This window comes from Fringilla coelebs (genome assembly GCF_963513975.1).
Source record: "Fringilla coelebs genome assembly, chromosome: 3".
NCBI lineage: Eukaryota > Metazoa > Chordata > Aves > Passeriformes > Fringillidae > Fringilla > Fringilla coelebs.
Genome location: NC_140030.1, coordinates 4,103,238 through 4,173,978, shown reverse-complemented (window position 1 = coordinate 4,173,978; position 70,741 = coordinate 4,103,238). Strand labels below are relative to the sequence as shown.

Below are 70,741 nucleotides of genomic sequence, written 5' to 3'. Positions count from 1 at the left end.
CCCCACCACAGGCACCCCAGCCAGCCTGGCCCAGCAGGCAGTGCCAGGCTCAGCGTCCCCAAAGCACGGCCAGGCAGGAGCATCCCCAGGGACACAGGCGCTGCTCAGCCCCAGCTCCATGCCCAGGGCCTTCTGCTGCCACCAAGGCAGGGACAGCCCCAGGGGCAGCAGGCACAGCAGCCCTGCAGCAGCAGCAGGACACGCACACACGGCCCAGCCCTGCAATGCCAAAGTGCTCGTCTTTATTCAAGCCGGGAAAAGCAGCCCCTGCCCCAAAGACACCGGGGCTGGCACCACAGGGCTCCAGCCCAGCAGCACCCAGCAGGAGCAGCTGCCACTGCTGCTGGCAGCCCAGCTGGGCACGGGACAGGCACGGAGGGAAGGGGACATCAGCAGATGGGGACATCAGCAGATGGGACATCAGGAGATGGGGACATCAACTGATTGGACAGGAGCAGATGGGTCCAGGAGCCAGAAGTGTGGGCCATGTCCTGCTTGAGAATTTCAGGGTTTCATCCCCAGACACTGTAAGAAGAAAAGAGACAGGCACATCACCTGGTGTAACTTTCCCTGCCACTCTCTGCCCTGCCCTGCAATGCCCAGGGTGAGGTGCAGCAGAGTCAGGCTCAGGGGAGGACCTTGTGCAGTCCTTAGTGCAGCCAGGTTGGACCTGGGCAATCTCAGTGCTGGCAGCCCCGGCTCCAGGGCTGTGCAGATGCAGGCAGACCTGGATCATGTCCCCAGTGCTGCCCAAGGATGGGGAATGTTTCCCTCTTTGATGGCTTTGGTGAGTGGGGAGACCCTGGCTGACCTGGGGGGTGCTGCAGCCCCTCTCAGGGCAGTTGCAAGCACCTTCCCTTCTTTCCATTCAGCCCTGCCCTCAATCCTGAAGGGCCCTGAACCTTTAGCTACTTGGAGCCCCTAAACACCTTCTGCCATGACAGTAGCTTTTGTAATTCCAAAACGTACCTTTTGCAGCAATAGAAGAACCTGGAACATTTTCCTTTGATGACAAAGGGGTACTTGCAATTCAAAAATCCACAGTACCCATTTTCTCTCAGACACTGGTTCTTGTTTGTTGGTGCCAAGAAAGATCCTGATCAGTGAAACAGGTCAAAGTGAGTGGGGTATAAAAGCCAAAAATGTCTCTGGTTCCAGAGCAGCTGCTGCTGGCTCTGACTCACAGCTTTTTATGGGAACTGAGCAACAAACCCAACATCCTAAACTCTCCAGTCAGAGCTCATTTTTTCTACAGCAACATGTCCATGTGGGGAAACTCAGCAGGAAAGATCAGCATGAGCGAGAGGAGTTGCTGTGCTGGATCCTCAGCTGCCCAGACCTTCCTCACAGCAAGTCCCTCCCAAATGTTATAAACACCTGAGAACTGTGGTTGCTTACCAGGACCTGGAAAAGCCCTCTGGTGGGGGTTTCCACCTCAGCCATCTCCCCTCTGTCCCTCTCACCTGCAGCACTGTGCACCAGCAGGAGGAACAAGGGGAAGAGCAGGTAGAGGATCCGCATGGCTGATGCCTGTCCTGGGTCTTCTCGGGGCTGCAGAGGGAGCACAGCAAGAACCAAAGCAGGGTCAAGGATTTAGGGGAATCCTTGTGCCTGGAGAGGCCAAGCTAAATGTAGACTAATCCAAGTCTTGTCCATTCCCAAGGCCAGCCCAAAGCTTGCTGCCCAAACACCCTGCACAATCCCCTCTGCTTTCCTGAAGTCAGGAAAGTCTTTCCAGCTGCACTGGCAAGTATCCATGCTCAACTCCAGGGCATTCCCCAGATTCCCAGCCTGCCCCTCCCCATCCCTGTGCAGCACTGACCCAGGAAGGAGCAAGAGGGCAGGGAAGTGCCTTGGTGGGCTGGAAGTGGCTCCCCAGTGACCTACCTGAGAAAGGTGTTGGTTCAGAGCACACCAAGGTCTGTCTGTGACAAACCAAGCTGGAATCCCTTGGGTGAAGAGTCCAGCTCAGGGAGTGTCCCTGTGCCCCAAACACGCCGGTTTTTCCCTGTTTCCAGGGGGTGGGGCAGAGCCTTCCTGCTGCTGGCACAAGTGGCCTGGGCCAACCCGGGAGTGCCCCATGGCTGTGGGGGTGCTGGGGCTGGCCCTGGTCCCTCCCTGCTGCAGGGGCAGAGGCTGAGGGGCCTCCTGGGGCTGTTGCAATCAATGTCACCGTTGTCCCCATGCAACACCTCTTGTGACACCCCTGGCACAGCGGCACCGGGCTGTGGGGCCAGCAGGGAAATCCTCGGGATGGGCACAGGAACTGGTGGGTTCAGGCACCAGCAGTGAAGTCCTGGAGGACCAGAATCCTTCTTTTGCAGAAGTACCTCTGCAATGATTTGGGTTGGAAGGGACCTGAAAGATCACCTCCTTCCACCCCCGGTCATGGGCAGGGACGCCTTCCACTGTCCCAGGGTGCTCCAAGCCCTTTCTAACCTGGCCTTGGACAGTTACAGGGAGGAGGCAGCCACAGATTCTGTGGGCAACCTGTGCGTGGGACTGTCCACCCTCACAGGGAAGCATTTCTTCCCAATATCCCATCTAACACTGCTCCCTGTCCATTTGAATTCATTCCCTCTTCTCCTGTCCGTTTCCTATGCTTCTTCTCCTCTGATTGAAGAACCAAATGGCATGGGATGTAGAAAAACACAAAATATGAAAAAAAACTCTGGACACTGCAAGAACATCTGATCAGACAACAGATCTGTGCACCTGCCATGTCAGGGGATAAGCAGGGTTCTATCTAAGTGGATCTTCTGAAGAAGTGAGCAACACCAGGAGAGATGACAAGTTCTGTAAACCAGGTGATCCAACAAAACTGTGCCTCCTTCTAATGCCAACCAAACTGAAGAAATACAAGCTGGATGCAGCCATCACTTGTGAATCCAGTGAGTTTGATGCCAGCCATGCCACTGGGAGAAGTGACAGTCCTTGCCAGGCAGGAGGGTCTGTGCCATGTGCCCAAGTTGGCAGCTCCTTCTCCAGGTGTTTGGCAGGGCAATCTGGTCCCCCCAAACTACAAGGAGCGAGGGGCTGGGGATTTCCAAGCAGAACATCTTGGCATTTTCTGCTTCACAACTCTGAGATGTGAAGTCACAGTGACAAGGTGACAATCATAAAAAATGTGGGAGAGGGATTCTGGTTGCTCAGCAGAAGCAGAGGCACCGCCTCTGGATATGGGGCACAACATCACTGATGGTGGGATCACTGGGAGGGCTTCTTGAAGGGACTCAGAAAAGGTTCAACTCTGAGCCAGAGCAGCAGATTGGTGCTGGCTTCCAGTGAGCAGGGTCTGTGTCTGTGTCCCTGCATGTGTCCAGCAAACCACAGCCCCACAGGGTCCTTACAAAAGGCAGGATGACACAAAGCTCTGGGTTGGGAATCCTTGTCAGACATGTCACAAGAGGAAACCAAAGTCTCTTTTTCTTTCGTGCAGGGGAAAGAAAAGGAAAAGGAACTTTTGGGCTACTGGTGACTCCAGCCTGGCCTCTGTGGTCTTTCCCTCCTGATGCTACAGGCAACAGCAGGAAAAATAATAAAAATTGAATGCATGTAAAAATGGAGGATTTGGGTGATGCTGCCATGAAGTTGTGCTATGGATACTGAGTATTCCATACAGAAATAATGCAGATGAAAGAGGAAAAGGAAACCTTTTGGTTCAGGGATTTAATTTATACCCATGAAGCTCATGAGTCCCATGTGAGTGGCTGTGCCATGCTCCCTGAGGTTCTTCACTGCCATCCTTTTAAGGAATGGCTCCTGCTTCAGGTTTTGCTGCTGGGACTGGAGCTGGGAGCTTATAACAAAGCTGACGCTATTTTAGGGAAGAGGCTTTGCCGATATGTCCACAGTTCCCAGTGCAGGTATTTCTGACATAGAAGTAGAGTCTGGAGAACAGAATGATGCCTGGGCCTGTAAACACCAGGACAATGTTCCTGTTCCCCAGATGGAGCATCTGCAGGGCAGCCCCAGCACAGGCACCCCAGCCAGCCTGGCCCAGCAGGCAGTGCCAGGCTCAGCGTCCCCAAAGCATGGCCAGGCAGGAGCATCCCCAGGGACACAGGCGCTGCTCAGCCCCAGCTCCATGCCCAGGGCCTTCTGCTGCCACCAAGGCAGGGGCAGCCCCAGGGGCAGCAGGCACAGCAGCCCTGCAGCAGCAGCAGGACACGCACACACGGCCCAGCCCTGCAATGCCAAAGTGCTCGTCTTTATTCAAGCCGGGAAAAGCAGCCCCTGCCCCAAAGACACCGGGGCTGGCACCACAGGGCTCCAGCCCAGCAGCACCCAGCAGGAGCAGCTGCCACTGCTGCTGGCAGCCCAGCTGGGCATGGGACAGGCACAAAGGGCAGGGGACATCAGCAGATGGGCACATCAGCACATGGGTCCAGCAGTCAGAAGCACAGGGGAGGTTCTTCTCAGGAATTTCAGGATCTCAACCCCAGATTCTACATAAAGAAAGCAGACAAGCACATCACCTGGTGAAACTTTCCCTGCCACTCTCTCCCCTGCCCTGCAGTGCCCAGGGTGAGGTGCAGCAGAGTCAGGCTCAGGGGAGGACCTTGTGCAGTCCTTAGTGCAGGCAGGTTGGACCTGGGCTATCTCAGTGCTGGCAGCCCTGGCTCCAGGGCTGTGCAGATACAGCAAGTTTGGGATCATGTCCTCAGTGCTGTCCATGGACAGGGAATGTTTCTCACTTCAGTGGCTTTGGTGAGTCCTCTGAGGAGCCTGAAGGAGGCCCTGGTGACTGGGGAAAGTGGGGAGGTCCTGGCTTCTGCAGCCCCTCTCTCAGCTGCTCCAAACACCTTCCCATCCCTCCCCTCATCTCTGCCTTCAATCCTCAAGGGTCCTGAACCTTTAGCTACTCAAGGGCCCTTAAACACCTTCTGCCATTACAGCAACTTTTGTAATTCCAAAACTTACCTTTTGCAGCAAAAGTAAAACCTGGAACATTTTCCTGCAATGCCATAGGGGAAAGAGCAGTTCAGAAGTGAGCAGACTCCCTTTTCTCGCTGACATTGTTTCCTATTTGTTGGACCCAAGGAGGATCCTGCACAAATAGAAAGGAGGTCAAAGTGAGTGTGACATAAAAGTCGAAAAAGTCTCTGGTTCCAGAGCAGCTGCTCCTGGCTCTGAGTCCCAGTCTTGTATGGGAACTGAGCAACAAACCCAGCGTCCTAAACTCTCCAGTCAAGAGCTCATTTTTTCTACAGCAACATTTCCGTGTGGTCAAACTCAGAGGGAGAGATCAGCATGAGCTACAGGATTTGCTGTGCTGGATCTTCAGCTGACCAGACCTTCCTCACAGCAAGTCCCTCCCAAATGTTATAAATACCTGAGAAATGTGGTTGCGTATCAGGACCTGGAAAAGCCCTCTGGTGGGTGTTCCCACCTCAGCCATCTCCCCTCTGTCCCTCTCACCTGCAGCACTGTGCACCAGCAGGAGGAACAAGGGGAAGAGCAGGTAGAGGATCCGCATGGCTGATGCCTGTCCTGGGTCTTCTCGGGGCTGCAGAGGGAGCACAGCAAGAACCAAAGCAGGGTCAAGGATTTAGGGGAATCCTTCTGCCTGGAGAGGCCAAGCTAAATGAAAACTTACCTAATGTTGTCCATTCCCTAAGCCAGCCCAAAGCTTGCTGCCCAAACACCCTACACAATCCCCTCTGCTTTCCTGAAGTCAGGAAAGTCTTTCCAGCTGCACTGGCAAGTATCCAACCCCAGCTCCAGATCATTCCCCAGATTCCCAGCCTGCTCCTCCCCATCCCTGTGCAGCACTGACCCAGGAAGGAGCAAGAGGGCAGGGAAGTGCCTTGGTGGGCTGGAAGTGGCTCCCCTGTGACCTACCTGAGAAAGGTGTTGGTTCAGAGCACACCAAGGTCTGTCTGTGACAAACCGAGCTGGAATCCCTTGGGTGAAGAGTCCAGCTCAGGGAGTGTCCCTGTGCCCCAAACACGCCGGTTTTTCCCTGTTTCCAGGGGGTGGGGCAGAACCTTCCTGCTGCTGCCACAAATGGCCTGGGCCAACCCAGGAGTGCCCCATGGCTGTGGGGGTGCTGGGGCTGGCCCTGGTCCCTCCCTGCTGCAGGGGCAGAGGCTGAGGGGCCTCCTGGGGCTGTTGCAATCAATGTCACCGTTGTCCCTATGCAACACCTCTTGTGACACCCCTGGCACAGCAGCAATGGGCTGTGGGGCCAGCAGGGAAATCCTTGGGATGGGCACAGGAACTGATGGTTGCAGAACCAGCAGTGCAGTCCTGGGGGAGCAGAATCCTTCTTTCACAGAATCACCTCTGGAATGGGTTTGGGTTGGAAGGGACCTGAAAGATCATCTCCTTTCACCCGCTGCCATGGACAGAGACACCTTCCACTATCTCAGGCTTCTCCAAGCCTTGTCTAACACAGCCTTGAACACTTCCAGTTATGGAGTAGCCACAGCTTCTCTGGGCAGCCTGTGCCAGGACCTCACCATTCTTAGAGCCAAGAATTTCTCCCTAATATCCACTGTAACCCTGTCCTCTGTGTGTTTGAATGTGTGTGTCGCTCCAGACCCTGGCCCAAACTCTCTTTTTCATCTCCCTGTGGCACTGGATGGGGATCCAAGTTCTCCCCAACCCTTTCTCTTCTCCAGGCTGTACACCCCCAATAACTCAATCTCCAGGTTTTATGTTTTGGTATGTATGAGTCTACTTTTCAGTAAGGTAGAAAATGAAACACTCCTTTGAGCCTTGTGCTCTGTAACCCCATCATTAGGCAGAGTTTTGCTGCCAAAACCATTGCCCTGAGACAAATATGAAATATTTAATTGAGGATGTCATGTGTTTTGTAGAAAGACAGTTGCAGGATAGAGGCATCTTCATAGGAAGTGGGAGGTGGATGAAGTTCCCCAGTGAAACAGGATGGAATATTGGCAAATGCCAATGAGCAACAGCCTGGCATCTCTGCCAAGTGCTTCATACCCAGCTTGAAATTTGAGATTGGCCAGGGTGGCATCCTTGCATACAGGAATCTTTATCAGTAGAATCAGAGCCTCTCGTTATGCACACACATGTTCATGGACCATGATCATGATCTTGGAGGCATTTCCTTCAGAGGGTGAGATCAGCCTCAGCAGAGGAAAGGCATTCTAACCTCCAGTTGTGCCCAGGTGGGTGGAGAGGAGAAGACCCCCAGCATCCACCCTGCAGGGCTACCCAGGTTACCCATCTGATCCAGAGGCCCCCTTTGTGGTGTCACCTGGACAGTTCCCCTGGGAAATCTATTTTCCTCTAAGTTCCACAGAGGTCTCCTTGAGGGGTCCCCATGGGATCATCCCAAGTGCTCATGAGGGCAAGCAGTCCCTCACTGCCATGTGATGGGATGGGGTGTGGAGCAGCACAGTTCCCAGTTCCTGGCAAGGAGGGTTACACTGGGCCCAGGGTGTCCAGGTGGGGAATGAGGTGTTTTAACCATTCCTGTTTTCCCAAAGAAAGATTTCTGCACAGTACAAAATAAGGGATTTTGGCATCTGAACACATTCTGACAAAGGGAAGTTGAGTTATTTTAGCCAGCCTTTCTCTTGGCACGGTAGGTTAAGGGCTGTGTAGACCTTGAGAGCTGTATGGCTCTGAAAAACTCAAATTAAGGAGCAGTTTGCACCATAAATTGTTGCCCTCTGGGGTTTGTGTGTCAAACCCCAGGGAGGATCATGACCCAAATTTCAGTCACCAATGCTGACCAACAACAATTTATTTAGAAGGAAGGAAAGCAATGCAGAACACATTTGGATTTACTCTACATCATAAAGCATAGGCAATGAAAGGAGTGTGAAGCTTTGCAGCAGGATCCACTGTGCTTAGGAGTAAGGAGATTCCAAACAAATTTGTAGGCTTAGAACAAATTTTCATTGCTCTTCAATGAATGGCTCATCAACTTCTCTTAGGTTCCATGGCCTGCACAAAAAAAAAAAAAATTAAAAAAATTAAAAAAATCACATTTTCTTTCTGCTTATATTCCCTCCCCACTCACTCTCAGCCCATGCTTTTTTTCCTCCTGGACACAAATTCTTCCCAAAATAGTTGATGTCATTTGCAGTCATGTTGGGTCACGCTCTATGCAATCATAGCTCTCAGTAAGGAGACTGTTTCCTATTGTTTAGGAAAAGCAGGGAATTGAATTGATACCCTTAGATTCCGGGGTGAACGCATTCATTCCTGAGTGAAAATAAAAGGCTGTTTTTCATATGATAATTTAATTTTACAACAAATCTTACAACAGAAACCTCACCCTGTGCTTGAGAACATTCTCCAAACGCTTCTTGGGCAACATGTAACACTTGAGTCAACACAGAACATTTGACTGTCCTCATGGCATAATAACATTTTTTTCCTTATAACCTAATTTAAATATTCAGGAACACCTTGGGGTTTTAGGAGGCAGGCAAACTACTATTTCTCTGCTCATCCTGCAGACGAGCCTTGGTGAGCACCAAACTCACGGTTTGCAGCAGGAGCGGAACCCAAAGCATTTTCCAACTTTAACCAGGTGGAAGGGACATCCTCCAAAGTGACAGCTCCCTCCTCTGCAGAAAAGCATTTCCCTCCGGGGTGAGGACAAACCTGCAACAAGAACAAAATGTTTCCTTCCCCCTTGCTCTGAAGGACAGGGAATTGCAGTGGAAGGGTTTCTCATTCCTTGGTCTGTCTTTGTCACCAATGTCCCACCCTGGCTGTTTTGAAAGGCTGTGTGGGCAGTGAGGTTACAAAGCAGGTCTGGCACAAGCACTGGGCTGATTGATTAATTTCTGACTGGCTTCTAGCAATTTGGAACAGAAGTCGTTAAAACATGCTGGGAATTTTTCTTCAGGTGCACAAATATTCCCTTCTAGCATTTCTTTCCCATCTTACCTGGGGAAACCTGGAGTGCCAAGAAGAGGAGAGAAAAGAGCAGGCAAAGGGTCTTCATGGCTGAGGATGTGCCGTGGCACTGTTGGGAAAAGGACCAAGGAAGATGTAAGGGACAGTCCCTGGGATCTGCAGTCTCCTGAGCTACACACTGTGTTAATAACAATTACATTTATATTAATTTTGTCTTCAAGCTTTGAAAAATAATCAGCAAATCCCATAGGAAAGCCTGAGTATTGTGTGGGGCAAAATGTTTTCAGGACATATGATCATTAAGTTCCTTTAATAATTTAATGGCTCAGATTTCTTTTCCATTTTGCAAATAATCCTTAGCCAGAACAGAATCATGGAATCCCAGGATGGTTTGGATTGGAAGGACCATTGAAATTCACCTTGTTTTCAGCCCCGGGGGCTGAAACACATTCCACTAGACCAGGCTGTTCAAGTCCCATCCAACCTGGTCTTGAATACTTCCATAACTTTATTTTTAGCTAAATGATTTTATCTAGTAAATAAACAACATAAAGCAAAATTAGGTGATAGTACTGTAAAAATTACAAACTTCAGGGGAAAATAAGTTCATTTTGTAATGTTTAAATTTATCAAGAGGTCAATTTGCTCAGCATCTCCAGTCCTGGTCTACACGCATCAGTTCTAGAATGGAAATGTACAATCAAATCAATTCCCACTTGAAAGGAAAATTTTAAAAGCAAACATATGATACCTTCATTGGAAGAGTTTAAACTTATACTAGGATTAACTTTCTAGGATAAGATAGTCTAGAAGGGTCCTTTTGGATAAAGAAGTGACCGTTATTGTTTCATGTTAGGAAATATTAGGAATTAGGAATGTTCTGATCTGTCACAAATTATGGTCTCTCAAGCAAGGAATGGAAATGAGATTGTGCTGAAATGTCCTGTGGCTGAGAACAGAACCAAAACTGTTTCAAAATTAGTATTAGAAGTTTACACAAGTTTCTATATATTTGAATGTATCTGGAGAAATAAGGAGACAAAGTGAACAATTCTGAAATTAAAATAAGGGTTTTAACATAGAGACATAATTAAAAAATACAATAAATAAAATATGTATTATATACTATATTAAAATATATAAATATCTAAATAATATATCATTGTATACCTATTATGCATTACAAAAATACTGTATAACTATTTATAATATGTTTATATTCAAAGGTTATATATTTAATGGAAATATATAGATCTAGACATGTAGATTTCCACTGAGAGGTCACCAATTTCTCTGGACCACTGACCTCTCTAAAGCAACCTGAACCAATCAAACATTAATTTTTCCTAGCACTTACAAGGCAGAAAAATTTATTAAAACATTCTAGGTATTAGCACATATTTGAATCACTTATTCAACATGTTCAATTTTTTGTAATCTTAGGTTTACTGTTTTAGTTACATACAAATTAAAGTTAATAACACAGAGCTTTGGGAGTTGGATTTTTGAGAAAAAAACAAAAGCTGACATTGAAAGAAAAGAACTGAGACATTACCAGGTACCAGGTGAGCCCTGAAGCCAAACAAGACTTGCTCGTGGTCCCTTCCCTCCTGAAGACTTTGTCTCTGGCACTGGGATGCTCTTTTATAAGGTGAGTCCCAAAAGAGACTGACAAGTGCTTTCTCTTCTCAGCCATTCATTGAGCCAATCCAAAAATCGCTCTTTTTTTTCTGCTGGCTTCTAATCCAACCAGAAACCAGCTGCTTTTCATTTCCCAATGATAAAATAGGGTTTCTCTCTGAACCTGTTTAAGCCTTTTTTTTTCCTGGAAAATCCCATGTTTTTCATGCAATACCTCTTGTGACACTCCAGTTTGTGTAAGACATGTTAACCCACCATGGTATGTGTCAAACATCTTGGGACCTAGGTTGAACTGTCCCTGCCTAGGAGCAACTTAAAACCTTGCAAGACAAAGCATCTGCGTGTTCTCTGCAATCCCAATCAGTTTTCTGTTCCATAAATACAGAATATAAGAACACAGAATGGATATATGGAACTAAAACAAATGTCCATTGGCTTCCTGGCCAGTGGCCACTGGAGATGCCAGAGTGAAGCAAGATGTACCCAAATAAAGTGAATATACCATGGTTATGTCTCTGAACACCCTTCCAGCTGATGGGAAATATGTAAATTTAGGCAAATCCCGTGCCAGAGGATGTCTTTGGGCCCTCGGGCCCCAAAGCTCCTGCTTTGAGCTTGAGCTTTTCCCCCAGGACTCTGGTTGATTTTTTGATTCTTCTGACTTCCACAGGACCTTCAGTTGATCATTCCAAACCCAGATTATGCCTCAGATGAGCATTCAGGCTTTGGCTATCTGCTCTCAGTCTGCCAGCTGTTGACCTCTTCTCCTTCTGCCATAGGAAGTAGCACCCAACTTCTGCATGGATGGAGCTCCTCTCCTGTGAAGAGATGGAGAGAGCTGGGGGTGTTCAGCCTGGAAAAGAGAAGGCTCCAGAGAGACCTTAGACTCCATCTTAGTATCTAAAGGGGTATTATGAAAGGAGGGAGAGGGATTTTTTATATGGGCAGATAGTGACAAGACAAGGGGAAATGGTTTTAAACTGACAAAAGGCAGGTTTGCATTAGATGTTAAGAAGAAATTCTTCCCTGTGAGGGTGGTGAGGCCCTGGCACAGGTTGTCCAGAGAAGCTTTCCCTATCCCTGGAAGTGTTCAAAACCAGGTTGGATGGAGCTTGGAGCAACCTGAGATGGTGGAAGGTGTCTCTGTCTGCACTGGGGAGGTTGGAATGAGATGGTCTTTAGGGTCCCTTAGAATCCAAACCATGCTAGGTTTCTATTATTCTAAGACATGGAATGCTTTCTCAGATCATATTTTATTTTAAACCTCCCTTCAGTCAACAAAAAATATTGTGCATGCAGTATTTTAAAATGATATATGAAGTATGTCATAATAGGTAATGATACATTTGCTAATTTGAATGATTGGTGTTTCCAATTGACCAAGATCTCTGCAAATGACACCATGTCTTACAGATACTGCAGTGCTGTAGTGTACCAAAATTAAACTGAAATATTTACATTGCTGACTGGCAGTTTACCTCTTAGTCATGTAATTTTTTCATTACTTGGATATTAAGTTCTTAAGTAGAACCATAGAATAGTCTGAATTTGAAGGGACTTTTGAAAGCTGAATAAGTCCAAGCCCTCTGCAATGAGCAGAGACATCTTCAGCTAGATCAGGTCAGCCCAGACCTAGCTCAGAGCCCTGCCCAAGTAAACAGGTGCACAGGAGTGTACAGAAATTACCCATATGCATGTGAAAACATGACTACTAACCATTTCCCTTACAAGCATACCTTGACATAGCTTTTTATTCTCTAGATAATTTCCTATGTGAACTGTTTCTGCAATAGGAAAAAATGGTAATTGGATTTCTGGTGTGTCTGCCAACGTCTGGCCATAAAACTGAAAAACAGGGGGAATAAAATTGCAAAAGTTGCAGTTGCTTCACCTCTTGCCAAGTGTTGGTGGTTAACTTGCCAACTGCTACTCTTACCCAACACAATTCCTCAAGGAAACAAAGGTGCATCGTTAATTTTTATTGTCTGTAAGATTTTATGTGCAAGTACTCTCAAGGGCTTGGCTTTAACAGTGTGAATTCTTGGCCCTGTTTAATATAAATTTCACATGGTCACAGTCCCATCCAGGCCATCAGAAAAGCTCTGCCTGGACAAGGGGAAGGAAGAAGCAGAGGAGGGGTGGAGCGCCTTTGGCAGAACTCAGAAAGATTTTTGGGTTGTGGCTCTTAGGGTGGACAGCCTTTACATCCCCATCTGCAGCTCCTGTTCTTCTGAGCAAGAGACAATCAAACACTTTCAATTATTATGGTGGGATCAGCACTTTGTGCAATAATCCAGTGCTGAGGACCTGCTGTGCCTGAAGCAGGTGGGATATACTACGAAGGGAAATGTCCTCAAAGGAGGCTGCAAAGTGTCTGGATCAGAAATATCTTTCACCCTTTTAGAATCATGATGTTTGAGCAATTTTACCAAGACCACCTTCCAGAGAAGAAGGAGGATCTCATCTCCACCTTAGGAGTTTATACCTAGCACAGAAGATGAGGCAGTTAGGAGCAAAAAGGAGAACCTCAAATTCTACTCCTCGTAGTTTTCTCTTGAAAAAGAAAATATTAGGGATGCCTTTCACTAGTGTTACCCCTAATTAAAGGGCTTCAAACTGTACACAAAATGTATTTAATCAAGCTCAATTCTTTATTGATTATGCAGTTATCTTGAGTAAATTATGAGATTAACATCCTCATGACAAATTCTGTCTCCATCTTTTGACCTGACAGTTAATTAAAGGCACAGGGGTACAAGGGCAGAATCCCCCTTCTTTCTTGAGAACCACGATGTGACTAGCAGTGATGTGTGTGTGGTCAAAGCTCCTTGCCACTGGCCAGCTATCCCAAAGTTTCTCAAATTCAAAGAACCTTTGTAAACCGAATCAAATTTTCTAGAGAAAACTGGCGGGAGTAATCTCACCAAATTTCAGATATCCTAAAAGGAAATATCCAAGTACCAACTATTTTCAGTGTTCTTCCTTTATGGATAATGGAGGGAGACTGTTCTACAGACTTTTAATAGACATTTGCAGTAAGGTTGTTAGAAATAAAACATAGAAGTAACAGTAGGAATAGAAGAAACCCAGAAACGTTGGAGGAGGAGGTGTTTTGCAATAAGAGCCACAAGCACTAATTCTGCAGAACAACAAAAGTGGCAGCTGTGTCTCTCACAGAGCCAGAATTTGCTCTTCAGAGGGTTTTCTAAAATGTGTTGTCACCACTCCAAACCCACCCAGAAAGTCATTAGGAGTCCAAACTATCCAAGTTTGGTAAGATATTTCACTGGGCGCTGTTGTGACTGTTCCGCAACTGCTTTTGAAGAAATAACAACCAAACCCCTATGTTGAACACCCATAACTCTTGGGAATATATTTTCTTACTCTTTCCCTTTTTTTATACTTTTTTCCCCCTGTTTTGTGTTGCTGATAAGATTCAAAATGTTCCTGGTTTTCTTTTGCATAAGGCCCACTCAGAAAATTTCTCAGATGGCTCCAGGCCCTCTGAAGGAAACATCTGGAGATGTCTTGGCTTTATCTACACTGCTAGGCCATGAGGGCAAGGAAGAGACAGGAACACACATTCCAGCCCTTATTTTGTTTCTTGCAATGACAGAGGAAGGTCCACTTTGCAACTGCAATGACTGCTGCTTTTGGTACTGAGGCCTCCTCATTTGTTTAATTGCAGAGTGGTTTGGGTTGGAAGGGACCTTAAAAATCATCTCAACCCCCGACCAGGAGTAAGAATGCCTTCCACTATCCCAGATTTCTCCAAGCCCTGTCCAACCTGGCCTTGGACACTTTCAGGGATGGAACAGCCCCAGCTTCTCTGGGCAACCTGTGCCAGGACCTCACTACCCTCACAGGGAAAATGTTTCCCTCTTTCTCTACAAAGAATCACCAGAGGGTCAACCACATGAATGCCACCATAACTGATTTTATTAAAGGAGAGGAAAGAAATAGTTTCCTTGCTTCACTGCCAGGGAGGATTGTGACAGCTTTTCATTGCAGCAGGAACTGGTGCCACCAGGAGTGATGGGATCAGGGTGATTCCCAGGAGCCATTCCGTACATGCAGGAAGGATTTCCAAGGTGAATCCAGGGACTCTTCAGCTACTCCACCCCCTGCATGAAGAAGAGAGAGTCTCTCTACCCACCTGTAGGTTTTATGCAGAGGTGTTCTCCTTGTCTCCTGACATCAGAGCAGAGGCTGCCATGGGATGTGAATTTCCCCTCCATGCCAGCAGGTTTGCCACCAGAGAAGAGAGACAGGTGGCAGGAGCTGTGCCTCTAAGATGTTGCTCTGGAGAGAAAATAATGAGGATATGAGCCATTCCCAGAGAGATCCCTGCATTTCTACTCACTTTCTGCAGCAAGAATATCCATTGCTGCATGTTCCAATCCAGTAATAAGGGCGGCGACAAATCCCTGGGAAGCAGCGTCCGTTTTGGATAAAACAAGAATTGTCTAGCCTAGGAAACACTTGTCCTGCACAGCACAAAGAGAAGAGTCATTTACCATGAAAGTGATCAAAAGAAAATACAGTCCTCTTCTTTACACCCCTCACTCCTTACCTGCAGCCCCTTGGAGCATCAGGAACAGGACAACCAGGAGCATGTGAAGGATTCTCATGGCCACAGCTGGGATGGGGATTCTTTACCTGCACTAAGCAGAGAGCACAAGGTTGAACAACACTGGACAGAGGATTCCCTCCTGACCAGGAGATGATGATTAAAAAATGTGCCTGGAGACACCAAAGCCAAAATCTTTGTCCAGTGGATTTGGATAAAGAACAGAGGGAAAACCTCATCCTTGGAGGTATTAACAATTTCAAGGAATACATCTCTAAAAGACCTGACCTAATTAGTACCACTTTAAGCACATATTCAGACTAGAAACTTCTGGATTAGCACAAAACCTAAGTTATTCTGGGATTCTATGCTGTTTTGGTGCTGGTTTTCTTTTTTTTTCTTCTTTTAATTTTGGTTTTAGTGCAGTGAAAGAAGATATCCCAGATCTCTTCAGCACCAGGCAAGTTACTCTTGTACCAGCATAGGCCCACAAATTATCCCCCTTCCATATTGAAGTACACAAAGAGTTCAGAGAATGAGCCAATCTTAATCCTTAGGAAAGTCTAAAAAATGACATCTCTAACTTTTCAATATTAATTAAGGTAGCAACTCAAAATGTTACTGCATTCAGGCAAGACATGCAGCTCAGACATGCAGCTCAAAATGCAAAGCTCAGCTGCAGTGCTGGCTGGGTGTCTGTTTCTGGAGTAAAACAGACATTTCTGTCTCTGATGTCTCAAGGGAAGGTTCTCAGGTCTCTGTTCCCCTTGGAGAGCAGCAAACCCAGTGCCTTCCTGCAAGCCCTGCAAGCAGCCAGTCCATGGTTCTACAGAACATGTATACACAGGAGGCACTTGCTGGAGTAAAGAGAGGGAAGGGGTTAATCAAAGCAGAAACCTGAGACTGATGAAAGGAAAGGTTAATAAAGATGGAGAGGTGAGGGTGGATCTCCAGAACCAGGCAGAGTTACCTGAGGAGAAGGTGGAGGATTGCTGCTGCTTCTGTTCTCCTGTAGATACACCAAGACCCAAAGGCCTATAAAGGGTTGGGGATGAGCCAATGCAGTCACTGGCCAATGAAAAAAAAAACCTTTTCCAGCCTGCATTTTGTTTCTTCCAATGAGAAAGGAAGGTCCAGTTTGAAAATGCTTTCACCAGAGCCCCTGATCTTTGTGCAACCCATCCCAGTTTGTGTAAGGCACGTTAGACCACAGGGTGATGTAAAATACCTGGAACATTCACTGAGTGCTCCTGATCCTGAGGGCTCCTCAGCTGTAGAATCCCAGAATGGTTTAGGCTGGAAGGGACCTTAAAGACCATCCAGTTCCACCCCCTGCCATGGGCAGGGACAACTTCCAGTACCCCAGCTTGCTCAGAGCCCTTTCCATCCCAGACTTGAACACCTTCAGGGATCCAGGGGCAGCCACAGCTTCTCTGGGCAGCCTGTGCCAGGGCGTCTCCACCCTCACTTGGAAAAATTTCCTCTCATTCCTTGTAAAATAATCACTGGCAATGTTACCAGCTTCCCCTGCTGACTGCTGTGATGCTTTGCAGGTCTTCTGGACCGAGGATCCAGGACAGGTGGAAACCTTGATGCCTAGGAGGGATCTCAAAATTACATAAGAAAGAGGACAAGGGTGACCTGTGGAAATCTATGTGGATTTTAAGAAATCTCGGGGCTCAGTATATCTTCCTCAAGGTATATCTGCTTTACAGCTGCTTGAGTGTCCTGAAGGAAAAGGCAGCTCAGATGTTCACCTTCAGGTTAGCGAAATTTAGGTTTGTTCCCAGATGGGCCAACTCCCCATGGGATAAATCACAGCTTTACAATGCAGTCAGGGAAGCACAGATAAATATTACTGATGCTGTAAAGATGCAAAACTCAATTTCTGCTCTCTGGATCCCAAGCAGCACTTTTATCCTCGTATTTCCAGGGTTTTGGAAGCAGCTGGCAAACCCCGTTTGCTTGAGCCTTCCCTGAGCTGGGGGGTCTTTGTTGTGGGAGAGGTGCAATTCCCAAAGGGATCAGGGGCAGCCCACTCCACATCACTGCTCAAAATCCCCGGCAGCAGATGGAATTTCCAGGCAGGGTTTAGCCAAGTCAGGTCTGGGCAGATTTCCACGGGGCTGTCCAAGGTCATTGGACGGACAGCAGGGCTGTTCCCACGTGGATTTCGTGCCATTTTTTGGCAGGTGGGGAGGTGCTGTGAGGACAAACGTTGGGCAATTGTACCAAAGGTCTGTCATCCTTCCTGTCATTTGCACAGAGGACGCTGGAGGAAGAGGATGGCAGAGAGAAGGTGAAGGATCCTCGTTGCTTCAAGGCTCTGGGGACATCCCACTGTCACAGGTAAGATGAGGTGACATGTGGACACACAGGGTTTGCCCAGTGGCCTTCACACCAGCTCCTAGAGTGATTTAGGGTGCTCTGGGCTGGCTGAGGTCTCCTCCTGGGATTCATGGAAAAGGGTCAGGAGAGAGGAGAGCAAGCCAGGGAGGAGGGATGGGACACAGGGACATCTCAGACAGCACTGGTCTAGGTGTGGGCAAAGGAACTGAGAGCTGGATATTCACTGGGAACAAAGTCTGTGGTGTGCTGAGTGATAAAAAATCAGCTGGGACTTAGAGGAGTCCTTCCACATACTAATTTTAACAATACTTTATGTATAAATATATTGACTAATATATATAAAAATATATATACATTAGTGTGGAATTGCTATGAGAGCTGTAGAGAAACAGGAGAGTAAGAAATATCATTGTAGAATTAGTCTATGTTTAAATAAACAATTACTGAAATTAATATCCTGACTATTGCTGAGTAAATCATAGGTTAGAATATCCAGATTATTCTTCTCTATTTGCATGTTCTTCAGTAAAGATAAAATATAAAGCAGTTGTGTAAATTCAGCCTCTGTTTCTGTTGGAATATTTATAGATTTATATGAACAGGCATGCAGATGTATGTTTATGCATGGAGAACATAATTCTGGGGGCTCCACACAATGTCCTGTGCAGTACCCCAGGAACAGGGAACTGAGTAAGACATTTAACCATCAAAATGCTTTCAGGATGCAATATTAATTGATTTGCAATATCCATTCTTTAACTGCATGTGTTTAACTGCCAGGAAACAGGTGAAATGTATCACATCTGCAATCATGAGTGGCCAAAACAGTGTTTAGAGTCAATAACAGTATGTTGGAATTAAGAGTTAATTATGGTATTTGAGATATTTAAAGGAAGCTTTCCATCAATCATAAGAACAAATAAAATTAATTAAAGATCTTATCCAAATCCTGATATTTGAGCTTGGATTTGTTTTGTTCCACTTTGGGCAGGGGGCACATGCACAAAGTGGAAAAGCAGGAAGAAAAAATAATTTTATCCTATTTTAACTTCTTTTTCAGGAGGTTACCCCAAAACCTCAGTTCAGAGCTCTGTGCCTCTAGAAACTCATTTATACATTTAATATTCACAGTGTCTATTTCTGCTTCTTTACATTTCATCACTTGAGTGATTTAAAAAACAAAAGTTTTGAGTCGTTTAAAAAACAAAAGCAAAATCCAAATAACAGAAACAAATGCTCTTCCACATTGTAAAGCAAATATACACATTCTTCCAATTAAATATACAGGACTGGGATTTTAAATAGCTGTCTTTTTCTGGGGAGGCTGTTCAATGCCCAGTCACCCTCTGGGTGAAGAACTTTTGCTGATATCCAACCTAAACCTCCCCCAGCTCAGCTTCATTCCATTTCCTCAAGTCCTGCCAATTTGATTTTGAGAGCAATGAGTGGTTTCTTGTCCATCCCAGGACTCCACAGCAGACTGCAGAGCAGGGAGGGCTTTGAGTCTGGCCTGTCAGAAAACATCATTCACTCACATATCAGCTCTGGGAATCAAAAGACATCAGTATAATTAAGGAGAAAAATCCATAAACCCCCACTGTCAGAATAATTTCTGTACTCTTCAGTGACGAAGGTTGTTGGAGGGGAATTTCAGCGTTAGCTCTTCATTGCCATCTTCTGGGAGAGACCTGAGTAGGTGAATGCTCTTTGAAGTAAAGGAATGTTGGGTTTTTTCCCTGGTTTCTTGGTGGTATGACAATGAAAACACAACATCTGGGCTCACAGATTCCTTTGGGGTTCAGGTTAAACCAGGGCTGCCCCAGTTTCTGTAGTCCAGATCCTCAGAGGGCGCATATTTGACCAAAATATTTTTGTGGAAGTTGTTTCCTTTGGCCACCTGGCATCAGAAAGGCTGTGTGGAGGTGGGTGCTTCTATTGCATTAGTGGGGTGCCCAGATGGAGGAGGGAATGATGAATCTGACTCCATGTTCTTAGAAGGCTAATTTATTATTTTATAATACTGCATTATATTAAAGAATACTAAACTATACTATACTAAAGAATACAGAAAGGATACTTACAGAAGGCTAAAAAGATAATAATGAAAACTCAGGACTCTTTCCAGAGCCTTGACACAGCTTGACCTTGATTGGCCAATAAGTCAGAATGATTCACGTGAAACCAATGAAAAAATCACCTGTTGGTAAACAATCTCCAAACACATTCCAAAGCAGCAAAACACAGGAGAAACCAATCAGATATTTATTGTTTTCATTTTTCTCTGAGGCTTCTCATCTTCCCAGGAGAAGAAAAGGGATTTTTCCAGAATATATGACTGTGACATGCTTCCCTGGAATTAATGATTTAAGGCATCTACAGCATGGTGTGGCAAAAGGCTGATAGGCCAAGGAACACTTATAATGTCTTGTAATTAGGAAATAGTTGGCTTCTGATTGTGATGGCGTGAATGACAACATCTGTATTGCCTCACCCTTCACATAGGACTGAAAATGGAATCAAAGCCTTTAAAAATCCATCTCTGGGTCAGAAAAGGAGATTGTCTGACAGTTTCCCACTGCCCACGAGGGATCAATGTGTTGGGCACACACCGGGGCGGAGTGAGGCGTTTTTGGGAAGGGCCAACTCATGTTCCAGGGAAAGGGGAGGGAGTTCACCAGAGGTCACTGTCCCCCACCAGCTGCTGGGAAGTGACATTTCAGCTGCTGGGAATTGCTGTGGCAGGTCCATGTCCTTGGCCAGCCGGTCTGTGGCAGCTCTGTCACCCACAGAATGTATAAAAACAGCTGTTCTGGGGTGAGACATCACTCTGTGAAGATCCCCTGGGGTGGAACCAGGTAGGACCCACTGGCCCCTCTCTCCTCATGTCCCCTTGGGTGAGCTAAAGGTGCAGTTTTCACACCAATTTCAACCAAAGAGGAGAAAAACACCTAATTTTTGATAAAATATTTTGCTTCTCTAAAAAGAAATTAATCATCCAAGACATAGAATATCACAGCTTAATTAAATCCCCATGAATATCTGAAATGGTCAGTGCTTGGTGTTTCAGTCATGCATTTGGCTGATTGTTATACTCAGTGATGGTGATTCTTAATTATTAAATTAGTTGGTATTATTTTCCAAAGGTAGCTGGAATCTTCAGTGAGAAATGATGGTGGAGAGACAATCCAGGGCCTCCAGGATGGATAGATGGCTACTTAGATTTTCTGTAAAGATATTTCAAGGAGTAACTATTGGTTTGTAAGATAAAAAATTACCATTATTTGAGTTATTAAAGCTTTTGAGTGTTTGTATTAAAATAAATTGGAAAAGTTTAAGTTATTAATTAAATAAAATGGAAATTTTAGTCATGAAGTGACTTCCTTTGAACATGAAGCACTGCACTATATGGGCTGCCATGATTAAAGTTAACTCCATCCCAACCAGATTCAGCAGAGTTTCTCAAATAAAAAGAATTAAAAAAATATTTATAGTCATAAATACATTTTATCAATCTTATACAGGATGCTTTCAAATTTATTTTTCCTTAAAAACTGTTATTGCTGTAGATTCATTCTAGAACATTTACTCTATTACATAAATGCCAATTTTATTTAAAATTTGAAGCTTATTTTTCATTAATAGTGCTTGTGGTGGGTGATGACAAATGCAGGTTTAATGCATTTCTTTTTTTTTTTTTTGTTTTTTCTTAGTATCTGTTGTATTTGGTGGCACTGAATCTGGACATGAAGATCTTTTCCTTTTTCTTTGCTGTTCTCCTCTTAATTCTCCAGGGCACTTCAGGTAAGAGTTAAATAAACTCTAAGGAAATGCAGAGGGAAAATTGTGAGGAAGGAGAAAAAATAGGAATAGAAATAAAAAAGGTAGAAATAAGAGGAGTAGGAATAGGAATAGGAATGAGAAGAAACAGAAATAAGAAATAGAAATAGAAATAATAGAAGAAATAGAAATAGAAATAGAAATAGAAATAGAAATAGAAATAGAAATAGAAATAGAAATAGAAATAGAAATAGAAATAAAAATAGAAATAGAAATAGAAATAGAATATAAAGGGGCTTAGTCCCTTTTCCCTAAAGTGCTGCCAGTGTGTTGGGCACATTTTTAACAGTGACCAGACACCAGTTGGGTCCATCGGATGCACTGAACCCTCTCAGTTTGGAAAATAAGGGAATTTAACGGTGTGGAAGTGGCCAGCCTGCAGGTAAACTTCAAGACAGCTTCCATGCTATAACCTGGATTGCTCTTGGTCTTTGGGAAGGAAATCCCAACTCTGCTTTGTTTATTTTCCATTGTGCCCAGGGTTCCTGCGTGTCCCCAGCACCGAGGCGCAGTGCAGACAGGCTGGGGGCGTCTGTTCCAGCCGAGGCTGCCCCCCGCCCCACAGGAGACCCTTTGGAAGCTGCCAGCAGGGAATTCCCTGCTGTAGGACCGTGGTGAGTCCAGGATGTGATGGATCACACACCCACAGAAGGGCCTGGGTTGGACAGAGCCTTTCAAGGTCATCTTTTCCACCCCCATTATCATGGACACCTTCAACAAGATCCGGTTGCTCCAAGCCCCGTCCAACCTGGCCTTGAACATTTCCAGGGATTTCTTGGGGTTTATTACTCATTTATTACTCATTTTTGGACATCCAGTCCGCCCTTTAGATGGAAAATTCCTCCAGCACAAGCTGGCAAAGAGCAGAGACTCTGCACACTTAGATATAGGATTTCCTGAGGATTTCCTCACTGCTTCCCTCTGTAGCATTAATGGTGCAGCCTCGTGGGAATGATCACAGTGAAACCTCTTTGGCAGAGAGAATTAATTAGCCAGAAATGAACTCTTTTTGCTGCTGTTCCCATTGGCTGGTTCAAGCTGCTCGTGATGAGCAGCACTGGCTTCAAAGGACACGTCTCTCTATGTGCATGCTGTCCTGAAACCTGGGATTTTTGGGTCAGATTCATAGGAAACCTGCATGTTCCACCTTGCAAAGGCTGCCTGGTCCCAGAGTCAGAATAACAGCCTGAAAGTCATGTTGTTCTCCCAGATTTTTTTTTTCTGCAGTTCCATAAACTTCCTCTTCTAGACAAAATCAAAATATCTGGTCTGGTGAAAGGTGTCCCTGCCCATGGCAGGGAGTTGGAACCAAATTGTCTTTTAGGTCCCTTCAAATCAAAATCATTCTTTAATTCTGTGATTAATTTATTCTTTTTTCCCCTCAAATTCCTTACTGAAATCCTAAAGTTTACCCCATATCTTTATTCCAGTGTGAAACTGCAGCAACAAATATCCCTGAATATTTACACTCTGCCTCCACTAATTCTAACATTTCTTTTTCTTTCTTTTTTTCCCCGTAAAATGCTGCAGACACTTTTATTTTTGGAGGCTCTTACTTAAAGTCTGTTCAATATTAGCAGCAAGAAATGTTAAAAACAAAACTTGAGCAGCAGAAACTCTTTTCCATACCAAAAATTCCAAGAGGAGGAGGAAGCTTCAGGGACAGATTGTGGTCAATTCATCATTAATTAAAATAGAAAAGCAATTTATGATTAAAATTCAGCAGCGGCAGGTCTGTGAATATCCTGAAGAGGTGGATTCAGGAATATCAGCCCTTGGTGCCCTTCTGTGCATTTTATTTAATTTCTTTCCTGGTTGTAAGTACAAAATCTGAAAGTTTCTTTGCTCTTTTGTTTTGCAGTATGATTAGTGACCACTGACATCACAGATGGGCTAACCAGAGCTTCTGGCAATTTAAGGGATGTATCATCTCACTGGAAAATCTGGAATTCTGAGTAGAAAATATGCATTTGACACATACAGGCACATGCCACAATGTGAACAACAGAGAAAGAACAAACCCCTCCACAAACAGCCTTAATGACCCAAAGAAACTCCAAAGCACTTCTTTAAAAGACCAATATTTTTCATTTTCAAAAATGTTTTGCTGCTGAAATTTTATTGTGTCAACCAACATCTGTCCCAGAGGTCACCAGCATGCAGGGGTCTGTGCCCATGTGAAGATGCAAAATTCTTCCTTTAGCCCTCAGAACAGTTATTTTATTATTGTTATTATTGTTTTATTTTCCTTTTGGAGTCAGCAATAATGTGAGTAATGCCAGAATGCTCAGCTAAGGTGTTTATATTTCATAGTCTACACATCTCAATAAATTTTAATGAACTTGTCCTGGAAGATCTGTGTTTGATCCTTATCCTTTTGAGGAACCATCTCCTTATTCCTGTGAGGAATTCTCTTGCTGTGCATTTTGTTGGAGGGTCTCACCTGGAATCAGTGTGAGATGTGCCTTGTGGAAAACTTACCCAAGAATAGGGGAGGAAAACAAACCCATGTGTCAGGAATATGTCCTTGTCCTAATCATTATTAATTTGGCCAAGAATAATGTCAAGGCCAGGTTGGGCAGGACTTGGAACAACGGGGGACAGTGCAAGGTGTCCCTGCCCATGGCTGGGGTGGAACTGGAGATCTTTAAAGTCCTTTTCCAGCCAAACATTCCACGATTCTGTGACTCTCCAAACCCAGTGTGATGAGGCCAGTGCAGAGCTGGCACCAACTGATCAGGCTGAGCATCCATGGAAGTCCTGAATCCATCCAGGATCTCCTGGCATGGAGAGCAAGGACACTTTGAGTCACCCCCTGTCCCAAATCCTTGTGGCCTTTGCACTGAGGGTGTTGGGGATGGGGAAGGGAGGAGGGGATGAGTCTTGGTGATGAGAATCCAGGCTGATGGACACACAGCCCACTGCCTCCAGACAGAGCAGTGCAGGGAAAAACAGCCTGACCAGTTTGGGATCCAGAGAAATTAAATTCCATGGACATGATGCTGGTCTACACTAAATAGAGACAGCAGGAGCAGAATCTGGTGAATGTGGCCATGCAGCTTCCAGCCCTTCTGCCAGCCTGGGGTTTCTCTCTATTCCAAATATTTCAGGATTGGTTGGCAGATGCAGCCCTGGAGAGGAGCAGGGGACTGAGCCTGTCTCCTGAATCCCAGCTCTGGGCTAGAATGGCAGCTGGAATGGGGTCTAATGCTTTTCCAATCATTAATATAAATGTTGCCATATAAATCATTGCAACACAGGGTGATTTAACAGGACTTGATGACACATGGACTTAAGGTAGTTAAATAAAATTCATTTACAGGCAGATTTTTATAGACAACAAAATCAACAAAATCCACCCTGACATACGTCAGCAAGTATCAGCAACGTGGTTTCACAAGAACTTGCTTTTATTAGAATTGAAACTGCAAATATCTTTGTTGGACAAGAACTCCTCCTCAGATGTTCTTGTGCTCCTGAGGGCCTCCACCCCCATGGGAAAGGCTCCCAGGGCACCGAGGACAGGATCCATCGATGTCCAGAGATGGGGGATGTCTCAGATGTCCAGAGCTCCTGTCTGAGTGGTCAGTGAGGTGTCAGATTTAGGAGCTGGGGGTCCTGCAGAGAAAATTCAGGTGTTTAGCTCATCCACCAAACAAATAAATTACACCTGGACATCTGAGACTGCTGGAGACATCGGGGACCACATGGGGGTAAAGACAGCTGGAGACTGAGCTGGCCCTGTGCTTCTGGCCATAAGACAACCCAGATGAAATACAGAATGGGGCTGTCACCTCTCAGCACACACCACAGCTGCTCACTTGTGGCTGCTGATGCCCCAGAATACCAGGGACACCTTCCACTATCCCAGACTGCTCCAAGCCCCCCAACCTGGCCTTGAACATTTCCAGGGATGGGGCAGCCACAGCTTCCCAGGGCACCGTGTGCCAGGGCTTCCCCATGCTCAAAGAGACAAATTTCTTCCTAACATCCAATCCAGACCCCCTCTCTGTCAGATTGAAGCCATTGCCCCTTGTCCTGCCATTCTTGCAAACAGTTTCTCTTTTTCTCTGGAATATTCCAACACCACAAAAACTCTGTTTTGTTTTCACCACACACCAACCCCGGCAACTAGCAGGTACTTTTTGGATATTGTAGGGGGCTGGAGAAGGGGTTCTGATGCTGAAAAGGGGAAAAGCCCAGTGATTCTGCTTGCTTTTGGTGCAGCAGCCCTTCCCTAGAGGAAATTCCCTAGAGGAAATTCTCTTACCATTTGCAGCATCTTAGCTTCCCACCGCGGCAGGTCCCGATGTCAACCAGAGGAGCAGAGCAGGGCACGAAGGAGCAGGAGCCCCGGCTCTGCCGGCAGGCCAGGGTGTCAGCGGTTTCCTGGCTGTAAGCTGCAAAAAAATAGGGAAAATTCATGTTTGGTTCTCCTGGCAGAGGGCTGGAGACTTGAGGCATGAGATTTACCTGGTTTTGTCATCAAATTGCATTCCATCCCTAATTTGAAAGGCATCACAGCTTTATTCTAAATCAGGTCTCTAACATTTCTACCACTTTGTCCCAGTGGCTCTTGAGTCCTTTCTCTTGATCACATATTGTTCAAGGATTACATGTTTTTGATGTCATTCAGCTGATTTTACTTTGGTTTCCCTTACCTCTTAAATGAAAAAGCCCTGTAGTGTTTTATAGAATCTTATGAAGATTGTAGCGATTTATATAATAAATATTATATAAATATATATATTACATAATTATTAATATAATATATATTATAGTGGTTTATATAATCTTTATGAAGAGACAGAAAATACCTGGTGGCCCTTTCACCAGAAATTCTACTGGAATTGTACCAGTCCTGCAGCCATCTCAGGGGCCACAGGGTGTTTTGATATAAATAATACATTTTGTGGTGCCAAGAAGGCAATCTCAAAACATGTAGTAGAGATTTCATCTCAATGGTTCTACATTTATTCCTTTGAGTAGACAGACATTTGATGGGGTAAGAAAGCTGGTACAAATTTGAGACTACTGCAAAAGAAATTGTGGCACCTTCAGCTGCTTCAAAGACACCCAAATAGCCTGGAATGATACATGGGCTCCAAACCCACTTAATGCACGTGGCCAATATGGAATTCAGGCAAAAAGCAACAGTCAGGATAACATTTTTCCCAAAACCAGAGGAGGTGTCCTAATCTAGAATACACAGTCGAGGACACGTGGATGACGATGTGAGAAGAGAAAGCTCTCATGTTCTGGGTTACATCTTTAGTATTATTCTAAGAATTGCCTCAATAAAATCCTCAGGGAATTGTTCAGGTTGGAAAAGGATCCTTGGATCCTCCATGACCAGTGAGACCAACCATCCCCAGCACTGCCAAGGCCACCACTGGGGTACCCATGTCCCCAAGTGCCACATCCACACAGCTTTTAAATCCCTCCAGGTGTGGGGACTCCACCACTGCCCCAGACAGCTGTGCCAGGGTTGGAGAATTCCTGGTGAACAAATGTTTCCTAATATCCAATCTAAATCTCCCCAGGCACAACTTGATGTCATTTTCTGTTGTCCTGTCCCTGTTCCCTGGGAGCAGAGCCCAACCCCCCTGGCTGTCCCCTCCTGTCAGGAGTTGTGCAGAGCCACAAGGTCCCCCCTGAGCCTCCTTTTCTCTGGGCTGAGCCCCTTTCCCAGCTCCCTCAGCCCCTCCTGGTGCTCCAGCCCCTTCCCCAGCTCCGTTCCCTTCCCTGGACACTCTCCAGCCCCTCAGTGTCCTTCTTGTCCCAGAAGTTTTCCCAGGGCTGGATGTGTCCCAGCAGTGCCAGCACAGGGGACAGGCACTGCCCTGGTCCTGCTGCCACCCCAGAGCTGGCACAGCCCAGGTGCCTTTGGCCTCTTGCCCACCTGGGCACACCTGGCTCATGTCCAGCTGCTGCCACAGCTCCCCCAGGGCCTTTTCCAGTTTTTGAACCACTCTGCCCCAGCCTGAAGCTGCAGGGGTTGATGTGAACAGCACTTGGCCTTGACCCTCACACAACTTGCCTCATCCCACGGATCCAGCCTGTCCAGATCCCTCTGCAGAGCCTTCCTGTCCTCCAGCAGATCAACACTCCCACCTAACTTGGTGCAATCTGCAAATTTGCTGAGGTTACCCTCAGTGCCCTCATCTGGATCATTCATTAAGATATCAAACAGGACCAGCCCCAGCACTGAGCCCTGGGGAGCACCACTGGTGTCAGCCTCAGTTGGACTTAACTCCATTCCCCACACCTCTCTGGGCCTGGCCACCCTGATAGTTTTTAACCCAGTGAACAGTGCACCCATCCAAGCCATGAGCAGCCAGTTTCTCCAAGAAAACTCTGTGGGAAATGGTGTCAAGGCTTTAGCAAAATCCAGCTAGGTACCTAATCCACTAAATGGGGCGCGTTATAGAGGAGATCAAGTTGGTCAGGCAGGATCAGCTTTTCATGAACCAACACTGGCTGTGCCTGATCCCCTGGATGTTCTGTACCAACACTGGCTGTGCCTGATCCCCTGGGTGTTCTGTACATGTCCATGCCACATGAAGGCACTCAAGATGAGCTGCTCCAAAACCTTTTCTGGCACCAAGGTCAATACAGAACCATCCTTTTTTTTTTCATCTTGTCATGATATGCCAGAAAGAAACCATCAGTATGAATATCAATAACCTTGAATTGATAGCTTGAAAATTGGGATAATGACCAGGGAAGGGGAATTCTAACAGGAAAGTCATGGATTCCAGGAGCAGAGAGGTAACCTGACCCTCAGCACTGGGATCTAATGAACTTCTCTGCATCTTCACCCTTTCAGCCTCCATCTCATCTCTCTTCAGCCTTACCTGGAGCAGCCTGGAAGAGGAAGAAGAGAACAGCAACGAGGAAGAAGAGGATTCTCATGACTGGCAGCTGGCAGCAAGGCAGCTTTGGCAGGGATGGAGACAACACCAGTGTGAACAGAAGCTGTCCGAGACCGAGCACAGGCAGTGCCTCTGCATATAAAGGCTCTGGGACAGAACAGGGGGGTGGAGGAGTGGCTGCCTGGAGAACAGAGAGGTCACTGCCCTGTTCCCATGGAGATTGGTGAGGTAGGGAGGTGTTGCAACCTCTCACGTTAGGAGATGCCCGACCTGAGCCATGAGCACGTCTTGCTGGCTGCCCCGTGCCAGCTGGTGGGCTGTGCCCAGGGAGGGCAGGGGATTGGAGCAGGAGGGAGGTGGGTTCCTGGGATCTGCAGGGCTGTAAACCATGCAGAACTGATGGTGCCCTGTGGCTCTTGGCCATGGTCTTGTGCCAGCTTGTCCTCCCCCTCAGCCACCAGGCAGGGTGTGCAAAGGAGAAAACGCCTCCTTGGAGATGAGTGTGGAGTGACAGGGCAAGGGGCAATGGCTTCAAGCTGAAAGAGCAGGTTTAGGTGAGGTATTCAGAAAAACTCCTTCACTGTAGGGGTGGTGAGACAGTGGGACAGGTTGTTCTGAAAAGCTGTGGCTGCCCCATCCCTGGAAGTGTTCAAAGACAGGTTAGACAGGGCTTGGAGCAACCTGGGATAGTGGAAAATATTCCTAGCCAGGCAGGGGCTTGGAATGGGATGATCTTTAAGGTCCTTTGCAATCCAAACCATTCTGTGATGATGGAGACGAATGCAGGAAAGGATCAGAGATTTAATCCTTGCTTGGGTTGGAGTTGTAGAGCTGCAACAGAAGGAGCCAGAGTAAGGCTGAAAGGGTCATGGGTGTTCCTCCTCCTGGCTATGAAACTGGCACCCCCAGGAGGTTTTCCAGCATGGTTCACTCAGCTCAGTTGCTCTGTAGCTTTTATTTGTGACTTTAGCCACGTATTTGTACCAAATGTCACAGAAGTCATTAAACAGAAAGGATTGGAAGGGACACTGCTGTGTGTTGTGCCATGCTATCTATCACAGGAGACTGATCCTAATTCCCTCCAGCAACCCCTAAGATCCGTTCTGAAATCAATGATATCATAGTCTGAAAATTCTTCCCAAATCTAGTCTGCAAGGGGTGTCTAAAATTACTCATTCTTGCCCAAATTTTCTTGATTTAATGACATTTTCCCTTGCTGTCAGTCACCTTGCTGAATGTGGTTATGAAGAGACTCGCATCTCTCTGATTTCACAGATTCAGCATATCAAATCCACTTCTGTGTGGTGTCTCCACCTCTCTTATCACCTTGTTACTTATTTCTGTATCTGAAAATAAAATCTAATGCTTGTTTTTCATGCATGTGAAGGTCCAGCCTTATCTAAAATGGACCAGAGGAAGTGTCACCAGAACTCTGTAAAGGTCCCTTAACCCTTGTACCTGTCACCAAGAAATGCCACTCCTGTGACATACAGGAACTTCAAGTGAACATTTTTTTCAGGCAAACAGGACAAACCAAAAATCATCAGTGAAACAAAGTCACGAGGGAGATTAATTATTTACTGCTTCAGCCAGAGCAGCAAACTGAAATGAGGAAGAGCAAGAGCAGGGGTCAGCTCTGACTGCTCACAGAGGGCAGAGAGGTCTGTGCCTGCTGAACCAGCTGCTGCAGGTTGGGTGGAGGGCATGGAAAGGCTTCAGGTTGTTTTTTTTTAAACCATTAATTCAGTATATCAGGGTTAGAAACAAGCAAAAATCTTCTTGTGCATGGATGAGGAGGGGCAACAGGATACAGATGGCAAAGAAAACTAATTCCCACCCATACTTCATAGAGCCCACATCCTTGAGGAACACGGTGAGGAAATTATCCTTCAGAGCTCTGCCAGGAGCTGTGAGAGCTGGAGGGGGCAGTGATGGTTCAGGGAAAGGCTCTGTATTTTCACACACATGAAAATACACTTGGGTATTTTCACACACACATTCAGAGCCTGAGCCAGAGGAACAAGCTGAGGTTGTTGCTGTCGCCTCTCCTCCCTTTCCCACCTGGACATAGAAGTTTCAAGGGTTCAGTCCTTTATATTAAATCACTCTGTGTCCCTGTGTGCCTGGAATTCTATTAAGGGAGTCATAGGGATCCAGTCATTTGTGATTCAGGACATGGAAACAACCCCACAACCCAAATCACTCTGAGCACCTGCCCAAGGTTTCAGACAGGCAGCCTATCCACCTGCACCCTCAGCTTCACTTCTGGAAAGACAAAAACAAGGAAAAAAAAGTGGAGTCCATGATCTTTGTCATGTTTTAAATGATCAGTCTCTGATGTTTTAAAACACAGTCAGCTGTAAGGAAACCCTCAGAATTTAATGGAAAAGGGAAAAGTGCTTGTCCACTCCTTGCATAATCTCCCTCTCCTGCCTGTCCCAGGCAGCACAAGGGGCAGGGATGTTTAATTTGGGGAGTGAAGCTGCTGAGCAAACCCTGCTGGGCCATGATGCCACAGATAGTTCAATGCTCTTTGGAAGCAAACAATGCCAGGGAGAGGGAAGGAAAGGGGGAATGGCTCCAGCCTCCTCATCTCCCTCCCCCAGCTCCAGCTGGAGAGTGGCAGCAATGCTTTTCCCAGGTCCAGGCTCCCTCCAGGGAAACATAAATGTTCCTGGGGGGAATAACAGCCCCCTTGAAGACTGCTTGGCAGCAGGGAAAGGGATCTTGGACCCAGTGCTCCACTTCTTCCTTCTTCTTGAGGACCAGGAAAAGATGATCCCAACAGTCTCCAGTGAACTAAGAAATCATTGAGGCTGTGACTGACAGGAAGCTGTTATCTTGAGGTCTCTGTTAGAGATATTATTATAATATTTGACCTGGCAGCCAAGGAGTCAAATATGATAATAATATTTGGGTGGGTGGTAGATCTTGTATGGGACCTGTCCTTTTGAAGGAAAATAATTTTGTCACCCAGAAAGAGCAATTCACCTGTTTGGCTCACTAATCCTTCAGGGAGCTTGAGAAATTTGCCTTTACACCTTGAGAAATCACCACCTGTGGTCTGTATTCTGGACTGTGGGGAAACCAGCACAAATATCTTTGGCTTTGAAGGAGTTTCCTGCTTTTAATTACAACTGATGAGCAGCTAATCTGCCTGATCAGAAGGGGAGAATTAATTTAGTGACAATCTCCTCTGTTCCAGCAATAAATAAACAGGCAGAGGCAAGAAGTGGTGTTGAGTTCCCCTGTCCTGAAGTTAAGGGCATGGAACAAGTGACAGAGAGAGGGGCAAGTGTTTGCAGCCACAGTGAAGGTGGCAGTGGGCAGAGGGTACAAGATGTTTGTTCTCCTTGACAGAGCACTCAATAAAGGCTGCTCATGCATTAAACTGATTTTCAGTGGGAAAATCCAGTCCCAAGTGATTAAAATGTCTGTCCAAGGCCAGTCATGGGAACCACCTCCAGTGTGTGCCCTGGCCATGGACCAGAGCAGGGAGGGGGATAAGCCACAGACAGCAGATTTTTGGAAAGCCACGTTTCAGTCATCATTCTGAAAGCTGATCTGTTCTTCAGGTCACCAAGGATGAGTTTTTCTGAGGTCCTGCATCAGCTTTGGAAGGGGAATATCAACCAAAACAATCCTTTTCTCCCATAGCTAGAGCACTATCAAAGAGTTTGGTTTGAGCTGCTGCCCTGCCAGCCCTCCATGGGAAAACACCAATGGTGTCCTAGGAGACAAGTTCTCAATAGATGTGTGTCTTGGTTTGGAAAGACAGGTGCCTGCTAAAGGAGACAGGATTCTCCCCTGAAATGGAGAATGCAAACCCTCCCCACCCCTCCAAATTGCTATGAATTTTAAATAAGGGGCTCTCAGGCAAAAAATATGGGAGCAGGAAATAACAGTTCTTTAATAGGGAAGGGAAAAAAATAAAAGGATAAAATAAAACAATGCAATACACTAGAACAACAGTGACAGTCAGAACTCAACCTGACACCCTGTGGGTCGGGGTGTTGGTAGCAGTCCAGTTGGAAAAGGGGCTGCAGTCCTCCTGGAGGGTCAGGCGTGGTTCTGTTCGAGCAGGGGGTCCTGTAGGAAAGGGGTGTATTCTTCCTCCACAGATCCGTGGAAGTGGAAGTAGCTGCTGTTCCTCTGGGGAGTCCAGTGGAGAAGAGCCAGGCTGGTGTGTCAGAATCTCCAGATTATATCTGGGTAGTAATGCTTGGCTCCTCCCTCTGGGCGGAGCATCTCACAATGGGATGTTATAGTTCTTATCAGTCATGTGGTGACATTCAATAGCCCCTTATCAGCAGATGTCCTGTTGGTTATGATCACTCAGGAAGAGAGATAAGGAGAATTCCCCATTTGACACCAGACAACTGCCATACAGATGGCAATAGAATACATCTTGCCTTGCAATCTGGAACGATGTGGAATGAGGAAACCCTTGGGAAGAACTCTCAGTGGTCACTGCAGGAGACAAACAGGGCAGGGGACTGGGATGGGAGAAGCAGATCGCTGTTGGGCCATCAACAGAGGAGAGCAGAGGGAGCTGTCTCACAAAGCCAAGCCCAGGTTCCACTCAGGCTCATGGGGGCTGCAGAGGTGAGATGGACACTCAGGGGACTCTGTAGAAATTGGGAACAAATGGAAGAATGAGCCTGGAGTGAAGGTGGCTGCTGAGCTGAAATGCCAGACCATGATGGACATAAGGCCCAGCATCCAGAGACAGAGATGGAGACAGTCCATTTTGGAATAGCACCTCTGTGATTTACACACCAGAGATGTGTTTCCTTGGGGGAGCAGGGAAATCTGAGGCTCAGTCTGTTCTGAATTTATCCAGATTTAATAGCAGAGATTTTCTTCAGGATGTTGTGGTTTAACTCAAGCTGGAAGCTCAGCTTCAGGCAGCTCTTGCTCACTTCTGCCCTGGTGGAATGGGGGGAAATCAGAAGAGTGAAAGTGAAAAAACTTGTGGGTTGAGATAGAGACAGATTAACAGGCAAAACAGAATCTGGGCAAGCAAAGCAGAGCAAGGAATTTATTCACCACTTCCCATGGGCAGGCAGCCATCCCCAGGAGAGCAGGAATCCACCATCCACCACAGGTAACAGTGACTTGGGAAGAAAAACTCCATCACTCCAAGTGTCCCTTCTTTCCTTGTTCTTCCTGCAAGTTTTATTGCTGACCATGACCCCACGTGGTCTGGAATATCTCTTGGGTCACCTGGGGCCAGCTGTCCTGGCTCTGTCCCCTCCCAACCTCTTGTCACCCCCAGCCCTCTCGTTGGTGGGATGAGGAGCAGAAAAGACCTCGACTGAGTCCTGCTCAACCATAACAAAAAACATCCCTGAATTATCAGCACTGCTCCCAGCACAAACCCAAAACACCACTCCATACTGGGAGCTAAATTAAATCCATCCCAGCCAAAACCTGCACACAGAAGGAACTTAAAGGACATAGAACAAATCATCAATATCTGTTTTGTAAGTTGGACATGTCCAGGCTGTGGGCAGTGAGATGTCCTTGTTACAGTGTGTTCTTTAAATACTGAATTTTGTGACTGTTGTTGAAAATGGCTCTGATGTTTTAAAACCCAATCTATACATCACCCAAAATCTTGTATCTGTGGAGGGATAGTTCAGACCCCATCATTGTGTAAATAAATTAAGGTGTGCGTGTGTATTTTCAATGCATATATATTATATATTATATATGTTATATTATGCTGTGTTATATTAATTCTATTCTATTCTATTCTATTCTATTCTATTCTATTCTATTCTATTCTATTCTATTCTATTCTATTCTATTTTTAATATATATGTATATATATAAAATCTGCAATACTGCTGGTGTTTATTGGTTGCCATACAATTCAAGAGTTGCCTGTAAAGTTCTTCCCACTCAGCTTTCATTCTTGTCATCCTAAATGCTTTATTACCATCATCAAAACAGATTGGCCCTGCTGTCATTCCCTTTCCCAAATCCTTTGAGAATATGTGAGACTGCTTAGACACAGTTCTTTAAAAATCCCTCTGAGCCTTGAGTCAAAACCAGAGAGGAAACTACTGTCAGTAACAACAAAGATCACAGGTTTTGGTTTAAGAAAACCTTTATTTTCATGTGCGAATAAAATAACAATATATATATTGCTTCACATCCTCCAAGAGCTGCATGAACCTGAAGTGATTGAACCTCCAAACACCCCTGTGAGGTAGGCTGGAATAGGTGGCCAGGGAGCCAAAGTGGCTTGAGTATTAAAAGCAAAAAGGGAGTGACTTCAGCGAGGAAAAACCCGGATCTCCAGAAGCGGTGTGCTAACAGGACATGCCCTCTGGAAGCTTCTTTTAAAGCTCATTTGCAGGAGGCTTTAGACACAGGAGGAATCCATGAAAATCAGCTCCTCAAGGCAGTGGAAATGTTGCTGGTCCAAGGGCCCTGATCCACGAAAGCCTTTTCTTCTTATTCTGCCAAAACCCTGCAAGGATACAAAGGGTCTTGTTACTGTGCTGCAGTTCCACCTCAGCTCATTCTCTAAAAGCCTCAATACCTTCTAATAACCTTTCAAAATGAACCTCCAGTATGAGTTCAGTCTGCAGGAATAAAAACCTACATCTCTGTGTGTGTTGGGTGCCCAGGTCTGCAGATAACCAGTGTATCAGAACTGTGGCCACTGGCAAAGGAGTTATATGACCCCTTGTAATGACTTTTTTTATTCAGTTTGCAGCAAAATAAAAAATTGGGGATTTGATCTAGTTGCTGAACACTCAAGTTTCGTGGCATCTGAAGTGGTCTGGGGTATCTGCTTGGCCTCCAGACATCTACCTTTTCTGAAAATCAGTGTTTTCCCTTAGAGCTAAATATTTAAATACTCCAAGGCACTTCAAATACCACTAAACATCTCAATGTGTCCTGCTGAATCAAGCCCTTTATGTCTAAATTCAAAGATTTGTTTTCAAGCAACCTGAGCTGGAAAAAAATATTTATATTGTACTTCAGAATACCCTGTTGGTTTTAACTTCTAGTCTTGTATTGGTCAGTTAAGCTGAAAATCAAACAGCCAGTACAGGAACTTATATTGTCCTGAATATAAGTCCTGAACACTAACATCCATCAGTATCAGGTACATTCTTCCTAGAAAGAGTATTTCTGTAGGAAAATTACACCTGAAACCAGACTCAAGAGGTCTTGTTCCTTTCCCAAGCTCAGTTTTCTTTTTGTCAGGTCCAGCAGATGTTCTGACAGAAATTTGATGTTGGAGTTCTCCCGTTTGCTCCTTTTGCTATCAGTGGGAATTGCTTCCCAAGGAGCATGAGTGGTCACAGAAACTGAGGGATCACATCACTGCTTTGTAAAATCATCTAATAACAGGTTCCTTCTGTTCCATTTGCTTTCCTGAATTCCCAAATGCATCCTTAGCATCTTATTCCTTAGCATCTCATTCTCTTGGCAACAAGCCTGTCCTATTATTGGAGTTACTTGGGTTTCCTGAAACCACTGAGGATCCCCATTTGCTGAATAAATGTATAAAACTTTTTTCTAGAACCATCTCATCAGATTTCTTTAGTTTCTGGGAAGCTTTAAACCCTAGCAATTCTATAAATAACAGAATCACAGAATAAGGAGTTCTGGAAAATTCAGACATCCCAGATCTAAGCTCTCCCTTTGTTTTGAGCCAAGGTCTCTCCTGTCATACCAGTGGCTGGGGATCTTCCTGAACATCATGGCTGGGATAAATTTCATCATTACACCAGTCCTCTTTATCAAAGATACAGGAACCTCTCCTAATCTGGCACTGAATTTGGGGGTGTGAATGTCACTGCAGCTGGCAGGGATCATCTTGTGGCCATTAATGGAACAAAGTTATTCTGAGGATTAAGAAGCTGCAGAATATGTTTTATTTTAAGCTGAAGAGCATTCCCCAAAAACATGTCCAAAACCTTAAGGAAATAAAAAAATCTGCTATCAGGAAAACTCCAGACATTATTAAAAAGTCATTTCCTAGGTCAAAAGTGAAATGCGCACCCAAGTCTCTGCTCACTGACAAATTCAATACTCTGCACTTTTCTAAGACTTTTCTATGAGTTAAGCAGTGGTGGAAGGAAAAAGAGATGGGGAGAGGTTGAAAAGCAAAGTTCTGTGAACACTTTGCCCTCTTTAAATGTATATTTCCTAGGTAAGTTTTAAAATAAGAACAGATGTATGATAAAAAGCTTCCCCTGAGGGGTATAAACACTGTGAAGCATTTTCCTAACAATTTCCTCAAAAACTTTCTTTTCTCATAAAGATTCAAACTAAATTGAAAAATACTGAATTCTTGGAAATTTTGACCATTCTGAATTCTTTCTGAATTCTGAATTTTTTCTCCAATACATCACTTCCATTCAAATGAATTTCCTCCCTAAATACACATCAACATTACACACGTGTTCCTCCTCCCTCTGGACTTTCCCACCGAGGGTTGCCCTGTGAGCCCCCCTGAAGTTTTGCTGATTATTCAGAGAAACAGTGGATAAAACAGGGGACCTTCTGAGGCCCCTGAGATGTTTTGTCACCTACTTGGAGCAGCAGTTCATCAGCCCCCCGTGGCAGGTCCCCGTGGCAGTGAAGGTGGGTGGGCACGCCCCGGCACGGCAGAATTTCCCCTGGGTCCGGCACTCGACGGTGTCAGCAAAAAGAGGGTCTGCAGAACCTGTGGGGAGTGGCAGGAGTTAAAATCTCAGCCTTCTGCCTGAAATGATGAGAGGTAAATGCTCACCAAATCATGTGCTGTCTTTTTTAGCAAGGGGGGCATCCTGAGCGCAGATGCTCCTGTCCCACCACTGCACCATCCCCAGGGCATCAGATTTTGCCTTTCAGCTGATGGTGGCTTTTTCCCCTCCTGTGAACACTCTTTTGCTTACAAACCCTTTTGCTCTTTATAGGAGTTTTGCTTCTCACCTGAAGTAGCCTGGAAGAGGAGGAGGAAGACAGCGAAGAGCAGGTAGAGGATCTTCATGGCTGTCAGTTGCTTGTGGATGGTGAGGTCCTGCAAAGCTCCTGAAAGGCCAATGGTGGCTGGAGCTGGCTTGAGCAAGGGCTGGGACAGACAGCCCATATTTATAGGGCCTTTGGGGTTGTGCAAGTGTGACAAGTCAATGAGTAACTGCCATGAACTTTCTGGAGAGGGGCTGGACCCCTTATCACAGGTGGCAGTGAATGTGTTGCAATCCCCCAAGGGTGAATTTCCACTTCGTGGGTCAGTTATATAATCTGACCATCAGCCAAGCCTGACTGAGCTGCACCAATTTTCGTGGCTTTTGGAAACCTCTTCCCAATGCAGGCATCATGATGGGTTGGGGGGACTTGGAAGCCAGTGACCATTGGAGCGGGGACCCGGCTTTGACCCTGGGTTTGTCACTCACTGACAGTTCATGTAACATTTTGTCTCCATCTCCCCATCCCTAGAGCCAGGTGGATGATGTCAAAGGCAGAGGAAAGCATTGGGAAAGACTTGAGGTGATGCAACTGTTCTCTGTCACTTTTTAAACAGGTCTCAGGACAGCCTCACCCACTGCACAAAGCTCTCCCCCTCCTTCAGTCCTCACTTGTACCACAGAATCACAGAATAGTTTGGGCTGGAAGGCACCCTAAAGATCATCTCAATCCAACACCCTCCCATGGGCAGGGACACTTTCACTAGGACAGGTTGCTCCAAGCCCCATTCAGCCTGGAATTTCATCCTGGCATTTCATCCCACATGATTCCCACTGCTCTACCTTCAGCCTTAAGAGACAAATTCTGACCTCTTTGCATTCAGTTAGTTTGTCCATTTTAAAAACCTCAGGAGTTAAGAGTTTTAACACTCACTAATGCATCTCTTTTCTTTTAAAGGGAATAAGCTACTTCATATGCATGCACAAGTTCGTGATGCAAGGCCAAATATTTCCTCTCTTATTGCCCTTAAAAGGTTGGGAGAATGTGCTGATTCCACAAGAATCATGTCTGACACAATGCTTTGAAGGACAGCATCTTCTGAGTCTTCACTTCAGAGTATGATCCCTGTGGCTGTAAATTTTCTTAAAAGGAGATCAATGCAGGAAGGTTCTTCAAAAAATCCTGGGCTAATAAACAGCTTAAACACTGTCACAGCCCAGGTGTTTCTGCAGTTCCTATCTCTGACATTCTGGTTCAGTGGTTTGCTTCCTTATTACCTCGTTCATTATATTTAACTCGGAGTTAATGGCAATTTTGTTCCAAGAATTGTTCGAAGGATGAAAACATTACTGAGGTTTATGTTTAATTTGCACAGTAATGGGCCAGATCGAGCAGCTGAGAGAGAGGGAACCAGGTGAGTTTATGCAGAAAAAAAAGCAAGATAAACACTGATTTCCTTCTTCCACTAATAAAATCTAATTAACCAAGAAATGCCAAGTGCTCCTTTTTTGTCCCTCTTTTTCTTTCTGTACCCTTGCCTTGAAAATGATCTTTTCCTTTGCCAGCAACTCTTCAGCTTTCTCCATTTCTAATGGAGAAGAAATTTAATTTGCCACCCCTCTCTTTTCTCTTTAGTGGGATACAGAGAGGCAAATGCCTGACCTGCAACACCAGCATGAATAAACCAAAAAATAAAACCATTTTGTTTTTCTCAAGACCCTTTGAAATGTGAATTCCCCTCACTTGTCTTTCACACAGACAGAACAGTGTGGGGATGTTGTGCAAGTGGAAGCACTTATCCATAAGACATCCACGTTAGAGAGGAGGGATCTTTTTCCCAAATAAAATCAGACTGTGGGTCTGGGGAAGATTGTGATTACTTTTTGTTATTTGAAAAAGCTCCACTCACTTCCATGGCTTCATTTTCACTCCTCTGGAACTGAGTCAATCTATTATTAAAGTTAAATTATACCATTTCATTTATATGGATTGCCACAGCACTCATATTTTGCTGAACAGATTTTGCAGAAGGAGAACAGCCCCCTAGGAAACAGGGAGGAAGATTTTTGCAATGGGGGTGGCAAAACACTAGCACAGGTTTCCCAGGGAGCTGGTGGATGTCCCTGGAAATAATCAAGGATGGGGCTAGGAACAATCTGGTCCAGTGGAAGGTGTCTCTGCCCATGGCAGGGGATTGAAATGAGATGAGCTTTAAGGTCCCTTCCAACCCAAACTCTTCAAGGATTCCATGATTCCATGATCCTATGGAAGTGACCCACACTTTGAGCCCTGCTAGCACAGGCGACCTGAAAATGTCGCTCAGAGCAAGAGGAAAATTCCATGACTTTGACTCTTAACAAAAACAAAGACAGGAGCAAACTGGCTGCTTAAAACCAGGCAAAACTTGTATAGGACAGGCAAGAAGCAGAACAATTCATGCAGCACAGCAGTGACCTGGGGCTGGAGCATGGAACTCTATCCCACTGCACCCAGGGCCAGGATGAAGTCCTGGAGATCTCTGTTGAACATTAACTTCCACACATGAGCTGGGAATTCAAGGAGCTGCAAATACCTATCCCAGAGAAATCAAGCTCTCTAAGCAAAGAGGAGCTGGGGGGACTTTGCAATTCAATTTTCCTGAATCTTGCCCCAGCAGCCCCTTCCCAAAGGTGATATTGCAAGGAAAATCTGTAATGTTGAGTGGGAAAAACCTTAGAAAACAGCATTTCAAGCTGATTTTCTCATTCTTCTGCAAAACAGGGTTTTTTTTTTCTTTTGTTCTCTCCTTGGGTAACAAACTACCCCCATAATATTTCTCAGCAAGCACCATACATGATGTTATATAGGAGGGTTTTACCTCAGTGTTTTCTCTTAAGTGTGACCCATCAGCTAATGGCAAATGAAAAGAAGTTTAAGAATTGCTATCCTTTTGAGAAAGGTTGTTTAAAATAGGGCGGTGGCAAAACTTCTTTTTACCATTGTAAATATAAATATGCCTTTAAAATTTCATAGGCACGTGGTTATTTAAGAAATCATATGCTTGTGTTCCATAAAACCAAATGCATGTTAAAACATAATCCAGTATTCTCCTGGCTTTCCTAATGACAGCACAAATCATTATTATAGAATCATGAAAAGATTGGGGTTGGAAGGGACCTTAAAAATCATCCAGTTCCACCTCTGCCATGGGCAGGGACACCTTCCACTACCCCAGGTTGCTCCATCTGGAACAGCCTGGTCTAATGGAAGGTGGAACATCCTTGGAACTGTTCAAAACCATGGATGATGCTTAGAGGAGCCTGGGGGAGTGGAAGTTGTCCCTGCCTATGGCAGAGGGTGGAAACTGGAGGGTCTTTAAGCTCCTTTCCAGCCCAAACCATTCTGTGGCTCCACATTTCTACCCTTTCACATCATCCTGCTAAGGGCATGGAGAAGAGGTTTTACAGTGATTTCTGTGAGCCAGAGAGAAGTTTGATAAGAGGATCCATCTTTACCCCTGAAAGAATTTTCTACCAAGGTCATTGACATAGAAACCAAGAAAGAAAGAAGGATAAATAAGAGAAACCTGCAACTGCCTATTCCAATGAGCACTTTGTTTGTCTTTCATGACCAATGAGTAAAGTGTAAACTTATGAGTTTTGTAAGAATGTACAAAAAGCATGCATGCTGTAATAAAATCAGTTTGAAGCCTTCTGGAAATGAAGTGTGTTGCTTTGTATTGTCTTCATCTCAACTACGACAAGGGCACAATGAGAATGGGAAAATGAGGGCCAAGGTTGCTTCATCCATGAAAATTTATTAGTGGACATCCTCTAATGGATACACTTGGCTTTTACACACAATATTCCCACAAGTCACTTGTCATTAGAGTTGGTTGTGCCATTTCCCATGGGCTAAGTGGGTGCACAGGGCAGGTTTTACCTCTGTTTCTCCATCAGTCCTCACTGCACTTGGCAACAGCTACAAAGGTCTCCCATTAAAGAAATACCCTAAAATTTTCAGATGAGGGGAAACACAGCAGATGAGTTAGTGAATCCTGGTCTGTGAGGCATTGGCTGGTGTCACTGAAAGGGCACAAGGGGAGGCCCCTGTACATTTAAGGTTCAGGGATGGTGCTGTGCTGGGGTCTGGGAGCCTGGTCAATCATTACCTGCCCTTGGCTGCTTCGATCTCTGCTGCTTGTGTCCTCCTGTTGCAATCCAGACACTGAGTCAACATAAAATAGAAATTTAAATGACAGCACTGAACACCAGCAGGGAGAATGTACTGTCCTCTGTGCCTCTAAGCTGAAGGGGAATTCCTCTGTGGAGGGCAGGGTGAGAAGGAATAATAATGAGTGTTTGAGAGGCAGGAGGAAGGCAGGATCTCCTGTAGGCTGTGGGGAAAAGACTGGTGCTTCTCTGGTCCTGATGGGGAGTTCACTGATCTGTCACACAGCCCTAATGCTGCAACTTTTCTCAAAAAATACTGAGACTTCTGTGTGGATGGTATCCTAGAGAATAAGCCTTAATTTTTAAGCATTATTGTACAGCTGATGACAAGCTAAAACACCAAAACTGTCTTTATTAGACAGTGAGCAGGGTCTAAATGCTTCCCTCTGTGCATTATTTAAAAGTCTGTTCCTTTGGTGTATTGGGTAGGTTCTGTTGCCTTTGGCACCATCACCATCATCAAAAACAGAATCATGGAACACCACCGGTTCTTGTTTGCCACCATGATATTTTATGAAAAATCCCTTTGCCAGGATTTCTTCTCCTGGGAAGCTGGGAAGCTTCAGGTCCTCCCTGTTTTGCTGCTCTGGAATGTGATTTGGAGAATTGTTTACCCAGCATGTGAATTGTTTTTAATTAATGGCCAGTCACAGCCAGCTGTGTTGACTGTCTGAGTCTGTCACAGGTTTTTATTATCATTCTTGTCTAGCCTTCTCATGTATCCTTTCTTTAGTATAGTTTTAGTATATAATTTCTTTTAATATAATATCATAAAACAATACATCAGCCTTCTGAGAACATGGAGTCAAATTTTCATCTCTCACCTTGTCCTGGGGACCCCTCACAACACCACAACATTGGTTAGGTAGGAAGCTGCTAACGCTACAGCCACAAGAATTGGATTCATATACATTAATTATCTATAATCAGTCAGGTCAGCATGGCATTGACCCTCTCCCTGTTCTCATCTGTAGTAGACAACTCCCCTGTGCCTGCTACATCCAAGATCTCATTACAATTTATTGAGCTGCAGCTAATTCAGGCAGCAGAGTGTGAGCAGTGATTCAGGATGTGACCACTGAAAACTCATCATCTGCAATATTCAATTATCAGAACAGCCCAGGCAGTTTTGTCCTCTCCTAGCCCTGTGCCAGAAATTCCTGGGCTGTTTCAATGGTTAGTGCTGGCTAGGAACTATTCCAGCAGGCAGCCTGGAGTGGTCACCTTGGACTGGAAGCCAATAATTGCACAATATAGGTATGGTCAAATGATGTCACCTCAGAACCCAGAGAAAGGCACTGTCATGAGTCCAGAAGCTTTCCAGACTGTATTTACAACTAATCATATTACAATTATTACATATTGTAACTGACAGAATGAGAGGACACCTTCTTAAGCTGCACTAAGGGAAATATTTATTGGATATTAGGAAAAAGTTTTTTACAGAAAGAATGATCAAGTTCTGGAATGGTCTGCCCAGGGAGGTGGTGGAGTCACCATCCTGGATGTGTTTGAAAGAGATTGGATGTGGCACTGGGTGGCATGGTTTAGTTGAGGTGTTAGGGCTGGGTTGGACTTCATGATCTTGAAGGTCTCTTCCAACCTAATGATTCTGTAATTCTGTAAATTATTCATGTTTGTCTGGTTTGGCACCAGCTGCAAATGAGCCTTTTATAAGATGTTTCATCAATTGTCCTTCTCCCCCTCCTCATGGTTCAGCTGTCTTGAATTCCTCTGTCCTGCTGCTAGCAATCTTTCTTCTGCTATATATGACAACTAATAGCAACAATTTTTTTGAGATTTAAATATCTGTCTTCTACACAGGTGAGTGTCCTGATCAAAGTTTGGAATTGCACAGTTTCATTCCTGTCTCTGCTTGGACACCACTGTCCCCAGGAGAAATCACAGTGATTATGGATATCTAAATCCCACTCTGTGAGTCAGCCACTGCAGATCTCCACTTGTACAGATGGTGCTCAGTGAGGGATAACACTAAAAGAAAAAGTATCACTGATCTGACAAAAAAGTGTGTCCATTCAGTTATGGCTTAAAATATCATATCACAGGATGGTATGGGTTGGAAGGACCTTAAAGAACATCCAGTTCCACCCTTGCCATAAGCAGGGACACCTTCCACTGTCCCAGGTTGCTCCAAGCCCCATCCAACCTGGCCTTGGACACTTCTGTAGAACAGACAAAACCAGCTACCAGCTGGAGGAGTCACCTGAAATAATTGGATACTTTGATTTACTCAGTTACCTCATTTCTAGCCCTCTGTAAAGCAGCCCACAACTTCAAAGGTCAATATCAGGGACAAACCCCAGTTGTGCAAGCCATGACATCATCAAGCACATCACCAATTTCTAATGAGCCAGTCAGGGCATTGTGTAATGCAGGGGCCAGAGCTGGGAGGGGAGTTTGCTTTCTCCCACCCAATGGGCCACATCTCCTGGGGACAAGAAGTGGCAGTGCCTGGCTCTTCACTTGTTCCTACATCACCCAATTGTTTGCTTCCCAGGCTCTAGTTTAAATTTGAGTTAATGTTTTTTCTTGAATCTCTTTTTCCTGCAATTAGTTTTTCCTGTAACTTTACCCTTTGTGGATTGAAAGCACTTTTTAGATGACTATGTTATTTCTTAGGAGCCATAGAGAGACGACTCTGAGCATTTCCTTGATATCTGATGCCCTTTAAATATCTCCATGAGGTAAGCATGAGGGTGGTGAGGCCCTGGCACAGGGTGCCCAGAGAAGCTGTGGGTGTCCCATCCCTGGAAGTGTCCAAGGCCAGGCTGGATGGGGTTTGGAGCAAGCTGGGATAGTGGAAGATGTCCCTGCCCATGGCACAGGATGGAACTGGGTGGTCTTTTAAGGTCCTGTCCAACCCAAAAGATTCCATTCTGTGGTCTATGAGATCAACCTCTGGGAGCATCATGTAAATATACTTTCTGACTCTCCTTTAATTTCATCTCTCTAATTTCATCTCTCCATTCACAGATATTTTTCCCCACCACGCTGGTCTCCATGCTGTGGGATGAGGTTTGCTGCAACCTCAGCTGGGAGCAGGGCTGACCTTGCAGCAGCTGTACAATTCCAGCATGGAAGAATCCCTCAAAAAACAGGGAAGACACAGAGCTGTCAGTTTTTAATCTCCCTTCCTCACAGGCATGTTGACATGGCATAAACCATCCTGACCCTCATCTGCTGAAGTTCACAAGATGATTTTCAAGACCTGCACAGAGGTCTCCACAGAGCCACTCAGGGCCAATAGCTCCTGCTCTCCTGTGCATGACTTTCCTGGGAAACCACGTCTTGAGCAGCAGCACCTCACCCCCTCCTCCAAGGATGGGATTCCTCCTGGGTAATGAGCCACACAATTCTAGGAAACTTTGGAAAGGCCAAGACTTCCTAGCAGCATTTAGGGCTGCATTTCTCAAGTCATCTTCACATTTTCTCTCCCACGCCTTTGCTGGGGGCATAAAACAGAGTTTAACCCACCTTTCACCCCCATCTCCAGCCCTCCAGAGGGGCAGTGAGGCTGAGTTTGTGGGTGTGGGTGCAAAAGTCCTTTCCAGCCCAAAGAATTCTGTGATTCTGAGGCAGCAAGGGTGGCTGGCCACATCCATACTGTTAAATTCCTCCAGCTTCAGGAACAGGTGACTGAATTAAAACTATCCACAGGGATAGTTCCTAGCCCATACCAGCCCCCATGGGTTTGTGACAGTTCTGGGCCCAAACTGAGCCAGTTTAGCTGATATTACAGAGCCAGGCCCTGTACATCTGTCCTTGCACTCTCTGAATGCCAACAAGGACATGGTGCTGCTCCAAGACATTTTGTGATGGATGTTCTCACAGGAGAGGGGAGACAGAGCCTTCCCTCCTTCCCCTCCACTCACTCCTCCTGCCCCAGGACACTCAGCAGTTCTGCTGGTTCATTGTTTGGACCAAAGCTGTTGCAATCACACCACAAGTTAGTGAAATCTCTGGCTTTTACCCTAAAATTTAATTGGCCTTTCAGATTACAGCAGTTCTGTGTTTAATCAGCTGTTTCCACCATGTAAAGGACGTAGGTCTTGTGCAGTGATTCAGTTGCAAGAACAGTTTTGGTTACAGGAATATGAAGGAAGGAAGGAAGGAAGGAAGGAAGGAAGGAAGGAAGGAAGGAAGGAAGGAAGGAAGGAAGGAAGGAAGGAAGGAAGGAAGGAAGGAAGGAAGGAAGGAAGGAAGGAAGGAAGGAAGGAAGGAAGGAAGGAAGGAAGGAAGGAAGGAAGGAAGGAAGGAAGGAAGGAAGGAAGGAAGGAAGGAAGGAAGGAAGGAAGGAAGGAAGGAAGGAAGGAAGGAAGGAAGGAAGGAAGGAAGGAAGGAAGGAAGGAAGGAAGGAAGGAAGGAAGGAAGGAAGGAAGGAAGGAAGGAAGGAAGGAAGGAAGGAAGGAAGGAAGGAAGGAAGGAAGGAAGGAAGGAAGGAAGGAAGGAAGGAAGGAAGGAAGGAAGGAAGGAAGGAAGGAAGGAAGGAAGGAAGGAAGGAAGGAAGGAAGGAAGGAAGGAAGGAAGGAAGGAAGGAAGGAAGGAAGGAAGGAAGGAAGGAAGGAAGGAAGGAAGGAAGGAAGGAAGGAAGGAAGGAAGGAAGGAAGGAAGGAAGGAAGGAAGGAAGGAAGGAAGGAAGGAAGGAAGGAAGGAAGGAAGGAAGGAAGGAAGGAAGGAAGGAAGGAAGGAGCCAAGCTGTTGGATCAAATCTCATTTGCAGACAGCTCCTGTTCTTACATCAGGGACAAAATCCCAGGGAAAAGTTCAGGCAAATGAAAGAAATTTGGTTGATATTCCATGCTCAAAAGTCTAAGAGCTATATTATTTCTCTATCAACTTTGGGAGATGGGGAATGATGTGCTGAGCAGGGCCATCTGCTCCAGCCTCATCTTGCCATTTTCTCCCTTGGGAAAAATTCCCATCATGACCTTTTCACTGCAAATATAAGGTATAAAAAGTGTCTAACACACTTTTGAGGCTTTGAAAAATAATGGATTGTGATAAAGCAGGGAATGCAATTAGGATGATGGTGAGCTGTGGCTTGTATTCATTTAGACATTTATTCATTTAAAAAATCTACTCTTGGTTACATCTCACTGCCAGCGTTGGTGTCTGATCACAAGGGTGGTCCCTGTGCTTTGTCCAGGTTTTCTTGGAATTTGTTCTGATATTCACCCAGTTCCTAAGGCAGCAACCTGAAAATCACTCATGAGTACATCCTGGTTCTGCACCTGGCAAAACAGCTGAAAAAATAGAGAAAAAGAGTTTACAGGAAATTAATTACGAATTAAGGTCTGGAATCTGACAAAGAAGTTTGGTGGTTTCTAGGTTTGGGTATTGCAACAGAGATAGAGATAAGAAATCGCTTTGAGCCTTTTTATTGTTGTTTTCCCATGAAATAAATCCAAGGAAATATTTCTCTCTTGAAGATTTTTAGCTGATAATCCGTCCCATACTGGTTTATGGCCTGATTTTAAAGATATCAGTGTACAAGCTGAAAAGCCTTCTGCCTCCTGGTTGCAGAGAAAGATAAATATCAACCACATGCTGTCAACAAAATGTACATTGGGAAAGAAATTACGCAGTGTCACAACCTGGGTTATTTTCCCCTAAATCCTTTACCCCTGAGTATTTCTGTTATATATTTTCTCACTTGCTCCATTTTATGAAGTTCCCTGCTGTCAGTGTGGCTTTTAAATAGCTGGAATAAAATTGCCAAAACCCCACTCTTTGGGGTTTTTTACCATGCCATTGCTGAAGATATTTATAAAAATTCATCCCCACATGGAAGACTGAGCAATAACAGCCCTGACACCCCCATCCTGCTGCACACTAAGGCAGGAGGGAGATGTAGATGTAAACAGGGAAGGGATGAAAGCACCAGGGACAGGCTTGGCCAGAGGAAATGGGAGACACAAAGTCTGTTAGAATCACAGAATTACTGAATTATTTAGGTTGGAAAAGAGCTCCCAGACCACTGAGTCCAACCTGTGACCGATCCCCACCTTGTCAGAGCACTGAGTGGCATATCCAGTAATTCCATGGACACTTCCAGGGATGGAAACTCCAACACCTCCCTGGACAGCCTCTCCCAACTCCTGAGCACCCTTTCCATGAAGAAATTCTTCCTGGTGTCTAAATGTTAATAGGTTCCTCTACCACTTCTCCAGCAGTCACTTCATTGATTGGTTCAAGTGCTGAGGGAATAAAAGCTAAAGATCTTTTTTTTTGCATGGAATGAGCCTCCCTCCACAAACAGGAGGACCTGCAGGTTGCCCAGAGAGGGTGTGGAATCTCCCTCACTGGAGACATTCCAGAGCTGTCTGGACACAATCCTGTGCAATGTCTTCTAGGATGAGCCTGCTTGAGCAGGGAGGTTGGTCCAAATGACCTCCAGTGGTGCCTTCCAACCTCATCCATTCTGTGTTTCTGTGGTCTTTATCCTTAGGAAGGTCCAGCAGACCAAAAACAACCTTTCCTTGGTCACTCACAGGGAGATGTGACCTTGTCCTCAACTTGGATGCTGAGACTTGAACCAACAGGGTGGAGAGAAATGAAAACAAAACTTCAGCTTCCAAAACAGTCATAGGGTCATTCTAGAGTGAAGGCCTGGTGACACAAGAGTGACACTGTTGCTTATACAGACAGAAAAAAAAAAAAAAAACCAAACAAAACAAACCAACCTTGCTGCCTGGCAAAGCATAGCTCAAGTTTCTACAGAAAAACATTTCCACCAGACACAAAAAGTCCAAAATTGAACCCAATCTGTCCCTGTGTGAAGGAGTCGCAGCTTCAGGTTTCACATCCTCCTCTGGTCAAGCTACTTCTAAATCAATATTCAGAGTAAACTACTTTGTGTAACAGACCTTGATAGGGCTGATCACAATTCCCTGAGAACTGGATTTTCTCTGGAAAATAAAGTTATATAGGAAAGAAAATTTGTTTCAGGAATTTACAGCAATATGGACTATTTTAAGCCTTTCTCCCTCACATTTTCCCATTTGATACAGCCTCAAGTATTTCCTTGTTTATGCAGGACAGAGTATTTTAACTGGAAACATTTTGAGAGTCTCAAGATTGTTTCATAATCTTGGTTATTAAGTAGCTTATGACAACTTTCCTTGAATGGGAGACATAAGTTCTACTCTCTGTTGAGTGTCCCTTTGATTAAACCTCACCACCAGGCTCTCCATAGAATAATCAAATTATTTGGGTTGAAAGGGGACCTTGAAGATCCTCTGGCTCCAACCCCCCATCATGGGCAGGGACACCTTCCCTAGATTGTGACTCAAAATGCTCCTGATTTAAAAAAAAAAAAAAGGCTTTCAGAAGTCTTAAGAGTTTGGCCCTTTGGAAATTGAGAATAGTTGTAAACTCTGATTTTTTACTTAAATGTTATACTGTTCCCGTTGCCTGCAGTGAAAATACTTCTGATGGGAAGTCTACAAGAATAATGCTTCCTACCAGATATCCTTTCAAGAGAGTGCCAGTTGTCCCAGCTACAGCATCTTGAAAAATTTGGGGTACTATTGGGGTACTATTGGGGGCTTTTTCATCTGTGGAAGATTTACAAGAGGAAATATCTGAGTCTCTTTTCATTCTGAGAAGTCAAAGGGACAGAAAATCACAATATGGAGACAGAGCCAAAGACAAGGACATTTGACTTAATGATCTTGGAGGTCTTTTCCAACCTTGATGATTCTGTGACATTGAAAGCAGTGAGGCAGCGACATCTTGAGGAAATCCTGCTCACTCAACCCTTGGGTGACACTCCAGGAGTTATGGAATAAGGGATCTTAGGTTCTTGTATTTCTTATTGAGCCATTGTTTTATCTCAGCCTGTCTCCTGTTTATATATTTTTTAATTCACCTTGAAAGAGCCCTTAAAGGAGTTCAACTACTTTTTATGAATTAGAACTCATATAAGGTCCTCCCTACAGATTCAAGCCTTTTTTCCAGCCCTCCATCCCCTCTGTCCATCTCACCACGGAGAATCAAGAGAAGAACAAGCAGAGAGTTAAAGATCCTGATGAGCAGCCCTGATGGCTCACCTTAGGCTCCCCACAGCCAGGTGTTTCGATAGAATCAACACAAAAACCTCACTGATACAGTGAAGCAAGTTCAGTGAGAGCCATCCAGGTGGTGGGGAGTTGGATACAGGGGATGTGGAGAGAGATGGGGAGAAAATGGGATTATTCAATCTGAGGAAGAACGTACAAAGGGAACTCATCCCCCCTAACAGTTCCTTGCCTTTCCAAAGGGATTTTGGGACCAGAAGAATTGATACCCAGACATGAAGCCACATCTGGGGTGCCCACTATTCCTGTCAGCTTTGCTAACACAGGACAAGGGAAAGCTGAAGCGATTCTTTGAAGAACCATAACTTTGAGGATACTTTGAACACTCAAGCACCAAGGAAAGACCACTCTGCCATGGCTCATCCACTGCCCTTCAGCAGGGATTTGGGGTACAGACTTATGGAGTGGGAGGGCAAAAGGGAGCATCCAGGAGATGCCCATCTCACATCCCCACAGATGGGGCATCCTGACCCCGGTGTGATTTGAACACACAGCCTTCTGATCTGGAGTCAGACGCGCTGCCATTGCGCCACGAGGTCAGGGGTGGGATGCTTTTTTGCTCAAATATCATCCTGGAATTTGGGGCATTCTTTGAGGGAATGGGAATTTTGTTTCACCTGGCAGAGGAGTGGCACCATCGTTTCTGCCTTGCCTTGCTAAACAAAGAGGGCTCTAAATGAGGTTCTAAATGAGATACTCCAGAGGAAGAAGGCCAAAAATGGCCACTGCCCAGAGCAGCCCTGCAGAGCTTCTCCCAGGAGAAACAGAGTCCTGGATGTGGTGTCTCCAGAGGGACAGGAAGAATGGTGGCCCAGTGTTGGAACCCTGGTTTCTAAGAATTTTAAACTTTCTGTTCTGTCAGGCACTGACCCACAAGAGAACACTGCATTTGCCCTGAGGCTGTGGAGAAAGCTTCCAAAATGGAATGATAGAACTGGGATTATGAGTAATGTAGTTATGTAGTTTGAATAGAAGTGTGTAATATCACATAGTAGAAAACTAAGAGTTAAGGTTTTAGAATACAGTAGTATATAGAAAACAAGATAGAGGTTTTAGAGCAGAAGCTAGTCCTTCTTCTTCACCTTCTTCTTTGTAGGTTTGAGTAGTATTGTTTAATTAGATGAAAAAAAATCTGCATTGCAATCCACACGTAGTTAGTTATTAAGTCAAAAATAAAAACCATTTCTTTATCAAACAGTTTATCCTTAAAAACCTTATATATAGAGAGATACGACTCCCTTTTTAGTTTGTTAAAATGAAATACTGTAGAACTCACAGTTTGTAAAACTGTAATATAGATAAGAACTAATAAACATCTGGGTCCAAACATGAAATTCCATCTCACGCATTTAATCCCAACCTCAACAAAAAAAAGCAAAACCTTCACAGCCCAGCACCTCCCTGGGGTCGGAAGCTGCATTCACCAGGAAGATGCATGGATATCAAACCCAAAATTCACAGGTCACAGGTCATAACCAAAGTGCAGGACAAGCAGGGAGGTGTGGGTGTTTGCTGCACTATGCCTCATGAGGAAGCTGAAGGGAGTGAAGGCTTTCTGTGAAAAGAGGCAAAAGCTTCAAAACTGCAGGCTCAGTCACTCCTGGGGGATCTGGACTTATCTCCATGTGATGTTTCCCTGTAAGACCTGGTGAGGTGGTACTGTCAGTCCTGGAATGCTTAGAGACAATGGTTCAGTGTAAGATGATGAAAATAGACAGAGGTTCCTGAACACCATGAGGAGTTTTTCTCAAGAAAAGAGTAAAAAAGAAGAGTCTGGTCCATCCCACCTCTGAGACCTCAGGTGAGAATGTTCCTGAAATGAAGGAAGAATGTGATGATGGCTGGAGACGGGGACCATGGATTTCCCAAGGGCAGAATGCTCTGGGATGATACAATTCCTTCCTCGATGGCCAAATAGACACTGAGGAACATCATTTATCTTGACTTTGGTTTCACCTCTGACAAGGTCTCCCAGACATGGCCCTGCAGCAGGACACGCACACAGAGCAGCTGAGCTCCATCCAAAGGCAAAGCAAAGGGGCAGGACCAGGCACAGAGCGGGTTGGGGTCAGGGCTGGGGCTCCAGGGCACCCTTCACTGCTGGATGCTGCACTGGGCCTGGTTTGGGCTCTCTGTGGAGGGAGCAGAGGCTGTTCCACAGCAGGAAGGACATGGCCAGGCTGGCAGGGACATGGGGGTGACCAGGGCACAGGGCCAGTGGCGCAATGGACAACGCGCCTGACTACGGATCAGGAGATTGCAGGTTCGACTCCTGCCTGGCTCAACACTTTTAGCCCATGGAAATTCCTCCTGCTTCCTTTCTGAGCACCTTCCTTCTCCTGCCCATCATCCATCCTCCCTCAAGCTCCTCATGTTCTGTCCCACACTCCAAAGGGGGCAGGGATGGAGCCCACACCTGAGCCAGGAGCACCACAGCAAATCCCACAGTGGAATGCACGTGCCTCCTGAACTGCTGTCCCACAGCCAGGACAGAACCAGCACTCCCAGGATGTCCTGGCACCTCGTGTGCCCTGCTCCCAGCCCCCTCCAAGGCTCACCCTGGTCCTGCTGCCCTTCATCAGTGCCTTGCCAAGTTCTCCATGTGACAGCAATGGTCTCAGAGTAGGAGAAGCTCCCAGAGAAGCCTTGTAGTTTTTATCCTTGGAGTTATTTAAATTTTGACTATAACCTGATATCAAAGACTGTTGTGCTCTGAGTGGGATTAGATCACCTGCTTCCCAGGGATCACCTGAAATCCATTTTTTCTATACTTGATTAATTCTGTTCCAAAGCCCACCCAAGGTTCCACAAGGGCTGGGCCAGTGGTGCAATGGACAACGCACCTGACTATGGATCAGGAGATTGCAGGTTCGACTCCTCCTTGGCTTGCAATTTTCCTGCCCCCAGCCTGGCTGTCACATTGATGGTGACAGGGGACATCTTCCCCTGTGCTGCCCTGCCTCTCTCTGTTGTTGTCCCTTCCTGCACAGTGAAACTTCCCTCACATCAGGGCAGGCTCTGACTGGACACACTGGTGAAAAAAAATCTCAGTGAGATGGTAAATCACCAAGAGAGGAGCCCAGGGAGGCTGTGGCCTCTACATCCTTGGAGATATTCAGAGTCTGAGCATGCAGTCCTGATCTGCACATCATAAATTAAGCAGAAGTCTGGACTGGAGAACACCACATATCATTTCCAACACAAATCACTGTTATTTGATATAAAACCACCATTTCCATGTTCTTTTGTTGCTTCATCCCACATTTGCATACTCATGGTCCTGTCATCACTGTTTTGTACCTTCACTGTGTCTGTGGCCTGGGCCAGGAAGGTCAAAGGTGTCCATGTGCAGGGTAGCCCAGAGCAATTGGCCACTGAGCAAGATCTTGCTACAGCTCACCTGCCCACCCCTCTGTCACCAGGCTGGAGCAAGTGGAGGTGGCCTTGGGCTAAACTTTCCCCTCCACTGGGCACCACAGCTCCAGAGAGTTCTAGATGGCCTGGGAAGTTTAACTACACATCCCGTAGGAAGGAAAGATGTGCCCTCCAACCCTCCAGAGCAGCTGAGCTGAGCCTGGAGCTCAGTACAGGCATCTCCTCTCCTGGGTGGTGGAACTGGTGGGACCACAGGAGAGGAGGGCAAGGCTTACATGGAATGGGCAGGTGGGAGCGAGGTGAGATCCTGCCATTTCCCTTTAATTACCAATAATCCAGGTGGTCCTGAAGTGAGGACAGCAGGTGGGATCAGAGCCTGGGGCCAGTTGCTCAATGAACACATCTAAGTATGGATCAGGAGTCTGCAGGTTAAAGTCCTGCCTGGATCACCCTGAAACTGGTGATGGAGGTGACAAGGGACAGCTGTCTTCCTGAGGTCCTTGCCCTCCAGGCTTTTTTCCATCTCTCCAAAATCTTTTTTTCCATCTCTCCAACATCACCATCACAGGAACATCATTTTGTCACATCAAAGCTGTGAGCAGGGCACTGCTTCCAGAGCAGAACTTGGCAAGGCACTGATGAAGGGCAGCAGGACCAGGGTGAGCCTTGGAGGGGACACGAGGTGCCAGGACATCCTGGGAGTGCTGGCTCTGTCCTGGCTGTGGGACAGCAGTTCAGGAGGCACCTGCATTCCACTGTGGGATTATCTGTGGTGGCCCTGGCTCGGGTGTGGGCTCCATCCCTGCCCCCTTTGGAGTGTGGGACAGAACATGAGGAGCTTGAGGGAGGATGGATGATGGGCAGGAGAAGGAAGGTGCTCAGAAAGGGAGCAGGAGGAATTTCCGTGGGCTAAAAGTGTTGAGCCAGGCAGGAGTCGAACCTGCAATCTCCTGATCCGTAGTCAGGCGCGTTGTCCATTGCGCCACTGGCCCTGTGCCCTGGTCACCCCCATGTCCCTGCCAGGCTGGCCAGGTCCTTCCTGCTGTGGAACAGCCTCTGCTCCCACCACAGAGAGCCCAAACCAGGCCCAGTGCAGCATCCAGCAGTGAAGGGTGCCCTGGAGCCCCAGCCCTGACCCCAACCCGCTCGGTGCCTGGTCCTGCCCCTTTGCTTTGCCTTTGGATGGAGCTCAGCTGCTCTGTGTGCGTGTCCTGCTGCAGGGACACGTCTGGGAGACCTTGTCAGAGGTGAAACCAAAGGCAAGATAAATGATGTTCCTTGGTGTCCACTTGACGACCAAGGAAATCATCTTGTCAAAGAAATCTATTATTTCGGTCTAGGGTGGTCTGCCTTTGGTAAACCCTTGGCCTGCCAGTCCTTTTCACATCTTTCCTCCTTTTGGACATGGCTTTCTTAGGGGTTGTTTCCATAGTGTTCAGTCAGACCCCGAGCTGTGATTGCCCCGACTAGAGCTTTCCAGATGCTCCTTCTTAGTACTCTTGAAAAAAATATTTCCATGGTGTTCATCAGAATCTTTTCCCTTTTTCCCTAATCTGACACAGAGTAATTGCTCTTGATTCCCCTCCAGATATCCCCTGGACTGACCATACCACCCCATGCTACCCTGCCAGGCAAGCATGCCCAGGTCCTCCTGAAGTGACTGAGCCTGGAGTTAAAAAGTTTCCTGCATTTTCCTCAGGAAGGCATTAACTCCTTCTGGAGGTAAATTATGGCCAATACCCACCACAACACAACCTCCCTGTGTGCATCCTGACCCCTTATTTCCATCCAGCACAGCTCCCTGCTCAAAGGAGAGCTCTGGGCATCATGTTCCCCATATAGTCCATGCCCCAACACCCTGAGCCCTGCTCCTCTGTCTTGGTTTGAACAGACAGGTGGCTGCTAAGGAAGGCAGGAGCCTTCCTTGAAATGGAAAATGCAAACCCTCTCCCTCTGAATCATTATAATTTTGAAATGAAGGGGCTCTCAGGCAAAGATATGGGAATAGCAGTAACAGTTCTTTACTAGGAAAATTAAAAATACAAATGCAATTGTTCAAAAAGAAAACAAACCACTGACAGAGTCAGAGCAGTCCCTGTCCCCTGTGTGTCAGGGTGGGGGCACAGTCCCATCCCATGGGGGCTCAGCCCTCCTGCAGTGCCAGCTGTGGTTCTGCTGCAGCAGGATCCTGCACAAGGGGGGAGTTTTCCTCTGGAGCTCCAGGGCTGCTGGAGATGGGCCTGCTCTCCCTCTGGGAATGCAGGGGAGAGGAAAGCTGCTCCTCTGGGAATCCAGTGCAAAAGGCTGCCTGTGGGGTTCCAAATCTCAGATTGTATCCAGGTAGGAATGCTTGGCTCCTCCCCCTGGGTGGAGCATCTCCCAGTGGGATGATGGAATTTTATCAGCCATGCAGGGACACTCCCTGGCCATGGACAGCAGAGATCTCCTGGAGAGAGGATGGGTTGTGGAAGAGATAAAGAAAACTGCCCAATGAACAGAAGATAACTGCCCCACCTCCAACAGATGGGAATAGAATACACACCCCCAGCCTGAGACACCTCCCACAGAACAGCCCCCCAGAAAAGCAGAGGGGTACCCCAGACTGACCCCGGTGTGATTTGAACACACAACCTTCTGATCTGGAGTCAGACGCGCTGCCCTTGCGCCACGAGGCCAGGGTGGAAGGGTCCCACAGCCTGGGATTGGCTGCTGGGAATGTCCTTTCCAAGGGGACCACCCTGGGGTGTCCCTGCACCCCAGGAGCAGGGCTGTGGCTGTGGAGGGGCAGCCTGAGAGGAGGGTGGCTGCAGAGACCAGTCCAGGATGAAGGTATGGGTTGGGATGAGGGGAACTACGGGGTCAGTGAGGGCAGGAACCAGGCTCAGGGATGCTCCAAGGAGGATGGTGGCTCAGGGGGGAACACAGAACAGCCCAAGGTGGGTTGGCTGTGGACTCAGACATGGTCTTGTCTGTGGACTCAGACATGGTTTTGGCTGTGGACTCAGAAATGGTTTTGGTGGAGTGGAGCACCCATGGGGCCAGGCCAATCACAGCTGCTGATGTCCTGCCCCAGCCACAGCCCTGTGCTGGCTGGGAGTGGCACCTGGAGCTCCTGCAAGGAGGGCAGGATGCTCTCCTGTCCCCAGTCCCACCACTGCAGGCAAGGTCCAGCCCAGATCCAGCTGCCCAGTCCTTTCCTCATGGGCACTGAGGGCAAGGCTGCCATGGACATCAGCATCAGTAAGGAGGAGAAGCCTTCCTTAGCCCTCTCCAACTGCATTCCTAGCTTCATTCCCACCCCATGGAGACATGCTGGAGACAGCCTGCTGGGCACCAGGGTGTCTGGAGAGGGGCAGTACAGGCAGAGGCTGTGGCCAGCAGTGCGATGGGCAAAGCACCAGGAAACTCCTCCCTGGCTCAGCCTAATCCTGGTAAGAGCAGAGCTCTCAGTATTACTATAGTTACAGAGATTTTTGAAGTTATAGAAATGTTATAAAAGTATATGAAGTTAGGAAATATTAACTTCATAGTTAAACACTTACCCTGAATGTCACTCCCTCCAAAAATTCGATTCCTCTGTAAAATTTGGTGCCTGAAACTAAATCCCATCCGTGCTGTGCAAACATATTAATAATCACCATGCATTTTCCCTGTGGATTGCCAGTGCTGAGGATGGAGCAAAGAGGCATTTCCTCTTTCTTTTACCTTTCCACCAGAGCAAATTCTGCACCACCAAGTCCCTTCCTCCTCCAGCACCTTTTCCCACAAGAGGGAGCCAGGAACCAGCTCACGGGCTCCATGGGCTGTAAGTCAGGCTGGAGATTAATTTTATTCAGTCAAGGATCCTCCATCCCAAGGCCAGACTGGAAATTCAGCTTGTTTCCTTCCTGGAAATGAAGTGTTTTTTCCTCCACAGCACGAAGTTTTTGCCTGTTCAATCCCAATGGTTGCTATTAGATTTCCCCCCCATATTTTCCCCTGCTGATCACCCCCAGTGGCACCTCCTCTCATCCATCCCACTCTGTCACTTGCTCCTCACAATGTTGGAAATAAAGTCAGGTCTTCAGCCAGTTCCAGGACCCCTTCAGCCCAACTTCAGTAAAATCCTGCTGATTTACATTGCCATAACACAAATCTGGTTAAGTGCGCAGGGAAAGCAGATATTTCCCATTAATTTAGCCTCCCAGGTATTATTTCCAGAGCTGTGCCATGACTGAAAACTTCAAAATGAATGAGAAGTCTTCCCTTCTCATAAAAACTCCCTTACTCAAGGGATGTGAGTCCCAGGCCAGATCAGCAAAACCCTCCAGGGATGGGGATTTCACCAGCGCCCTGGGCAGCTGTGCCAGGACTGGACAGAGCTTTTTGTGAAGGAATTGTTCCTAATTTCCAACCTAAACCTCCCCTGGTGCAATTTGAGGTGATTCCTATTGCTCTGTCCCTTATCTCTTGGGAGAAGATCCCGACCCACCCCTGGCTGTCCCCTCCTGTCAGGAGTTGTGCAGAGCCACAAGGTCCCCCCTGAGCCTCCTTTTCTCCAGGCTGAGCCCCTTTCCAGCTCCTTCAGCAGCTTCTCACAAGAGATCCTTGGGCAAGGGGCAGAACTTCCACAGTGTGTGAGCATTTCTTTTGTGATCCATATAAACATGTCTCTGGCCTGGAATAACCTGGGAAAGTAACCTGGGAAAGGAGGAGACCAAAAAAGAGCAAACAAAGTGGCAGAGGCATCAAGGCAGACTGAGTTGGTACTTGAATTTCAAGGAGTTGGGTTTTTTTCTGGGATAATTTCTGATCCTAAATTTGAAGGGCGCTGTGATTGTATGAGCACTTGTGATCTGATAGCGAGGACGTTCTGGAAATGATGGAGAGGGATTCTGGATGTGAGATTACTGGGCAGTCACTCCTCTTCCACTATTGTTAACACACTTAAGGTTTTAAATTTGTACTTCACCTCCCATGAAAATAAGATTTTAAAAGGCAAACATTTCCAGTCTATCACTACAGAACAAGACCACTTTTTTCTGATTTAAAAAATAATTGCTGAGAAAGCTGAGTGCCTGCTCCAGTCTGACAAAGTACAACAACAGATCCTGTCTGAGAGCTGAGATGAATATGTCAGCTAGGATGTCCTTGGGTTCAGAGGGAACCTGAGCCAGCTGAAAGGTTCTTGTTGCAGCCTTTGTTTCATCCCTGTCCCTGGGGTACCTGGAAATGGACACAAACACCTCTCCTTCAGGACTGGATGGCACCTGCAAATTTGCAATGGAAAGCAAACAAAGAAAGCAGGGAGGCAGACAGAGAACAATGCACACGGCTGAGGGGGAGGTTTTATTCTTGATTTTGAGGCTGCTGGGTCAGAACAACATCAATAAATGCCTAGTACAGAAAGAGGCTGAAGTAAATGATGGAGGGAGAACCTGAGCTGTCAGCTGCCACTTCCATGTGTCTGTTGATATCATTCAAACTCTGTACAGACAAGTGCTGAGGAAAACTCATTAATCTCACTTGTCACATGCACCTGCAAAGTTGAAGGTGTGCTGCTGGTGCCACCTGAAAACTGATAATCTGCACTTCATGTATCATAGAAACATGGAGTGGCAGAAGGGTTTGGGATAAAGGAATCTGAAAAATCTTCTCATTCCAACCCCCTGACATGGACAGGAAGACCTTCCACTGGACCAGATTTTTTTTTTTCTTCACAGCACCTTTCACAGAAAAAACCCAACTATTTTATATGCTTGTATATGGAATGATCATTGTAATTTATTTCTTAATCTTGGGAACAGCTGTTGCATCACAGGACAAGCAGCAGGATCAGATATTCTCTGTTGACCAGAGAAGCTGGGGCTGCCCCTGGATCCTTGGAATTGTCTAAGGCCAGATTAGACAGGGCTTGGAGTAACCTGGGACAGTGAAACTGTCCCTGCCCATGGCAGGGGGTTGGACTGGATAACCTCTAATGACCTTTCCAACCCAAGATATTCTGTGATTCCATGATGATTCTATGATATTCTGGCTGTCCCACCAATTACCTGGCTAATTTCCACCAGCTAATCCATTACCAACCACACTGACATTTCAAGGTAATGATGCTCTCTGGGTGGATCCATATTGACAAGGGGCCCTCCCAGCAGCCTTCCCAGGAGTCAGACAGGCAGGAAGGCACTGCTATTTTTCCCCTTGTTTTTTGTGCCCCTGAGCCATTGTTCAGGTTTAGCCAGGTGCAGAGGTCAGGCTGTACCTGCTGCCTTCCCCTGCCACCCCTGCCAAGGCTCCCCAGACAGACCCAGCTGTTCCCACTGCCCTATAAATGCCAGAGTGCTCCCTGCTCCCCTGCTCAAAGGTTCTGGCATTGTGGCCCTGTCTCCAGGCTGCAGCTGAGACCTTCCTCCATGAAGCTCTTCTCCTGCCTCATGGTTCTCCCTCTTTTCCTCCTCCAGGCTGTTTCAGGTAAGGGGCAAACCCCTCGCTGGGGTTTGCCTGTGCAGGAGGCACAGCTCGCTCATGTGGGGGTGCAGAATGTTGTACTCAGCTCCTTTTCTTAGAGCAGTTCCCTTTTTTTAAAAGCAGAAGTGAAAAGTTAACCTATGGTGAGCAGGTGTCACACCAGAACCTCCCCACACAAGCTTCTGCCACATGTTGGGTCTTATGACTCTTTGAAATGTCTTTTGTGGCAGTGTTGGATGGTGGCAGCATGGAAATCGCCCCCTCTTCTAACCCCTGGGTTAAAAATTGTCCCTCTGTGTAGGTAGAAGAGAGCAGAGGTGTTCCCTGGTACTGTTCAGGTTGAACTGCACCACTGACTTCAGCTGTCTGAATATTCTGGTTCCCCTTCCTCAGCCCTTCTGCTGCACTGACTCATCTTCTGGCTGTGTTTTTTCCTACCTGTTCTTCATGCTTAATGAAACTCCTCACCTTGGAGAAAGGCTTCCAGAGAAAGAAGGGACTGGGTAAACTGCTTGTTCCTGTTAATTGACCCAGATCCTGCTTTTGGGGGTTTTTTAAATTTTATCTTCAGGGCATGTGGTGATCATGCTGTCCCTTGCATGTCTCTGCAGCAGTGCAGTCCCAGAACTCAGAAGCATCCAAGACTGGGCTGTCCCTTCCCATTATATTGCCAGGATATGTTCAGAAAATTGCCATCAACCTCTATGTTTCACTCCAGTTCTACAAAAAGCTTCTCAGCAATTATTTTTTAAATCAGAAAAAAATGGTCTTGTTCTGTAGTGATAGACTGGAAATGTTTGCCTTTTAAAATTTTATTTCCATGGGAGTTGAAGTACAAATAACTGGAATAACCGAGCTCCCATGAGTTCCTCAAAACTTCTGGGTTTGAGGCTTCACAGACCTAACCAGGATCTGTGGGGTTTCAGCAGGAAGAAAACCATGAGAATGGCCTGATCCTGCAGCACAACTGGGAATCCTATTCCCCCTGTAGGTCTCGGCTTGCCCAGGGACACCTCACGTTGTTTGGAATACCACGGCTACTGCTTCCACCTGAAATCCTGCCCGGAGCCCTTTGCTGCCTTTGGCACTTGCTATCGGCGCCAGAGGACCTGCTGTGTTGGTACGGGTGGGAACCTGCCCTGCCCAGGAGGGCAAAATCTGGGGGGGAAATGGCTGAACTCAGCCAAAAAACTTTGCCTCCAAATCACAGAATCACAGAATGGGTTGGGTGGGAAGGGAACTTAAAGCTCATCCCGTTCCACCCCCTGCCATGGGCAGGGACACCTTCCACTGTCCCAGGCTGCTCCAAACCCCATCCAGCCTGGCCTTGGACACTTCCAGGCACGGGGTCTAAGCCATCTCTTTCCATGTACAGAGATGGACCTGTGTGTTCCTCCACTGACAGCAGTGTGGAGCCTTTGGGGCTGGCCAAAATAACCCAAAGCTCTACGTCCAGCTGGGGAAATGAAATAAAACTTTTGGCCCACAGAGAATCCTTCTTCCTTGGTAAATCATCCTATAATTATCTTTTGGGGGACTGCTAGCTGCACCCTCCCTGCTGTGCTTAATAGGTGCCAACTGACCCTGTTATTTTATCTGAATCTTCCCAGAATTGCTTTGTTTTGGTGCTCCTCAATGGATAATCCTCAGCATAAATCATTCATGAATATATACTTTAGAAACAACTGTGCTAATCCTAAAGTTCCTCTGATCCAGCATCCTGGATCTGTCCGTGGCCAGAAGTGGATATTTCCTCACAGTTACTCTGTGTGTGTAAAGGGACCACATCCACATCATTACATTTCCTCATATATCATTCTGGCTTTTGTGAAATTGCTGCTCAGGATTTTTAGATTTAGGCATCCTTGTGTTTAAAAGTCCTTACTGGATTTTTCTCCCCCCAGGTTAGGAATTCCATTTATTTCAAAACCTCATCCCTCACAATTTTATTCAGTGCCACCTACTTGAAATGTAGTCATTCTGCATCCATCTTTTTCATAGCTTTACAATATCCCTCCCTCAGATAATTCTTTTCCAAGCTGGTGGGTCACAAATTCCTTCTTTTACAGAAGTGCTGTGATAAGCCCCAAAGTTCATCTTTGCGTCATTGCTTTTGGAGACGCAGTAAACACAACTTCCCAACAACTTTTGTGTTATGAGATGGTTTGGATGGCAGTGTCAGCTTTCCTGGTTTGACTCCAACCCTCTGAATTGCAGACACAACATCCAACTTCCACATCTGCCAGGATGAGGGGGGCCATTGTGTGCCCCCAGAAATCAGATGTCTGCAAGAGCAAGAGGGACTCTGCCCTCGCAGGGGATGGAAGTGCTGCACAGAAGTGTGACAAGGACCTCATGGGACTGCAGACAAGCATGGGAATGAACAGCCAAGAAAACAAACAAGTTGTTTTCCAAGTGTTGTAGACGTGCCTGCTGTTCTCAACATGCAAAGTGTGTAATTAACTAGAGGTGACATGTGTCTTTATATAAAGAAGGCAATAAATGATAAATAAACAGGTGTAGCAGTCATTTATTTATGGAAAGAGGCAAAATGTCTCTCTATTACACCCACATGCAGAATTACACAAAAAATTTGCTGTTGTGTTCTTGGAAACCCCCTCCCCTAATCCTTCTTACCAGCCTAATCTTATTTACCATGTTTGATTTTACACTTGGGTGCTTTCAAGGACTGAGGACACTTAATCACAGAATCATTAAGGTTGGAAAAGATCTCCAAGGTCATCGAGTCCAACCTGTGACTGATCCCCACCTTGTCACCCAGCCCAGAGCACTGGGTGCCACATCCAGCCATTCCTTGGACACTTCAGGGAGCAGCTGAGGGAGCTGGGAAAGGGGCTCAGCCTGGAGAAAAGTAGGCTCAGGGGGGACCTTGTGGCTCTGCACAACTCCCTGACAGGAGGGGACAGCCAGGGGGGTCAGGCTCTGCTCCCAGGGAACAGGGACAGGATGAGAGGAAACGTCCTCAAGCTGTGACAGGGGAGGGTCAGGTTGGACATCAGGAGGAATTTCTTCATGGAAAGGGTGGTGAGGCATTAAAACAGGGTGCCCAGGGCAGTGATGGAGTCCCCATCTCTGAGGGATTTAAAAGGCAGAGAGCTGTGGCATTTGGGGACATGATTTAGTGGTGGCTTGGGAGAGCTGGGGAATGGTTGGACTCGATGACCTTGGAGGCCTTTTCCAACCTAAATGACTCTATGATTTTATTACGTTGTTCTGTTTGGGGTTTTTTTGGTTTTTTTTTTTTTTTTTTTTTTTTAGGGAGAAAGGGGCTTTTAATTTTACTCTTTAGCCTGCCAGTTTAAGATGTGTTTGCAGAGCAGTTTTATTGCCACAGCTGAAGGGACAGCAAACAGCAGTGCCAGGCAGGGCAGCTGGAACATCCCATTTTACAGCCAGAGCTGCACACTCACCACAGATTTACCACCCTGATGTGCACTGCTGAGCTAACAGCTCTTCCCCCAGCACTGTGTGCTCATCACACTCAGGAATGAAGCCTCCCAAATTCCTTGGAAGCCAAAGCTGGGGGAAAAAATAACACCCAGGTTTCAGCTGGAGAAAATATTCACACGAGCTCAGATTAAAAATTAATCACTCCCAGCCTTCATCCCTCTCCTCCTTGCAGAACTCTTCCCTTGCAGTTGCTTCCCTCCTCCCTGTCACTTCCAAGGGATTTTGCTGGCTGCAGGTGAAGGCCAGAGGATACCCCTGAGCTTCTTTTTTACCTGCTGGAATTCTACCAGCCCAGAATGCCAGCTGCCAAGGAGAGGAATCAGGAAAGCCAGTAACCAGTGAACGTGAAAAAAAGTCATCATCATTGTTTGGAGCAGCAGTGCTGGGTCAGAACGACACGAAAGGGTTTCTCAGCAGCAAATGTTACTCTGGGGACTGGAATATAACCAACTCCTGCCTCCTCCTCCCCTCTTCCAGGATGCCATCCAGCATGCCAGCAGCACACAGAGGCTTCTGTGAAATGTCACTCCCAGCCCTGGGATTTTCCAGCAGAGCCAAAGGAATGGGGATCCTCGTGCTTGTTTTCATATTCATCTCCCTGACCCAGCACGGTAAGACCAGGAAGGCCTGGGTGATGAACAGGATATCTGGGAACAGGGATAATCTTTCTTCACTCTGTGATAGGTACTGAGGAAAGGGGGTTGCTGGGTGAGAGAGGGGTGAGATACTCTGGGAAAATTCATTATTTAATCCCTTGGGAGAATACAAAAAATTGAGCAGGGAGGAAGCTGTGAAAATGAGGCACATCACTGAGTTAGGAGAAGCCCTGTGCTCTGGGAAAATGTTCCTGCCTTTTCTGAGGCTGCAGTGGCCTCCTTGGCAGGGAGAGGACAGCCCCTCTGACCTCCCATGCACAGCCTTTGCCAACATCCTGAAAAAACAACTCCATGATAAAACATTCCTTGAGGGAGGTTGGCTCAGCAGCTTGGGATTTCTAACATGGATATCTGAACCTGTCCCTGGGATGGGTTCAGGGTGTGCTCGAGGTGCCCAGGCTCTCTGTGTGCTCCCAGGGCTGCCTTGGCTGGCTGGGAACGTGGTGCCAGGAGGAACCCCACCAATTTTATCCACGAATTTGCTGCTCCCTTGTCCAGGAGATGCACATGGACCAGACAGCTGTACCCACGGAGGGGGCTTGTGCCGGATGGGAAGCTGTGTTTCTGGGGAATACCTGGCTCACTACTGCTTTGAACCCGTCATTCTCTGCTGCAAAAATCTGTCACCTGCCACCACAGAGAGCTGAAGGTTTCCAGAGGAGCCACTGCAGCCCATGGAGAGCTGCAGGCTCTGCTGGCACGGCACGAGCAGCTGTGGGGAAGGAGATTTTGTGGTTTCTGTGGCTGTGGATTCACTCGTGGACTGCTGAACACTTCAGTTTTGCTGTAAGTTTTTAGGAAACACTGTGACAAGAAGAAACTGGGGCCACTCATGTCTGTGGCCCTTTTGGTACTCTGATTGTTATCTGACTTGCCCAGGTGAAAAATTGCCTTTCTGCTTACCTGAAACCAATAAACCTGAGGTTTAACAAAGCAGCAAGTGCCCCCCTGTGAGTCAGTGGTGGGATGGCACTGAGCAGGAGTGACTACAGCATTCCTCACCTCCCCAGAACACCAGGGGGACTCTGTGCCTTTATTTCCCTTCCCAGAGAAAACAGCTGCAATGAGGAAAGTCGTTTTGGCATCACTTTTGGTGCAAAAGGCACCTGGTTTGACATAAAGGTGAGTGTGGTCTGTGCTTCTCTCATGCACAATCCACCCCCATCTCTCCTGTCCAGGCTGTGCCAGGTTCTCAAGGCAGTCATGGAATCCCAGCATGGGTTGCGTTGGAAGGGACATTAAAGATCATCTCATTGCCATGGTCAGGGACACCCTCACTACCCCAGGGTGCTCCAAGGCCTGTCCAGCCTGGCCTTGGACACTTCCAGGGATCCAGGGGCAGCCACAGCTTCTCTGGGCACCCTGTGCCAGGGCCTCACCACCCTCACAATTTTTTTCCCTAAATCCCAGGTCTACTTGTCTTAAACATGGTGGGGAGGGGATCTGAAAGCTGTGTCCCATTGCCCTGAGAGGGTGCCCTCCCCACCCATGGACTGCATTTCTGGTGCAACTCCTTTCCCTTCTAGTCACCCAGCCCCAAGGAAATCAGCCTCTTTGTCCCTCACAGCTTTCTTCCTATGAGCTCCCTCAGCCTAAATTAATTTTCTGTCCAAATCCCCTCTCAGCCCTTCTGTGTCTTTTCAACACAAAATTTTGACACTTCCCTGCCTTTGTCAGCTCGTGGTCTCCCTTTCCAGGTGAAATATTTCTCTCTGGGTCAATCATTTCTGTGAAAGCAAGGAAACAATGATGTAATCAGAGAGCTATGCCAACCAGCTGAGGCACTGGTCAGAGCCAGGGAAAAGTCCTCCCTGGGAGATTAAATTCTTGCTCTGATGAATCAAACAGGAAAATTCCCACTGACCTCAGCAGGGTCAGGCCCCACTGCCAGAGGGATTGCAACTCATTCATCCAAGAGTCTCCATTCACGGATGAGCAGCCCAGTTTCTCTCCTCGAGTCATCACTGAGACCCCAGTGATGCCAGGGCTCCCCTGGAGATGCCCTGCAGCTGGATGAACCCTCAGGAGAGCCAGATAACCCAGGGCTGGCTGTTGGCTTGGGAGCTGGTTCTGAGCAGAGGGACAGGGCTGAACCCAGAGCCAAATTCCTGCCCGTGTCCAGCCCGTGCCTCTGACACACGGGATGTACGAGGACCACAGGGGAGGGCTTTGAACCAAGGCAGCTCTCCAAATCAAACAGCTCCTTTGTCACATGCATCCACAGGGCTCATTGTTCCTGTCCCTCATCTGGGAATGCTCAGCCATCGTGGTTACAGCCTGGTTTCCCAGGAAAGTGAGGAGTGGGCTCTTGCAGCTCACCTTGCACATCTCCCTTGTAGTCACTGGGCATCCTGACACTGATATGCTTCAGGCCAGTCACCTTCAGGCTTTTCCACCTTCAGAAAAGGTGGAAAAGCTCACTTTATAGGGAATATTGTCCCTCTGGCACTAATGGGCATGCTCACAGGCATGGTCTCACTCTCCCACTGCTGTGTGTTCCCTTGTTTGCTGATCTGGATGGAAATAACCTTAAAAAAACCCACCAAACCACAACCCAACAACCACCAAAAAAATAAACAAAATTCCATTGTTATTTCTGCCCAATGAATAAGATGAACTGAATTCCCTTCCAGAGAGGGAGGAGAGAGAAAACACCAAGGACAGGGTGGATGGTGGAGAATGGCACTTCCAGACCTTATGAAACTGCTTCTTGATGTGGTTTCTGAACTCACCTGGGGAAAGCAGCCAGCTCAGCTCATGGGGAGTTGTCAGTAGATGACACAAATCAACACAACATGGACACACCGCTGTTTTTAGGGTAAAAAGGGGAAATTTATTTTCTGACTCCAACATTTATAGATTTCCAAAAGTGACAGTGGATTGGAGGGTGAAAATGCCACCTCCCCAATGACACTGGACAAACCAACAATCCATCAAATTTCTCCTCCTCCAAAAAAGAATGCAAAACAATGAGTTATTTACAGAAAGTGTGTGAGAAAGTTCATTACAAGAATGTAAACATCAGAAGGCTTAGAAAATCTTAAAAAATCAGGGTGACAGGGAGTTGCTTGAAACAGCAGCCTGAGCTGCTTTGGTGTAAGTGCATGACAGGGAAAGCCACTCAGATTAATTAAACCCTAGTTGGAGTGCCCTGTAACCCTGGGGAGGAGGAAGAATCATAAATCATCACAGAATCCCAGGCTATTTCAGGTTGGAAGGGACCTCACAGATCGCCCAGTTCCCACCCTCTGCCACGGACAGGTGAAAGCCAAATGAAGAAGAGGATTTTGGTAGGAAATTCTTGATTGAGCCTTGAACTCCAGCTGTCTGTACCTGACAGAGCTCAGAAAGGGGTTCTTTGTACAGAACTAAGGTCTTTCAGTAGACCTATACCTAAAGGAGATGCAAAAATCATCCAGACATCTTGGGGTGCATGTTTGGGATCTCTGCAGCCACGCAGACAGCCAGGATAGAGCTCTGCCCTCATGCCAGGTCTGTCAGCCAGCACAAGCCTCCTGGATAACTGGGGATTTCAGTCCATCCAAGCATGGCATGGATTCCCTCAGCTGGATTTGTTTGCTGTTCCCAGGCAACAGGCCAGTGTTTGTTTGGCAAAGAAAGCCAAATCCTCCTCTTCTGCCCTAAAAACGTCACTGTGATGTGCAGTCAGGAGCAGGATGGTGCTGGATGGGCTCCTGCTTGGGGCAGCTGAGGTGCCACAGCCATGGGCAGCCCCTTGGATCCAGGCTGTCCCTTACATCCCTGGCAATCCCACACAAACCAGTGCAACCCCATGCGTGCCTGGATCTTCCTTCACCCCTACATCAGAAAAAAGGGATCGCATTCCAACATTCCACCCGCTCAGGTGGAGCTCTTCCAAGCCCTGTGGGGTGAAAGGAATCACCTCAGCCCAGCCCAGCTCAGCTCCAGGGTGTGCTGGGGAGACAAAACAGGCCAGGATTCTGAGGCTGTACCTACATGAGTAAATCAAATCAAGTGAGGCTCAGAAGTTAGTGGCTGCTCAAATGTGCTGCCAGAAAATGAACTGTTTCCCACGCTGCTCCTTGGTGCAGTTTGGAGGTGGGCACGTGCCAGGAATGATCCATAATTCACACCTGGATGTGGCCCTGCACTGGAAAGGAGAAGTTAATTGCACAAGGGGTGCTCTGACCATTTTCTGTGGGGCAAAACCCATCATTTCTTGCTGTCTCCAGCTCTGGGGGCCTCTACATAGGGCAGACATGGACCTGTTGAAGATAGTTCTGAGAAGTTCATGAAGAGTGGTCTGGAACAAGAGCCATGGGGGGTTTCTGGACTAGGGCTGAGCCCAGAGCTGAGCCCATGATCATTTCTTCACAGGTTGAATGGCAGGGCTCTATCAGTGCTTGCTTGTTTGGCAAAATGCTGTCAGGGGATTGGGAGTAGGAGGTGGCATCACAAGCTGGCAGAAGGGTTCATTCACCCCAGGAATTGCTCCTGCTGGCAAAAACCTTATCCCAGGATGCATTTAAAAATCAGCCTGTTGAGGTCCTGGCCTGAAGGCAATGAAGTCAGTGGAAACATCCCTCCCATTTGGGGCCAGAGAACAGATACAGATTGATTCGGCTCCTCCCAGCCCCAAAACCTCTCAAGCACCCAGGAGCCGATTCCTGTGCCACGTGTCTGAGCACAGATCAGCCTTTGTGCATGGTGAGCTCTGAAAAAAGACATCTGCTGGCAGGTTGGGAAGCAGGGGAGGGTGGGAGGCTGCTGGGCCAGCCCCAGTGGGCTCACCAGAGGCTGAGGCCAACACAGCAGCAGGACCATGCCAAGGGGAGCCAGACCAGCTGTTGTACAAGCAGTTGCCCATGGGACAGAGATTTCCTGCCCCTGATTTCTGGAGGAAATCTGGTTTTTGTTGGTACTGTATAGCCCTGGATTGCTTTCCCGAGGCACCTTCTGCAACTCAACCCATGTACCACAGCTGCAGAGCAGGGGTTTGTAGTGGCGTGGTGGATGCAGCCTGGTCCCCATGGAGCCTGCAGCACCCAGACAGCTCCAGGCACAAATCACCCTCTGCAGTGGTGCTGCTCCCAGCATGGGAGAGCAGCTGAGCTGGAGACAAGCACCTGGAGTTTTGCCATCTGTCACTGGGAACACCGTGGCCACGTGGTACCGTGGCTCCGTGCTCCACATCCTCTCTGGAGAGCACCAAGCCATCTGCACACACATGTTCAGACACTTCAGGTCACACTCTCAAAGCAGGACACTCACAGGAGCATCCACACATTCCTTCCTGCTTGGACTGTAGCTCAAGGACTGCTGTCTCCTTTCTGCTGGATAAGCTCTGCCCAAATTCTTTGCTTTGGAAGTTCTTTTGTGGGAGGGTGGATAGGCCCTGGCACAGGGTGCCCAGAGAAGCTGTGGCTGCCCCTGGATCCCTGGAAGTGTCCAAGGCCAGGCTGGATGGGACTTGGAGCACCCTGGGATAGTGAGGGTGTCCCTACCTATGGCAGGGGGGTGGAACTGGATGAGCTTTTAGGTCCCTTCCAACCCAAACCATTCCATGATTCCATAATTCCAGGAAATCCCGCAGCACCGTCTCTGACATTGCCTCAGAGGTACAGGGTGGGCTATTGTCTTCCACCCAGGCAGGGCACCAACACTTCCAGAGGCTCACACACATCCTTGCATCCAGCTCTCTCCCAGGTGGGTTTCCAGGTCCATCTCCCTCCCCAGGCTGTGCGTGGCCAGTTTGAAGCTCACCATGGTTAGGAGCTCGGTGCTCCCTACTCCAAAGTCCAGCTGGTGAAGGCCCCTTTATCTGCACTGTTTGATGAAGGTGATCCTTGTTCTGTTCAAGCAGCCTGAAGGACATGGGGTTTGCATTTTGCAGCACCCCCTGGCATCCAGACTGCAAAGAAAAATCCACTGAGGCGACTTCTGAAAGGAAAAGGGAAGACTTGGTGATGGCCTCTGCTGCATCCCCACTGTAAGAAAAACCTTTATAAAGTTTGTATTTCCTCTTCCTCCATTTGTTGTTGTCTGGGGGACATTCCTGCTCATTGTTTGCTTTGTGTTGTTTTCCCAAGTTGAAATGCAGGTCTCACCTCTACTGATTTCCTGGAACTGACCTGGAGAACTGGTACAAACCTGAGAGCCTGCCAGGATTCCTGGGAGAGCTGTAATCCACCTACTTTCCTGATGCCACTGAGTATTGCAGGGAGATATCCCAGGTTTTCCATTGAATGAGTACATAAATTAATAAAATATTAAATTGCCATTTTTTCTTGGCAGTTGTAAACAAAACCTTGGCAAGCATCCTCTCTGCAGCCTGGAAGTTGGGAAATTGAAGCAGATCCATGATTTTTTTAAGGATCCCATTATTTTCAAGCCAGCTCTGTCTGTTGGGGAGTGCTGAGGAGGGGACTCTGGATTTTTTCATGCTTGACTGTGTCAGTGCTAAACACAGAGAGTGAGAGCTGAAAAAAAAAAACCCAACAAAACCAACAAAACCAAAACCCAACATTTTGATACTGCAAACACTCAAACACTTGGACTGGATTTTAACATCACATGCTTGAGCCTACACACACAGAGCCAGACTGGGTCAGTCCCAACATCCTGTCTCCAGCAGCAAGCAGTAGCAGACTCCCCAGTGCTCACTGTAATTGTCAACAAAACCCTGATTTTCCTCCCGGTTTTTGGTCATTTTCCTTCTTTTTTTTTTTTTTTTTCCTTTATTTTCCCTTTATACTTTCTGTCTGTAACACAATGTGACTGAGAGCAGGCACACTCTGTGCAACTGTTTGCCGTCATGTTGAAACGCACCTGAGATTGACAAAGTTCCCTCCCCTCCAGGAAAATTACACAACCCTCCCTGGCCTCTATAAATCCAGAATTTCCCTCTTATTCCTCTCTTTAGGGCCCTTCACTCCTCCTCCTCGGGGTGGAACCTCCACCCACACCGAGCCATGAGGGTTCTCCAGCTGCTCTTTGCAGTCCTGGTCATTCTCCTCCTCCAGGGCGCTCCGGGTAAGGACAGAATTCTCACAGGGCTTCCTGCAGGACTCTGGAGAGGCAAAAGGCAGGTTCCTGCCCTTCTGAGGTAGAAGGGGACAAGACAGGGCCCCCAAGTCAAGGCTGACCTAACTCGTGCTTCCAAGGAAAAAGTTTCTCCTGGGGTGGTCTCCATGAAGTTCCTGCATGCAGCTGTTCTGAGTTCATAGGCTGTGCATCCCCTCCTCTCTGAGCCCTCAAAACTAACCCAGAAATGCTGAGCCTAAGCCAGGAGCCTGAGCTTTGCTCCTGACCAGGATAAAAGCCTCATCCTCCACCAAACAAGGAGAATCCCATTAAATTCTCCATGAGTGGGATACAGATGTGGCAAATGTAGGAAGATGCAAATGTGGCCAGAAGGTTGAGGGAGGTGATTTTCACCCTCTGATCATCTCTGGTAAGA

At 46.7% G+C, this 70,741-nt stretch overlaps 4 protein-coding genes and 1 long non-coding RNA gene across 6 annotated transcripts in view; 2 read left to right on the top strand and 3 right to left on the bottom strand.

Moving 5' to 3' along the window:
* Positions 1-7,656: 7,656 nt before the first annotated feature.
* On the bottom strand, positions 7,657-8,938 carry LOC311151281 (gallinacin-2-like; the record flags this gene model as incomplete). The annotated part of the gene is made up of 3 exons (XM_084201630.1): positions 7,657-7,926; positions 8,472-8,592; positions 8,881-8,938. 3 exons carry the CDS (start codon positions 8,936-8,938, stop codon positions 7,878-7,880), a joined length of 228 nt encoding a protein of 75 aa, XP_084057756.1. The 3' UTR covers positions 7,657-7,877.
* An 8,386-nt stretch (positions 8,939-17,324) lies between these two features.
* Positions 17,325-23,559, top strand: LOC311151282. The gene is made up of 4 exons (XR_014615992.1): positions 17,325-17,410; positions 21,121-21,211; positions 21,728-21,861; positions 23,109-23,559. It is a non-coding gene; the product is annotated as an uncharacterized lncRNA (long non-coding RNA).
* A 1,954-nt stretch (positions 23,560-25,513) lies between these two features.
* Positions 25,514-28,224, bottom strand: LOC311151477 (gallinacin-9; the record flags this gene model as incomplete). Its single annotated transcript, XM_084201957.1, has 2 exons — positions 28,105-28,224; positions 25,514-25,647 (listed from the first exon to the last, which is right to left on the bottom strand). The coding sequence occupies exons 1-2, from the start codon at positions 28,160-28,162 to the stop codon at positions 25,514-25,516; spliced, it is 192 nt and encodes a 63-aa protein (XP_084058083.1). The 5' UTR covers positions 28,163-28,224.
* Positions 28,225-34,225: 6,001 nt separating this feature from the next.
* LOC311151632 (gallinacin-10-like) lies at positions 34,226-37,193 on the bottom strand (the record flags this gene model as incomplete). Of its 2 annotated transcripts, XM_084202202.1 has the most annotated exons (3): positions 37,066-37,193; positions 36,685-36,817; positions 34,226-34,603 (listed from the first exon to the last, which is right to left on the bottom strand). In XM_084202202.1, the coding sequence occupies exons 1-3, from the start codon at positions 37,121-37,123 to the stop codon at positions 34,588-34,590; spliced, it is 207 nt and encodes a 68-aa protein (XP_084058328.1). In that variant the 5' UTR covers positions 37,124-37,193. The 2 variants fall into 2 exon arrangements, with proteins under 2 accessions (XP_084058328.1, XP_084058329.1); XM_084202203.1 differs by lacking the exon at positions 34,226-34,603 and having other exon boundaries at positions 36,681-36,817.
* Positions 37,194-70,214: 33,021 nt separating this feature from the next.
* DEFB125 (defensin beta 125) overlaps positions 70,215-70,741 on the top strand; it is a 2,026-nt gene continuing 1,499 nt past the window's right edge. The window contains exon 1 of the mRNA XM_084201632.1: positions 70,215-70,314. Within this exon, the coding sequence (XP_084057758.1) occupies positions 70,254-70,314 (61 nt within the window). The 5' untranslated portion in view covers positions 70,215-70,253. The remainder of the gene's footprint in view (positions 70,315-70,741) is intronic.